Source organism: Crinia signifera, unplaced genomic scaffold, assembly GCF_055691185.1.
Source record: "Crinia signifera unplaced genomic scaffold, ASM5569118v1 HAP2_SCAFFOLD_230, whole genome shotgun sequence".
NCBI classification, from domain to species: Eukaryota; Metazoa; Chordata; class Amphibia; order Anura; family Myobatrachidae; genus Crinia; species Crinia signifera.
Genome location: NW_028142123.1, coordinates 113,507 through 183,301, shown reverse-complemented (window position 1 = coordinate 183,301; position 69,795 = coordinate 113,507). Strand labels below are relative to the sequence as shown.

At 49.5% G+C, this 69,795-nt stretch overlaps 1 long non-coding RNA gene across 1 annotated transcript; it reads right to left on the bottom strand.

The window, feature by feature from the left end:
• Positions 1–33,100: 33,100 nt before the first annotated feature.
• LOC146054259 (uncharacterized) lies at positions 33,101–53,255 on the bottom strand. The gene is made up of 3 exons (XR_014468184.1): positions 53,048–53,255; positions 40,995–41,168; positions 33,101–33,308 (listed from the first exon to the last, which is right to left on the bottom strand). It is a non-coding gene; the product is annotated as an uncharacterized LOC146054259 (long non-coding RNA).
• Between the last annotated feature and the right edge of the window lie 16,540 nt (positions 53,256–69,795).

The window sequence follows — 69,795 nt, the reverse complement described above, 5'->3', positions numbered from 1 at the left end:
TGTATCAAGCTTCAAAAGTGATAAAATTGAGAGTGATAAACAGCTAGCCAATCAGTTCCTCCCTGTTATTTTTCAAACCCAGCCTGTAATATGACAGGTAGGAGCTTATTGGCTGTCTGTTTATCACTGTCCATTTTATCACTTTTGAAGCTTGATACATCTGGCCCTTACACTCATAAAACACTGCTGCCTCTCCCTCTTATTCCTCTCCCACTGCTGGCTGTGAGTGGGGCACTGCTGCCTCTGGCAACTGAACTAATGGGCCCTACACACGGACCGATAATCAGCCACTTTCTGAGCGATTTTACATAATTTTACTAAACAGCTCAGAAAGTGGCTAAATATCGCTGTGTGTGTAACCCACACAGCGATATGGACGCGCAGCCCCGTGGGACCCTGATGAATAACAGCCTTGCCTGTAAATGTAAAGTGATCACTCAGAACGCCTTGTACATCTCTGCTGTGTGGTGGCTTCTGAGTGATCACTGAAGGGGTCAACCCGGCCGGTCACACAGCCACCTAGTTCCTATAATGTCTCAGGTACCTGGCTGCCCAACTCTCACTGTCTGCCTGCAGCAGAAAGCTCTGACCAGCGGGAACTTCCTGTCTGGACTCTGCAGCATGTCCCAGGAGGCTGGTGGGTGGCATGCAGCGGTCTCTGGCAGCGCAGGGTTAGGCGGGGCAGTGCTGGTGGACAGGGGGTCCCTGCAGCGTATGTGAGATTATCAGCAGTGTTCCTGCAGTGGATGGGAACTACTAGTTCCCATCTGCCGCAGAGACCCTGCCGCTGACTTCACATACGCTGCAGGTACCCCCTGCCCGCCAGCGCTACCCGACCCTGTGCTGCCAGACCCCGCTGCATGCCACCCACCAGCAGGCAGGGGGTCCCTGCAGCTTATGTGAGATCAGCGACGGGGACCCTGCGGCGGATGGGAACTACTAGTTCCCATCTGCCGCAGGGACTCCGTGGTGACTTCTCATACGCAACAGGGATCCCCTGCCCGCTAGCGCTAACCTCTAGAAGCACCCCTCTACCTCTAAGATGCCCTGTGCACCTCTTCCAAGATGCCCAGCTCCCTCCTCACCCTGAGATGCCCAGATGCAGCACCCGGACCCCTCCCCCACTCACGGCAATTCCGCCCCCACTTGCAGCACCCGGGCCCTCCCCCACTCGTGGCACTTCCGAACCCCTCCTCACCCTAAATAAACTGAGCCTTGTGGTGGCATTGTCTCAGCGGTGGTCTTGGTCCCCCTCATCCAGCGGCGTGGAGGAAATAAAAATTCAAAATGGCCACGGCCAGACAATCATGGCTTGTCATTGCCCCACCCCCTGGAGCTGGCTATATTAACCAGTTCAAGACGGGGCAGCCAGTCCGATGGCGGAGGGGGAGCAGAGAAGAGCTCCAGAAGAACAATCCCTGGGAGGTGGTGGAGGCCATGCAAAAGAGCTTAAAAAGGCAGCTACCCCAGGTGAAGACTCCGCAGAAGCCCTGGGGGGGCAGGAGCCCCCCTGGGTGAAGACAAGATGAAGTTTAATAAAATATTTAAAAACCTGTGTTTTTTTTATATTTCCTTTACAGGGGGGCTATAGGTACCAGCAAGGGCGTAACTACCATAGGTGCAGGGGGTGCAGCTGCTATGGGGCCCACTTTGCCTGTCAAAGTATCATGTGCTGTATACATTTTTCAGCATTAGATGATAAATAGGGACCCTTAAAAACTTTTGCTATGGGGCCCACATGTATCTAGTTATGCCACTGGGTAACGGCGAGCCATTAATGCCCCACATGCTGGTACCTGTGGTTCTCCCAAGTACCAGCATGTGGGGCAGGCTTGTGGGATACTGGGAAAAGTCTTAAGACCTTGTGGGTACCCTCTAATATCCAAGGTCTTAAGACGATGCCCAGTATCCCATAAGGACTTTGTGAAAAGGAATTACCGGTAGGTATTAAATTCCTATTTTTACGGTTTAAACAAGCTATCAACCCTGTACCCACCGCTCAGGGGTGCAGGGGATAGCCTGGGGCTTCAGTCCAGGCCTGGGTTGATTAGTTAGGGTGGGTAATGTTTTGGCCATGGGACCCCATCGAGAGTATCCCCTGGCTGCAGCATTATACCCCCTTCTAGTGGAGCCTGGTGCTGGTCCCCAAAATACGGGGAACCCCTATTCATTTTGTCCCCTGTATTTTGGAAACCAGGGCCGGCTCAAGAGCCTGGTGCGTGTCCTCCATATCTTGGGAATCAGGACCACTCCGAGCTCTGGGCTGGTCATGGGGGGGGGGGGGGAGCAGGAGGAGAAGAACCCCACAACATTTTTTTTTTGACTCAGGGCATGGCCACATAATAGTACAAATTCACATTACACCACACAATAGTGCCACTTAAACACACTACACCAGCTAGAATCACTTGGACATGCTGAGCCAGGGTTACGCACACCATAATGCCTGTTAGGCATTATGCCACGCACAGTCATGCCCATTATACAACATACCACACCATTATGCCCATAACACAACATGCAACACACCGTAGTGCCCCAGTACTCCTGCTTATACATACTGTATGATGCCTCCAGTAGTGTCCCCCCCACACAATTCCTAAAGTAACGCCATTACAGATAATGCCCACAAATGTTCCACCACATAGGGGCAGATTTATTAATGGGGCTATATACGTTTAAAATAACAGGTCCCGCTTCTCCTGCATAACAAAGAGAAGTGGGCACGCTTATAACCTTGATGTATGATGCAGGCGGCTGTCGATAAGGAGAGATGTTATTTCCTGTCTCCTCAGCTCTCTTTATTGGCGGCCAGGCAGCACTGCGCGAGCGCATTGTAAAAAAAACAACCTCCCCTGGTCGGCTCTCTGGGCATGCGCAAGATTTTGTTATCGCAAGATCTCCAGCGCAGCCCAGAGCCAGCAGCAGGGCTAGTGCTGTCCCCACAGTGGGGATAGGACAACGCTAGCCCTAAGCTGGAGAAGCAGCTGTTACTACATCGCCCCGGCCGCTAATTGCTGGGGGGGATTACAGAGGACAGCCGCGCCGAGCGTTACTCTTCAGGCTGTCCATAGAGCACGTTAGGTGTGCTGTTAACACATATAAAAAAACGTAATCCCCCCAGTTAACCAGCATTAAGTGCAGATATGCACTTAAAATTAGTTGATACTTCTGCCCTTTAACAACGCTCCTGCTCCCCTCTTAGCAGACATTTCAAATGTGGTCACTGCCGGACATTAGAGATAGAAAAAGGAAAGGTGTAAAGAGATGGGGTGAGGCGAAGGCAGGTCTTGCTCCAGCATCAGCCTTCCATGCACTGGCTTTTACAGTTCAGCAAAGGCATGCTCTCATGCGTCCCAGCGCTGGCAGCCCGTGCTCACCTGTAATAGCACCAGCTGCCAGCACTGGGGAGCAGTAGAGCACTGGTGGCAGGTAGCATCGGGAGCAGCAGTACTCCGACAGCAGGCCCCCCGGGTGCAGCAGCGGATGACCCAGGGAGGAGAGTTCAGACAGCAGTGGCGGGTGGTCCAGAGAGCAGGAGTGCTCTGGGGGCTTATTCGTATTTTTGGCATTTACTATGCCAAAACTAGAAATTTTCGTATTCGTATTGATGGGACATTCGTATTTGTATTTACAAATACGAATGAATACACCATCGATAGAATACGACAGAAATCACCATTCAAAAGAATGGTGATTCCTGATTTACTAAGCGGCTGTATTGAAAATACGACCGCTAATTAGTGTAAAACATCCGCGAATGGCCGGGCAAAAACGGCAGGAAAACACACTTTATTTTCCTGTCGTATTTGCAGCCTTCAGTGTTAATAAAATAAGAATAAAAAAAAAAAAACGGCGTGTGGTCCCCTCCACAGCTGTAACCAGCACCAGGCTGAAAGAGCCGGGGCTGGTAATGAAAAATCAGGAAACACGACAAATAGGGGTTCCCCGATTTTTTAAAACCAGCCCCAGGTCCAGGGCTGGTTCCCAAAATACGGGGGACAAAATGAGTAGGGGTCCCCTGTATTTTAAGAACCAGCCCCAGACCAAACCAGCCAGCAGGGTAATGTCACAGCCGGGGTACACTTATTATATAAGGTCCCGCGGCCAAAACATTCATCCCTATTGACCAGTCAGCCTGGCCAGGGGCCCTGGGGGAGTGGGTACCCCCCCAATAAAGGGGTCCCCCTCCGGGACTTACCTGACCAGGCTGAAGCCTGGTGCTGTCCCAGTGGGCATCGCGCTGATTGCAGTGTAAAAAAAGAATAAACTATTGTTTAATACTGTGGAACTATGAGTCCCAGCAAGCCTCCCCCGCAAGCTGGGACTTGGAGAACCACAGGTCCCAGCATGCGGGGCATTAAAGAGCCCGCTGGTACTTGTAATTCCACAGTATGAAAAATAGTCAAATAAATACACACTGACATATGAAAAATAAAACTTTAATACAGCCAAAGCCCACACATACTGATACTTACCTATCTTGAGCCCGTTGGTAGGTCCCGGGGCTCCATGGTCCAGGGTCTGGTGCCTTGGTTCCTGGGTCCGTGGCTGCAGAGTCCGGGATCTTGGTTCCGGGGCTGGTCCGGGGTCCGGGTCTCCAGGGCTGAACAGTCCAGGGTCCAGGATCCAAAGAAATCCATTTGGGGACCTGTGGAAGGAAATCCTACTCACCAGGTCCTCTGGCGAAGATCCCGTCTTCTTCTCTCTGCCGTAGTCCAAGTCCCGCATCACCCCGCTCGGACTGAGGAGAGAAGCAGAGAACATTCATCTTCCACGCCTCTCCTCCGAATGATTCTATTGGCCGCCTAGAGGCAAATCAGGAGCCGACTTTCTTGGCTCCAACATATCTAAAAAAGGGGCAGACTAGATTCTTATCTGCCATCACATTCTAGCTTTCTAAGGGTCACAGTTACTCACATTTGCACAGACAGCAAAAACCTCTTGAGGGTTGGGGAATTGCATATGGACTTGCGATAGAATAGCAATTAGCGATTCATACACAATTCTCTCACAATTTAGCAAAGGGTGTATTCTCTATCGGGATATGGTCATATTGTCTACAGCATTTAGGTCTACAAGCATTAGGTCGACCTGCATTTAGGTCGACATGACTGAAGGTTGACATGACTAAGGTCGACAGGGTCATTAGGTCGTCACGGTCATTAGGTCGACTTTTATAAGGTCGAAAGGGTCATTAGATCGACATGGGGAAGGTCGACAGGCAAAAGGTCGACATGGGGTCATTTGACTGTTTTATGAGTCGACATGTGCCGACAGGCGGGATTTCATGCCCTACCATCCACTAGGGCGTGGTGGGAGAATCAAATAGTGTGCCCGAAGCATGGCGAGTGCAGCGAGCCATGCAAGGGGACGCGGTGCTATGTTGACTCTGTCGACGCTTGAAAAGTGAAAAAAAGTCGACTTTTTCACTGTCGACCTAATCAACCTGTCGACCTTATACCGGTCGACATAATGACCCTCTCGATCTAACACCTGTCGACCTAACACATGTCGACCTAATGACCCTGTCGACATAACCCATGTCGACCTTCAGTCAGGTCGACCTAAATGCAAGTCGACCTAATGGTGTAGACCTAATGCTTGTAGACCTATATGCAGTATGACGAATGATCCGATTCCTCTCTTTCTGCCTGGACGGTCAGGTAAGGGCCTGCGTCCTTTGTAAATATACCATGCAAATGGGTGTGGCCCAGAGGCAGATTTACCATAAGTAACCACTGCACCTGCCTAGGGCCCAGCACGTCCCAAGGGGCCCATAAAGATATCCTGGCCATCCAAAACATTCCCAGAGGAGCATTGCATGACTACTGCCTGATGTCATGGCATCACATGGACCAGCGCACACTCCCAAAGTCCCTTTAATAGGATATAAAACATATGGTGTCATCCACTGTATGTGGGAAACCAGGTTACTGTACATGTGACCCAGGTAGTCAGCTAAGACCTAGAGCCTGATTCAGATTTGTACTCAATGCCGATGTTCATGCAGCTGAGCATTTATAGGTAAACCCTGCATGCGCCAAGGTACTTTATCTATGGCGCCTGCAATCAGCAGCAAGATTATAGTGCTATGGATTGTTTGAGGAGGGCCTCAAACCGGTATCTTGCCTTGGGCACCGTGAGGTTTAAATCCGCCTCTGGTGTGACCAGCTGTAGGTGGGTGCAGTGGCATTGAGAGGGGGGAGCCAGTACTTATTACCCGGGCCCAGGTCTGCTGGAGGTTCCTCCTCCCCTGTTGCAGGGAGCCGGGCAGTTGGGAGAAATGAAAGGCTGCCACAGCACAGCCTCTCTCTTCTGCTCAGGACATGCTGCTCAGTGCTGTGTGCGGAGCTGGGGAGAGAGGCAGATGCTGCAGCCCTGATGCAGGCGTGATCCCTCCCTGCCACCCACCTGTAGTGCCCACTGCCTGTGCAAAACCATTTTTTTTTAACAAGGTCCGGTAACCATAGCAGGGCCCATGCACCCCGTCAGTGCCCCTGGATGGGTATGACTACCCGTCACCTGGTGCAGACACATGCTTGGAGAGCTTGGGCCAGGGGATGTGTTGGCCACCTCTACTTACATCTCTTCCTTCAGTAATGTCAGGTAGTTAAACCAACATGTTTATAAATCGTGTCTGTGTAAAACCCCTCCGTGCAAAGTGACCGTACTGACATCCAACACTATAACAATGGAGATTACCATCATTTTACCAAGTCAGCGTAATGGCATATGTGTTTTGTTATTTTTTTTTAACCCTTTGAGACCAACATCTCATGTGTTCAAAATATCTGCTAAAATTGCCAGGTTTGTTATATCAATTCAAATAACAAAAGTGTAAAAACAGATTATATTTCCTATATAAGGTAACATTGCCAGTCGTTATGATGATGTTTGCTTGGCAATTTTCACACCTATTTTGACAAATTCATTGGCACTCAAAGGGTTAAAGCACCACAAAGCCATTCCCCAATGAAATGCAATCCAGTAAGGGGCTTGTTTTCTATAACCACAAAAGGCCTGAAGCAGCGGCATCTCATATGTACCACCCTGCGCATGTTGTCCAAGTCAGACATATACATCTCTATGGATCTGTGGCCAATATGGGCTGTGCACAACTGAACTTCATCTCCTCGTGTGGCTACATGGGGGACACTGGATGGCAACGGGGCATTTGCACATAGAGTATAAATCAGGTTGGCATGCAAATGCATACACAGCTGTGATTATCTAGTTTATGTAACCACCAATCATCACAGGAGAAGCTGCCATCCAAGAAAGAAGACAGACACCCGTGGAGCCATCTCAAGTCACTATTGAGGAACATCAACTCCTAGGGTTAACCTATGGCCCTTCAGTCTGGGCGACGCAGTGGTGAGGCTGGTGACATGGTTCTCTGCATGCAATATAGCAGCTAACGAGGTAATGGGCAAGTACTAAGGGGATGTACTAAAGCCGTGTACACACGGTAGCGATATGGGCTATAATCGCTGGAAATATGGTCGCTGGTGACCATATTGCCAGTGATGGGAGTGTGCCCCTGCTATAAATCGCTCCCGTTTTCAGCCCCATTCTAATCGCTGGTCGCAGGAGTTTACTGGACTGGGAAGCACATCGCCTTAGGTTTACGTTTCAGGGTAAGTCAGAGGAGGACTGCTTGCTGGCGTTTGTTTGGGATCATTTCTGCCGGGGTAGGTCCAGGGCAGCCATGGGTGCCGCTTTGGCGGGAATTGCGTTTCATGCACGTTTGCGGGGAATGCAAGATCCTACTAGATCCTTTGTGCTTAGTAAGGCCGTGCGAGGTTGGGCTAAAGAGCGCCCCCCCCAAGGCTGATACGCGCAGGCCCATAGATTTACACTTACTGGGTAGTTTAATAGGGGCGTTGTCAGAAATCGCTGACTCCCCTTTTGAGTCTAGTCTATTTGGGTTAGCCTTCTCCGTGGCCTTCTTTGGCGCTTTCAGGATCAGCGAGCTGGTTGCAGCCAGTAGGGCTTCTGCGAGCACAGGAATGCTGTTCACGCATGTAGTATTGACAGAGAGTGCTCTTAAGTGCAAAATTCCTCGGTCTAAGACCGATCAGCTAGGCTGAGGGAAGTGGGTCACCATGCAGGCTCATTCGGAGCCAAGGTTGTGCCCCGTGGCTTTGGCCACCATTTACGTGGCTGCTAGACCTCAGGGCGGGCCCCAATGGCTGTTGCATAGTGACGGGACTCCGCTTTCCAAGTTTCAGTTTGGAGCGGTATTTAAGCGTTGCTTGCACCATCTAGGTCTGAGGGAGGGCGAGTATGGTACGCACTCCTTCCGCATTGGGGCAGCCACATGCGCAGCGGCCAGCGGGCTTCCTGACTCTTCCATTCAAGCAATGGGTCCATGGAAATCCGCTGCATTTAAGACTTATATAAGGTTAGATAAGATTTAGTTGTAGTGCGCCTTCTGCGCTGACCCAAAAACGTTGTTTACCCGCTGGTTTTGGAACAGCTAGTGTTCCGGAATCAGGGGTGTGAAGGACTTTCTTGCTTTTTTTACCTCCGTGGGTCCTCAGTAATTTCAATTCGGCCCACCTCCCCCTTCCGGGACACACGAGAGGTTTTTATCAAGTTTTCGACTTCACTTGGGTCCATTGTTACTAACTTACCGTATTTGCCGGTGTATAAGACGACTAGGCGTATAAGACGACCCCCCAACATTTCCACTCAAAATGTAGAGTTTGTTATATACTCGCCATATAAGACTACCCCCTCTTTCGCACACCTCCCTGTCACTAGCAGCTGTCTGGTCCCTTGAGTGGTGGGTTTTGCTGGGGCAGGACAAACCTATCAGGGCAGGTTTGTCCTGCCCCAGCATAACCCACCACATAAAGTTTTTATACCCCCTCATCTGCAGCTTCCCTGCAGTGATGCCGCTGTCCTCATTAAAGGGTACCTCGGTATTCATTAAAGGGTACCTCTCCTCGCCCCCCCCCCCCTTCTTATGCATAGGTACCGTACCTTAATAATAAAAGTACGGTATTTGTCTGCATCAGTGTAGGAGCCGGACTGGAGGCAAAGCCTGGGGGTAGGCTCCCCTGACAGGGTTTGTAGGGAGCTGACTAGCTGGACAGTCATAGAAGGGGTGTAAGCCCCAGGGGAGGGGCTTAACGGGGTGTAGTAAGGGTATATAAGCAGAGTGCAGGCAGGAAATAGGGGTCACTGGGAGATTTTTCTGAACAGCTAAGCAGCACTGCATCTCCCATGGCTTCCCCAAACGCTGATGCTGAGGTATCTGCAGCACTGGCTGCCCTCAGGGAGGCAGCAGGCACCAGAGGGACAGAGTGGCTGCAGCAGCAGATGTCAGGTCTGCTGGGGGGACTGGGAGCAGCAACGCAGGAGGCTGCTCCAGCGGGCGCACGGCCTCGGAGGTCCAGGCCTCCGGAGCGCTTCAGCCCATCCGTGTCCCCCAGGGTTCAGCGCCGTTCTAGGAGCCCCGTCAGGGACCCTCCAGGCCAGGCTGCGGGCCGGGCACCTTCCGCCCGCAGGACCAGGTCTGGGAGGAATCCAACATGCAGGCGGAACCCTCCGCGCGGGGGGAACCCCCCCCACGTGCAAGAAGATCCGGCGTCACGTGGGTCTGGACCTGGAGCGGCGGGGCATGCGGGGCATGCCGCTGCCCAGCGCGGGGTGAGTCGTGCCAGGGGGGCAGAAGTACAGGCTGCGGACCGCAGGCCTGGTACACGGAGCGAGAGACGCACAGCTGGCTCCGCCTCCAACACGGTCACGCCGGCTGGTGCTATACCTGAAGGTCGGGAGGACAGGAGAAGAGAGATGGCAGCGTCAGCAGACGATGGAGAGATACCTGGTCCTTCTTCATCTGGGACCCGTCAGGACACTGGACCTGCGGCTGCTGGGTTCACAGCCCCCAGGCAGCCTGGTGAGTCTGTCTCTATGTCTATTAATGCTTTAGCACAAAGTCAGGGGGGGGAGGGTTAGCCCCCCAGGGGGAAATGAGTAGGGGCTTTACCGAATTATTGAGTGGTTTTGCAGATTGGCTGGTGGGTTTGCGGCAGGGGGCGGGGCCGTCCCCGGCGGCAGCATGGGCACCGCAGAATTCGGGCACACCAGCTAGCATTAGTGTGCCGGTCAGTAATAGTGTGCCTGTTAGCAGTGGGGTGCCGGTTAGCAGTGGGGTGCCGGTTAGCAGTGGGGTGCCGGGGAGCAGCGTGGTGCTGGTATCCGGCGGGGAGCAAAGCAGCAGCAGGGCAGGGGCTGAAGGGGGCAGTGTGGTGACGCAGGATGAGAGTGGGAGGCTTAGTGACACTGCGAAAGGGGAGGTGTATGTATGTTTTGAGGGGCCATTGGGGGCCCACCTGAAGCAGGAGGTGAGGGAGAAGATTTGGAAAGGGGAATATGTGGATATATTTTCATTACTACCCTTAGAGCGTTTTAACCTGGATAGGCCCCGCAAGGAGGAGAAAAAGGAGGAGGAGGAACGGCGGCGGTATCGGCTGATACCGCGGTCATTCACAAATTGGTTACAGGCATTTGCTATTTTAGCTAGTGTGATTGGGGAGAAGGCACCTGACAATTGTTCAGGCTTATTCTGTTACATGGATGCGATAGGAGAGGCATACCGTATGTACGGGGGCATGGCCTGGCTCAGGTATGATGAGCAGTTTAGGCAGAGGAAGGCGGTTCGCCCCAACATTCGTTGGGATCATAAGGATATTGCTTTATGGTTAAAGGTAACGGCCCCCATAAAAAGTGGGCAGCCCTTTCGTGGGGATGGGGGGGGGCCGAGAGAGGCCACAAGCGGGACGGCCATGCAGAAGGGACTCTGCTTTGCCTTCAACGATGGGTCATGCCGGTTTGGAGCAAAATGCAAATTCAAGCATGAATGTTCATCATGTGGAGGGAACCATGGGGCAAATAAATGCTTCAGAGGGAAGTCCCGAGACAGTAGTTCAAAAGGGGGCGACACCAGTTCGGCTGGAAAGGATGCTGGGTTATCTGCGTAGGTATCCTGACCAGCGGACAGCCGCCTTGTTGGAGGAGGGGTTTAGGGAAGGTTTTAAGATACCTTCTGACGTGCAGGTGTCAGGAAGTTTTAGGAGGAATTTGAAGTCTGCTAGGGAGCATCCTGAAGTGGTGCAGGAAAAACTGTTTAAGGAGGTGCAGCTGGGTCGTATGGCTGGACCGTTTAGGGCGGCACCGTGGCCAGATTTGATAGTCTCTCCATTGGGGGTGGTGCCAAAAAAGGAGGCGAACAAGTTTCGGCTGATACACCATTTATCCTTCCCAAAAGGGGCGTCGGTCAATGATGGCATTGACCCCGACATCTGCTCGGTGGTTTATACATCCTTTGATGCGGCCGTTAAGTGGGTGAATCGGTTTGGGAAAGGGGCCATGTTGGCAAAGACTGATATTGAATCGGCATTCCGGTTGCTGCCTGTTCATCCAACCAGTTTGCGCTTGTTGGGATGTTGTTGGGATGGGGAGTTTTTTGTTGATCGTTGTTTACCGATGGGGTGCTCCTTGTCGTGTGCTTATTTTGAGGCCTTTAGTTCCTTTTTGGAGTGGGTGGTTAAGGATGTCTCTGGGTGCAGTTCAGTTATTCATTACCTAGATGATTTTTTATGTATTGGTCCCGGGGGGACCGGTGTATGTGATTTATTGTTGAGGACTGTTGAAAGGGTGTCGGCAGACTTTGGGGTCCCGCTTGCTCCGGGAAAGACGGAGGGCCCTGCGACTGTGATCAGTTTTTTGGGTATTGTCATTGATACTGTGAATATGGAGTGTCGCTTGCCTGAAGAAAAGTTACTGGGTTTGAAGGCCGAGGTAGGGAGGGCGTTGCTGTTGAAGAAAATCAGATTGAGGGAATTACAGTCCTTGCTGGGTAAGTTGAATTTTGCGTGTCGCATTATGCCGATGGGCCGCATTTTCAGCAGGAGGCTGGCAGCAGCGACAGCAGGGGTGGTTCTTCCTCATCATTTTGTCAGATTAGGTAGTGAGTTGAAAGGGGACTTGCGGGTGTGGGCATCTTTTCTGGAAACCTTTAATGGCAGGGCGTTGTGGATGTCAGACACGTGCGTGGCTACAGAGCTAGACCTTTTCACAGACGCCGCTGGGAGTGGCGGTTTTGGGGCTTATTGCCAGGGACATTGGTGTGTGGGCCGGTGGCCGGAGTCTTGGGTGCAGAGAGGCTTGGTTAAAAATTTAGCATTGTTGGAATTGTTTCCTAATTTGGTTGCAGTTGTTGTTTGGGGTGAGCTGTTCCGCGATAGGAAGATTTGTTTTTACTGCGATAATTTGGGGGTGGTCATGGCTATTAATCAATTGTCGGCATCTTCACCTCCGGTGGTTACTATTTTGCAGCAGTGGGTATTGGAATGTCTGGCTTTGAATTTGTGGGTTGTGGCTAGGCACGTTCCCGGTGTCTCTAACGGCATTGCGGATTCTTTATCTCGTTCACAGTGGGAACGATTCCGGGAGTTGGCGCCAGAGGCGGACAGGGAGGGGACCGGGTTCCCGAGTCGGCTCTGGGCTCTGCTGGACGGGTAGTCGATCAGCTCATCAGGGAATCCTTGGCCCCAAATACATGGTCGGCATACAACCAGGAATGGCGGAGCTGGTTAGAATGGCGTGAGGTAGTAGGTTTGAAAGAGGATGATGACGAGTTGGCTGTCTTGCTATACATAGGCCATTGTAAGGAGATTGGTTGGTCAGTGGCTAAGATCACGCGCTGTATGGCGGGCTTAGCTTTTGGGTTTCGTGCAGGTGGGAGGCCTGATGTCACAAAGAATTTCCTGATTGCGCAGGCTTTAAAAGGCTGGAGAAAAGGACATGTAGTACAGGATCAGAGAAGGCCGGTGTCCTTCCAGTTGTTGCAGAATATGGGCAGGAAGTTGGGTGAGGTCTGTAGTTCCAATTTCGAGGAAAGATTGTTCGGGGTAGCCTTTTCGCTTGCCTTCTTCGGGGCTCTGCGGATTGGTGAACTCGTGAGTCCAAGCGTCTCCAGGCCGGGAGGTTTGTTAGGGGAGGATGTGGATTTATACTCGGATAGGGTGGAGCTAGTGGTGAGGAGGTCTAAGACGGATCAATTAGGGAGGGGGAAGAAGGTAGTTCTCTTCTCTGTACCGGGCTCAGATATGTGCCCGGTAGCACGGCTGAGGATATTTAAGGAAGTCAGAGTGGGCAGAGAAAGGGATCCTTTGCTGATGCATGCGAATGGGTCCTTTTTATCACGGTTCCAGTTCACAAGCGTGTTTAGAGCAGTCCTGCGGACGTTGGGCCTCAAGGGGGAGGAATACGCGGGTCACTCTTTCCGCATCGGGGCCGCAACTGAGGCTGCTAGGATGGGTTTGGGAGATGAGCTGATTAAGCGCATTGGGCGATGGGAATCGTCTCGTTTTCGTTCATATGTTCGTTTAGGGGATTGTTGAGGCTGATTGTGTTCTTTCTAATTTTAGGGCATCCCCCGTGCCTGATTTGGAGTTTAGGACATTCATATGTCTTTTGGGGAGCTTTGCGGGCTGATGTCAGACCGAACGGCCGCCAGCTAGGTTTGGATAGAGAGGAGGCAGTGGTTCGATGGCTGGGGAAGCGCGGTATGGTATGGAGTGGAATGTTACAGGAATTTCACCGTTTTGTTCGGCTCGATAGGGCTCCCGACATATTAGTGTTGCACGTGGGAGGGAATGACCTTGGGAGCAGACCATTTAGGGAGTTGATACGGGATATCAAGTTTGATCTCCTACGTTTATGGGCAATGTTTCCAGAGGTGATCACAGTTTGGTCGGATATTGTGCCGCGCCGTTACTGGAGGGATGCAAGGTCGGCTGACAAGATCAATAAGGCACGGATAAAAGTCAACAGGGCAATTGGGCGTTTTATGGCTAGAAACGGCGCGGTGGTGGTGAGGCACAGGGAACTTGAGTCTGGTGCCGGTGCTTTTTGGAGAGGAGACGGTGTGCATTTGAACGCTGTAGGGATCGATGTTTGGTCCTTGGGACTACAGGAAGGGATAGAAACAGCGTTCCGGATGTGGGGGGGTCGCCCGGGGTCAAGGGCTTAACCCCGTGCTTGGTGTCGGAGGGGGGTCCTCGAGGTTGGTGGCATTGAGGCTTAATTATGCGGCGGGGAGGGCCCCATGAGGGGGCTGGACTCCCCTGGGTGAGGCTAATTAATGAGCACTGGGTGTTGACAATTGGTGCCCTCGAGCCAATCGCTATCGGCTGGGGGTAACAACTCCTGGAAGTGCTTAGAGGTGTGGATTGATTTATTGAGGGCCTCGGGGACCACCTTCCGTGGGGAATGTTTTTGATTATTGTTAATTTTGTATTGTTTCAATAAAGATGGCTGCTGTGGCCAATTTTATCCAACAAGAGAGTTATGTCATTTGTGGGGGGATAATTGGGCACAGCGATTAGACAATACCCTGTCATGTTTTCTTCAGCCTAACGGCCTGTCTGATTGCGCATTTGATGTCGGCGGCAGGCTCGGGTGTTTTCGGCGGGGCTCGGGGGTACTCGTGTGCCTGAGCGCTCCCAAGTCCTCCCGAGCCCCGCCGAAAACACCCGAGCCTGCCGCCGACATCAAATGTGCAATCTGACAGGCCGTTAGGCTGAAGAAAACACCGATGCAGACAAATACCGTACTTCTATCTTTTATTATTAAGGTACGGTACGTATGCATAAGAAGGGGGGGGGGCCGAGGAGAGGTACCCTTTAGTGAATATATGCCGTGCCCGGCGTATAAGACGACCCCCCACTAGAGGGAAAATTTTTATGGGCTAAAAAGTCGTCTTATACGCCGGAATATACGGTACTTGCTGTACTAATCTTTGTAATGTATAATTTCTGATGCTAGGACCTTTTTCTTTCAGCTTCCCCTTCAATACCCCCAGGACAGATGTGGGTAGTGGGACATTCATTTGTATTTTGGGCCAAACGGCACCCTTTAGCTAGGAGAGCTTCTGAATTGTCCGGTGGGTTTGGGGTCAGGGGTCTTAAGTGGTCCGGTTTATTGCCCTTATTACTGAGTGAGGAGAGGGCTTGGGGTCGCCCCGCCATAATAGCTATTCACCTGGGTGGGAACGATTTGTGCCAGACGAAGGGCATGGCCATCATATTAGCAATCAAGGCGGACCTCCTCGAGGTTATGCGCCTTTGGCCGTCGGTCCACATAGTTTGGTCCACATAGTTTGGTCGGATATCGTCCCCCGTACAGTTTGGCGTGGTTCCATTAATGTCTCCGCGGTTGACAAAGCTAGGAAGAAGGTGAACTTTGCAGTGTCGAAATTTGTTTAAGTAAGGGGGGATCAGCAGTTCGCCACCCCTTGCTCGTGAGATCTAGTACCCAGCACTTTGCCAACGATGGGGTCCACCTATCTAATTTGGGTTTAGGGGTATTGTTGGGGGATATTTTTTCCTGTTTAACTTAAGTTAGCGGACACCTAGGTCAGTTTTCGTTCGGGTGGCATGCGGCGGCTCTTCGAGACTATTTTAGTTTGTCTCTTAGAGCCTGGCGGTGGCGGTAGGGCGTCATAGTCCAGCGGTCACTTGTGGCATGAGAGGGCGCTGGGAGGCACTGCCCCCTGGAAAGACGGCAGGGTGTCCTGCCTTTGCGGGGGGGGGGGGCGCGGTGGGCACTCCGTCAGCGGAGTGTCCACACCGGCCAGAGCGGGGGTGGTGAGACTTCCCAGCGTTAGGTTGTGCCTTAGTCAGATGGGCCGTCTCAGTCGTTCCCATATTTAATATCAATCAGTTGGGGCGTTTAAGTCGCCGCAAGCCAAATAAATGTATAGACGCCTTAAGGGAGTATCCCTCTGTGAGTCATGCTATGCCTCTAAGCAGGGAACCAGTGTGAGCCATTCACCTTTACCTCAGTCTCCATTACAGTCCCCAGAGGCTTTGCAGGCTATTCTGGCTAACCTCACAGCCGAGCTAGCGGCATCAAAGCAGGATAGGGAGGTTTTTCAGTCCCAATTGACTCAAATCTCCTCCACAGTGGATTCACTGCAGCAGTCTGTGACTGCCTCAGTACAGGTTAGGCCATCCTCTCCGGGAACCGGGAAGAGGAAGGCTACTTCAGTGGTTTTTGTCCCAGATGATGATAACCAACTGGACCCTGACTACATAGACGAACCTTATCAGAATGTACCTGCTGATGATCTAGATGATCAGGATGCTCAAGGCATTGAGGGGGACATTTACCAAAATGGATTCGTAGAAAAAAGGTGTATTCGTAGGGAGAAATACACCTTTTTTTTACGAATTTGTATTTTCGGGATTTACAATCCCAAAAATACAACAATTCGTATTCCTAAAGATGGAACATTCGTATTTGTATTTACAAATACGAATGTCTACACCATGGGTCCTCAAACTGCGGCCCTCCAGATGTTGTGAAACTACAAATCCCAACATGCCTTGCCACAGTTTTAACACTCCATTGTAAAACTGTGGCAAGGCATGCTGGGATTTGTAGTTTCACAACATCTGGAGGGCCGCAGTTTGAGGACCCATGGTCTACACCATCGATAGGATACGACAGAAATCACCATTCAAAAGAATGGTGGTTTCTGATTTACTAAGCAGCCGTATGGATAATACGGCTGCTTAGTGGTGTAAAACAGGCACGCAAATACGACAGGAAAATAGAACACCATTTTCCTGTTCTATTTGCTTTAAGTCTACACGGATCAGTCAGATCCGTGCAGGCTGCGGTGTAAAAAAATAGAAAAATTAAATAAATTTAAAAAAAAAACGGCGTGGGGTCCCCCCCACAGCCAAAACCAGCACCAGGCTGAAGGAGCCGGGGCCGGTAATTAAAAATCAGGGAACCCGACAAATAGGGGATCCACGATTTTTAACAACCAGCCCCAGGCTCCAGGTCCGGGGCTGGTTCCCAAAATACGGGGGACAAAATGACTAGGGGTCCCCCGTATTTCAAGAACCAGTCCCAGGCACAACCAGCACGCAGGGTAATGTCACAGCCGGGGGACACTTATAATATAAGGTCCCGCGGCCAAAACATTAACCCCCTGACCGGTCAGCCTGGCCAGGGGCCCTGGGGGAGTGGGGACCCCCCCAATGAAGGGGTCCCCCCCCTCCAGGACTTACCTGACCAGGCTGAAGCCTGGTACTGTCCCCGATGCCCCTGGGCGGTGGGCATCGGGCTGATTATGGTGTAAAAAAAAGACTAATCTATTGTTTTTTACTGTGGCACTACAAGTGCCAGCAAGCCTCCCCAGCAAGCTGGGACTTGGAGAACCACAAGTCCCAGCCTGCTGGGCATTAAAGGGCCCGCTGGCACTTGTAGTTCCACAGTTAAAAAAATAGTACACAAAACACACTGACACACTTTTAAAAAAAAACTTTAATACATACAAAGCCCACACATACTAATACTTACCTATCTTCTTTCCGTAGGTAGCCCTGGTCCTGTGTCGTCGTCTTCTGGTCCTGTGTCGTCTTCTGCCTCCATGTCGACCGTCGCTGTCGCCGTCCGGATCCGACGAAATCCATTTGGGAAGCTGTGGAAGGAAACCATACTCACCTGTCCCAGCGCGACGTAGTCCAGGTAAGTGTCTTGGCAAAAAAACAAACCGACAGCCCGAATCCAGACCGGACAGGGAGACGCACGGTACACTGTGTACATCGTGCGGCTCCGCCTCCCGAATGCCGCTATTGGCCGCCTTGCGGCCTAGCGGCTCCTGATTGGCCGCTAGGCCGCAAGGCGGCCAATAGCGGCATTCGGGAGGCGGAGCCGCACGATGTTAACCCCTTCCCGCCGCAGCCTGTTTTTGCCTTCCTGACAGAGCCCTTTTTTTCAAATCTGACAGGTATCACTTAAGTGGGGATAACTTTTTTTTGCTTTTACTTATCCCAGTGATTTTGAGATTGTTTTCTCGTGACACATTGTACTTCAAGTTAGTGGTAAATTTGGGTCGATACAGTCTGTGTTTTTTTGTGAAAAATACCAAAATGTCGTAAAAAAATGGAAAATTTAGCAATTTTCAAAATGTTAAATTTTCTGCTTGTGAGACAAATAATCATACCACTCAAAATAGTTAATAACTAACATAGACCATATGTCTACTTTATGTTTCCATCATTATTTCAACATCCTTTTAATTTTTTTGGACACTAGGAGGCTTAAAATATGAATAGCAAATTCTCAAATTTTCAAGAAAATGTCAAACACTGATTTTTTTAGGGACCAGTTCAGTTCTGATGTGACTTTGAGGGACTTGTATGTGAGACACCCCCATAAATGATGCCATTTCAAAAACTGCACCCCTCACAGTATTCAAAACAGAATTTTGGAAGTTTGTTAACCCTTTAGGTGTTTCACAGGAATTAAAACAAAGTGTAGGTGAAATTTCAAAATTTCATTTTTTTTGCAGATTTGCAATTTTAATACATTTTTCTAAGGAACACAGTAGATTTTACTAGAGAAATGTGACTAAAAATTGATTCCCCCAATTCTTTTGTTTTCATAAATATCCTATATGTGGCCCTAGTGTGCACGTTGACCAAACCACAGACTTCATAATAGAAGGAGCATCTACTTGATTTTGGAGCCTCCTTTTTATGAGATTATTTTTTAGGCACCATGTAGGTTTCTAGGCACCATAAGATGCTAAAAGTTAGGAACCCCCCCACAAGTGACCCCATTTTGCAAACTACACCCCTCAGGGAATTCATCTAGGGGTATAGTGTACATTTCAAACCCCCAGGGGTTTCACCAATTGTGGTAAAACTGGGCAGTGAAAATGAAAAATAAATTTTTTCACACAAAAATGCAGTTCTGGCTCCAAATTTTTCATTTTCACAAGGAATGAAGGAGACAAAGCACCCCAAAATCTGTGCCCCAATTTCTCCCGAGTACGGCAATGCCTCACATGTGACCAAAAAATACCATTTGGGTGCATGGCAGGACTCAGAAGGGAAGGAGTGATTTTTGGATTTTGCAGCTCAGATTCTGGTGGAATGTTGGTGGGTGCTATGTCGCATTAGCAAGACCCCCGAAGCACCAATACAGTGGAACCCCCCCACAAGTGACCCCATTTTGCAAACTACACCCCTCAGGGAATTCATCTAGGGGTATAGTGTACATTTCAAACCCCCAGGGGTTTCACCAATTTTGATACAACTGGGCTGTGCAAATGAAAAATTACATTTTTTACACAAAAATGCAGTTCTGGCTCCAAATTTGTCATTTTCACAAGGAATGAAGGAGACAAAGCACCCCAAAATCTGTGCCCCAATTTCTCCCGAGTACGACAATGCCTCACATGTGACCAAAAAATACCATTTGGGTGCATGGCAGGACTCAGAAGGGAAGGAGTGATTTTTGGATTTTGCAGCTCAGATTCTGGTGGAATGTTGGTGGGTGCTATGTCGCATTAGCAAGACCCCCAAAGCACCAATACAGTGGAAGCCCCCCACAAGTGACCCCATTTTGCAAACTACACCCCTCAGGGAATTCATCTAGGGGTATAGTGTACATTTCAAACCCCCAGGGGTTTCACCAATTTTGATACAACTGGGCTGTGCAAATGAAAAATTACATTTTTTTACACAAAAATGCAGTTCTGGCTCAAAATTTTTCATTTTCATAAGGTATGAAGGAGAAAAAGCGGTACTTATGTAGTATCTGGGCTGCCGATTTCTAAATCGGGTCGGATCGGGAGATCGCATCGCATGCGACCATGCGATTCGATGCGATGCGATGCGATGCGATGACCCGATTTTTTTCCATAGGAATCAATGTTAAAATGGACTGAGTCCATTTTAACATGGAATTCAATGGGAAAAATGGGTCCTTTTCATACCCCTACTATCCAAGTGGGCATGGAGTTGGATATAAACCTGTGGCGAGCGTAGCGAGCCACCGAGCCCGAAGCGTGGCGAGCGAAGCGAGCCCCGCGAGGGGACGAATACCGTCCCCTCGCGGGGCTCGCTTCGCTCGCCACGCTTCGGGCTCGGTGGCTCGCTACGCTCGCCACAGGTTTATATCCAACTCCATGCCCACTTGGATAGTAGGGGTATGAAAAGGACCCATTTTTCCATAGGAATCATTTTAACATTGATTCCTATGGAAAAATCGGGTCATCGCATCCGATATCGGATGCGATGCGATGCGATGCGATGCGATATCGCATCGCATCGCATCTGATTGTATGCCTTAACTTAAGGCATACAATCAAAAAATCGGCAGCCCAGATACTACATAAGTACCGAAAAAGCACCCCAAAATCTGTGCACCAATTTCTCCCGAGTATGGCAATGCCTCACATGTGACCAAAAAATACCAGTTGGGTGCATGGCAGGACTCAGAAGGGAAGGAGTGATTTTTGGATTTTGCAACTCAGATTCTGGTGGAATTTTGGTGGGTGCTATGTCGCATTAGCAAGACCCCCGAAGCACCAATACAGTGGAAGCCCCCCACAAGTGACCCCATTTTGCAAACTACACCCCTCTGGGAATTCATCTAGGGGTATAATGTACATTTCAAACCCCCAGGGGTTTCACCAATTGTGGTGCAACGTGGCAGTGAAAATGAATAATTAAATTTTTTACACAAAAATGCAGTTCTGGCTCAAAATTTTTCATTTTCACAAGGAATGAAGGAGACAAAGCACCCCAAAATCTGTGCCCCAATTTCTCCCGAGTACGGCAATGCTTCATGTGTGACCAAAAAATGGCAGGACTCAGAAGGGAAGGAGTGATATTTGGATTTTGCAGCACAGATTCTGGTGGAATGTTGGTGGGTGCTATGTCGCATTAGCAAGACCCCCAAAGCACCAATACAGTGGAACCCCCCCACAAGTGACCCCATTTTGCAAACTACACCCCTCAGGGAATTCATCTAGGGGTATAGTGTACATTTCAAACCCCCAGGGGTTTCACCAATTTTGATACAACTGGGCTGTGCAAATGAAAAATTACATTTTTTTACACAAAAATGCAGTTCTGGCTCAAAATTTTTCATTTTCATAAGGTATGAAGGAGAAAAAGCACCCCAAAATCTGTGCCCCAATTTCTTCCGAGTACGGCAATGCCTCACATGTGACCAAAAAATACCAGTTGGGTGCATGGCAGGACTCAGAAGGGAAGGAGTGATTTTTGGATTTTGCGGCTCAGATTCTGGTGGAATGAATGGTGGGTGCTATGTGGCATTAGCAAGACCCCCGAAGCACGGTGAAATGATGAACCTAATAATCCATAGATGTGTGGTATATTTTAAAACACTCCTTTATACATAGGCCGGGTTTGTCGGGGCAAGTGTCACACTGGAAAATAGTTTGCTTTCTTATTCCCTTTTTATAGCAAACTTTGCACCTTTTTTGTGTCCTGCCCTTTTTTCCAGTGGAGGGGATTTCATCAGGAAAATGCTGCCCTGGTACAATACGGGGGCCAGTACTAGAAGTACTGGGGCCCTCTGCCTGCTGGTTCCCAAATATTAGGCCCTTTATGACTTCCTCTTGAAAGTGCATAAATGTCCCCCTCTGGCTGGTAGAACGGAATAGCACGTAAGCGTTATACAGTGCCATCTGGATGATATACACGGCCAGCTTCTTGTACCAGATTTTTGTTTTCCGCAGGGCACTGTACGGCTTCAGTACCTGATCTGAAAGATCCACTCCGCCCATGTACTTATTGTAATCCAGTATACAATTAGGTTTTGAGGTGTGGGTACTGGTACCTCGTACAGGGACGGAGGTGGTACTGTCTCCGTGAATTGTTGTCAGTATAAGGACATCCCTCTTGTCCTTATATTTGACCAACAACATATTTTCGGTGCATATTCCCCTGCTTTCACCCCTTCTCAGTACTTGGGCAATGTGCGTTTTTGGGAGGCCTCTTTGGTTCTTGCGCACAGTACCGCAAGCTGCTGTACCTCTTGAACCAAGGGCCTTAAACAGGGGGATGCTAGTGTAAAAGTTATCCACATAGAGGTGATAACCTTTATCCAGGAAGGGGTGCACTAAATCCCAGACAATTTTTCCACTAACACCTACGAGGGAGGGGGGGCATTCTGGCGGTTCAATTCTTGAATCCTTCCCTTCATATACCCTAAACCTGTGGGTGTACCCTGAGGTGCTTTCACACAGCTTTTTCCTTTTTTTGCCATACCTTGCCCTCTTACTGGGAAGGTACTGGCGGAATTTAACCCTTCCTTTAAAATGTATAAGGGACTCGTCTATGCAAATGAATTTATCTGGGATGTACATCTCTGCAAATTTGGCACTGAAATGATCAATGACCGGCCTGACTTTGAATAGCCGGTCAAAGGTGGGATCATCTCTGGGTGGGCACTGTGCATTATCGTTGTAATGCAAAAATTTAAGGAGTAACTCAAAACGAGTCCGGGTCATGGCCATACGGTAAAGTGGGGTGCTGTACAGAACATCTGTACTCCAATATTGCCTAATTTCTGGCTTTTTTACTATGCCCATATGAAACACCAGACCCCAAAACGTCATCATCTCTACTGCATCTACAGGGGTCCACCTAGCAAATGATGACGTGGGGTTTTGAGCAATAAACTGCTGGGCATATAAATTAGTTTGGTCCACCATTAAATTTATAAAATCATCAGAGAAAAATAATTTGAAAAAGTCAATTTCTCTGAGACCTGTGGAATCAAATTGGATTCCTGGGATGGCCAAAAACTCAGGAACCTGGGGCTCAAAATTGTCTGGTGGTGGGGTCCATACGAGATCAATTATTGGGGGGGGGGGTTCTCAGCTGCTCTACGGGGGCGTCTTTGAGGGGGTCCCTCATCACTAGAGGAGGAAGAGGAGCTTAAGATGAATCCTTCAAATTCCCCGCTTGCATCACTGGCTGTGTCAGAGTCAGAGGCAAGCATGGCATATGCCTCCTCCGCTGAATACATTCTTCTGGATGACTGGGATGACATTTGGGATGACATTTGGGATGACATTTTTATTTTTGTGTTTCTGGTAGTGAAATGTTTCAACACGTGTATAGTGTAGGGGGGGTACAAACTTTATTTCAACACGGGGGGTATGTAGTGTGTAGTGTGTATGTAGTGCAGAAAAAAAATACTTTATACAGGAAATTGATCCCAATAAAAAAAAATGAAGGGGTTAAAAAAAAAAAAAAGGTCCTGCGCCAAAAATTGAGCACAGATGTTGGTCAATAACGTCCGTCACTGAACAGCGCTCAAAGGCAACAGGAATTTGATCAAAAAAAAAAAAAAATAGATCAACCCTGTGCCGAAAAAGCTGATCAGTGATGTACGTCACTGATCAGCGCACAGTGGCCACAGGACACCCACAAAATCACAGTGTGTGTAAAAAAAAATTAAAAAAAGACCCCACAGCACCCTCAAAAAAAAAAAAGGTGATCACAGATGCGACACTGATTACCAGTGAGGGGCAGCAGGTGCACAACCTTTGGTGCAACTGACAGTGCAACTGGCAGCAACTGACAGGTATATATATAAAAAAAAAACCTGCACCCCCAAAAAGTTGCTGATCAGCACAGATATACTGATCAGCACAAAAGGGGGGGCAGCAGACACAAAATATAGCACTCTCTATCACTCTCTGTCACTATCTCTCTCTATCTCTCTATCTCTCACTATCTATCACTCTATGACACTGCAGCAGCAGCACTGACAGGTATATATATAAAAAAAAAAACTCTGCACCCCCAAAAAGTTGCTGATCAGCACAGATATACTGATCAGCACAAAAGGGGGGGCAGCAGACACAAAATATAGCACTCTCTATCACTCTCTGTCACTATCTCTCTCTATCTCTCTATCTCTCACTATCTATCACTCTATGACACTGCAGCAGCAGCACTGACAGGTATATATATAAAAAAAAAACTCTGCACCCCCAAAAAGTTGCTGATCAGTTAATTTATACTGATCAGCACAAAAGGGGGGGCAGCAGTCAGTTGCACACGCAGCACAGCTGTATATATATAACCCAGCACCCCCAAAAAGTTGCTGATCAGCACAGATATACTGATCAGCACAACAGGGGGGGGCAGCAGACACAAAATATAGCACTCTCTGTCACTATCTCTCTCTATCTCTCTCTATCTCTCTCTATCTCTCTATCTATAACTCTATCACACTGCAGCAGCACAACACAGGAAGTCACAAGAAGTCACAAGATCCAGGAAGCATCCAGCACGCTACAAGCAGTGATCACGTAAGTATTTGCAAGGATCAGGTCAGTATGTCACGGCAGATAGGCACGGTGACCGCACTGCACGCAATTCCAGACCGGAATGGCGTCTGCAGTGCAGTCACCGTTAGTTTAAATCACCCTCTATGGCTGTGATTGGTCCGTCGGTCCGACGGACCAATCACGGCCTTTGGGGGCGGGTGGGGTGAGGTGGGGTGACACCAGTGTCACCCTTACACCCCGTGGTGATTGGTGCTGTACTTTACAGCACCAATCACCACCAATCCCTGTGTCACCGGCGAACGTTATTCGCCGGTACACAGAAAACGCTGTAATTGGCTGTTCACATTTGAACAGCCAATCACAGCGATCGCCGACGGGGGGGAGGCATCGCCGCCCCCCCTGGACATGCTGGGACATGTCTGCTGTCAGGGACAGCAGACATCTCCAAACTGTCACCGCGTCTATAGACGCGGTGACAGTTTAAAGCCATGACGTACATTTATGCCATGCGTCGGGAAGTACATCCCGGCCATGACGTAAATGTACGTCAAATGTCGGGAAGGGGTTAACATCGTGCGACTCTCAGTCCGGCCTGGATTCGGGGTGTTCGGTTTGTTTTTTTTGCCAAGACACTTACCTGGACTACGTCGCGCTGGGACAGGTGAGTATGGTTTCCTTCCACAGCTTCCCAAATGGATTTCGTCGGATCCGGACGGCGACAGCGACGGTCGACATGGAGGCAGAAGACGACACAGGACCAGAAGACGACGACACAGGACCAGGGCTACCTACGGAAAGAAGTTAGGTAAGTATTAGTATGTGTGGGCTTTGTATGTATTAAAGTTTTATTTTAAAAGTGTGTCAGTGTGTTTTGTGTACTATTTTTTTAACTGTGGAACTACAAGTGCCAGCGGGCCCTTTAATGCCCAGCAGGCTGGGACTTGTGGTTCTCCAAGTCCCAGCTTGCTGGGGAGGCTTGCTGGCACTTGTAGTGCCACAGTAAAAAACAATAGATTAGTCTTTTTTTTACACCATAATCAGCCCGATGCCCACCGCCCAGGGGCATCGGGGACAGTACCAGGCTTCAGCCTAGTCAGGTAAGTCCTGGAGGGGGGGGGACCCCTTCATTGGGGGAGTCCCCACTCCCCCAGGGCCCCTGGCCAGGCTGACCGGTCAGGGGGTTAATGTTTTGGCCACGGGACCTTATATTATAAGTGTCCCCCGGCTGTGACATTACCCTGCTGGCTGGTTGTGCCTGGGACTGGTTCTTGAAATACGGGGGACCCCTAGTCATTTTGTCCCCCGTATTTTGGGAACCAGCCCCGGACCTGGAGCCTGGGGCTGGTTGTTAAAAATCGGGGATCCCCTATTTGTCGGGTTCCCTGATTTTTAATTACCGGCCCCGGCTCCTTCAGCCTGGTGCTGGTTTCGGCTGTGGGGGGGACCCCACGCCATTTTTTTTTTAAATTTATTTAATTTTTCTATTTTTTTACACCGCAGCCTGCACGGATCTGACTGATCCGTGCAGACTGCTACAAATAATTCGTATTAGCAGCCGTATATACGAATTCCTACGACATCGGTGGGTTACAAAGCAGTCGTATCTGACTGCTTTGTAAATGACCCTCCGGAACACGACTTTGCATACGACTGAAACAGTCGTATGCAGTCGTAGGGAAAATACTAATACGAAAAACTCGGTTTTTCATATTAGTAAATTTCCCCCTGAGGGTCTCATAAGAGAGATCAGATCTACTCTTAATATTGCTGACTCGCCTATCCCGCCTCAGGTATCCATTTTTGGCAGGGTTCAGAAACAACCAATAACTTTTCCAGACTCTGAGGAATTATATAACCCCTTAGTAAAAGTCTGGAAGACACCTGATAAGAAGTTTCAGATGTCTAAAAGATTTCATTCCTTATACCCATTTTCGGCCGAGTCTAGAGCTAGATGGGAGACTCCTCCCACTCCGGACGCCTCATTGTCACGTTTATCAAAGAAAACCACCCTCCCCATTCCGGGAGCGGTATCGCTTAAAGAAGCACCAGATAAACGTCTTGATAGTGCTCTCAAAAATATTTACACTACCGCAGGTGTCATCTTACGTCCAGCTCTCGTCTCCTCATGGGTAGCCAGGGCAATGGAGACATGGGCCGCTGATTTGATCAGGGGCCTGGAACAGGATACTCCCAAGGAGGAATTGCTACCCTTGGCAGAATGTATCAGGGACGCTTCTACCTATGTTGGGGAAGCAGCCTCTGATGTTTCCACATTAGCAGCAAAGGTTTCAGCTTCTGCCGTCCTGGCTAGATGCACTGTGTGGCTACGCTCTTGGCAAGCCGAGCCAGAAATTAAAAAAGCGGTGGAAGCCCTCCCCTTCTCAGGAGATATGCTTTTCGGGCCAGAATTGGACAAGCTCATTTCCCAGGCCACGGGGGGGAAGTCGACCTTTTTGCCCTCTTTGGCTCCTGCACCGAAGAGGCAATTTGTAAGTCCTTCCTTTCGCTCCTTTTGGGGTAATGCGGGCTTCAGGGGGAGAGCCAGATGAGGGTTTCTCAACCTTCAGAGGCCGCCGAGGCAGAGGGGCCAGAGCCCCCCAGACCACTGCCAATCTCTCTCTCAACCCAAAGACCACAGACAAGCCAGTGGCATGACGGCCTACCGGCTCACTTGGGGGAACCCAAGGTGGGCGCCAGATTGTTACTGTTCGCGGTGGAATGGAGGTCTCATTGCACCGACGCGTGGGTTCTCCAGATTGTCTCCCAGGGGTACAAACTGGAATTTGCCACACAACCTCCAAACAGGTTCTTCCCAATAGGTCGCCCTCCATCAGTAGAGGCAGGTTTGAGCCTATTCGGGGCCATACAAACCCTGCTCGAGTCGGGAGTAATTATCCCGGTGCCAGCCCATCAGCAGTGCACGGAATACTATTCAAGCATTTTCGTGGTCCCAAAGCCAGACGGATCTGCCCGACCTATTCTAAATCTGAAGCCCCTGAACGAATTTGTTCTCTACCACAGATTCAAGATGGAATCGATTCGGTCAGTTATTGCATCCCTGGAGAAAGGAGAATTTCTCCTGTCTCTAGATATAAAGGACGCGTACCTGCACGTCCCAATCTGGGGACCTCATCAGCGATTCTTGAGATTCGTACTGCAGGATCGTCATTTCCAGTTCAGGGGACTACCCTTCGGACTTTCTTCCGCTCCTCGGGTTTTTACAAAAATAATGGCATGCATGACCAAGGCTCTTCGTCTGCAGGGGATAACTATTATCCCCTACTTAGACGACCTCCTCCTCAAAGCTCCAACTCGGGAAAAGCTGATGGCAGATGCCATGACAACTTGCAGGTTTTTAGTAAAAAATGGGTGGGTTGTGAACTTCAAAAAATCACAACTCAACCCATCACAACACCTACAATTTCTGGGCCTCATATTGGACACAGTAGAGGAAAGGATTTTCCTACCACCGGACAAGATCATAGCTCTACAAGCAAAGGTCAGACAGGTTCTGCATCAGAAAAGACTCTCAGCACATCTGTGCACTCAACTCTTGGGTCTGATGGTAGCTGCGTTCGAGGCGGTCCCTTACGGTCGCTTCCATTCTCGGACTTTCCAAGAGAATCTACTATCACAATGTTCGGGCTCACACCTTCAAATTCACAAGCGTATCATCTTGTTTCAGAAGGCTCGCTCATCCCTGCTTTGGTGGCTTCACACCCCAAACCTGCTTCAAGGACGCAGTTTCAACCCTTGCACATGGACAGTCGTCACAACAGACGCCAGTCTCAAGGGCTGGGGAGCAGTCGCCCTAGGCCACAGGTTCCAAGGACGCTGGTCGCTGCAGGAGACAAAGCTTCCAATCAATATCTTAAAACTAAGAGCAATCAGACTAACTTTACTACAGGCTCACAACCTGCTCCAAGGTCTACAGATCAGGATACAATCAGACAACGTGACCGCGGTCGCATATATAAATCGACAAGGGGGCACCAGGAGCAGGGCAGCCATGCGAGAGGTCTGTCCCATATTAGAATGGGCAGAAGCCCACTCCAAGGCCTTTTCAGCAATATTTATTCCGGGAGTAGAGAATTGTCAGGCGGACTATCTAAGCCGCCAAACGTTCCTTCCAGGGGAGTGGTCTCTTCACCCGGAGGTCTTCCATCAACTGACGCTTCGGTGGGGGACCCCCGACATAGACCTGATGGCCTCCAGATTGAATCATCAGGTTCCTCTCTACTGTGCCAGGTCCCTGGATCCAGGAGCGGTGGCAGTTGACGCCCTATCAATACCATGGCACTACCAACTGGTATACATATTTCCACCTTTCCCGTTGCTTCCAAGAGTTCTGAAGAAACTGAAAAGAGAAACAACAACAGCCATCTTAATTGCCCTGAACTGGCCGAGGAGGGCATGGTATTTGGATCTAAAACTAATGTCAATAGACAACCCGTGGCTCCTACCTCAAAGAGAAGACTTGCTTCTCCAAGGACCATTCACCTTCCAAAACTTACGGCTTCTGCATTTAACGGCATGGTTGTTGAGGCCGAATTGCTGAAACGCAGAGGTATCCCATCCAGGGTTATTCCAACAATGCTCCATGCTAGGAAGAGTGTGACTTCGGCCCATTACCACAGGATTTGGAAGTCCTACATTTCCTGGTGCGAAAGGCTCGGCTATCCTAAGGCGGTGTTTAGCCTACCTAGGTTACTAGAATTTCTCCAGGAAGGACTGGACAAAGGTCTTCGTTTAGCCTCTCTGAAGGTGCAACTGGCGGCGCTATCTGTCTTCTTTCACCGCAGGGTAGCGGTCATTCCAGAGATACAAAGTTTTTAAAGGGGGTGTTGAGGCTTCAACCTCCCTTCAGATCACCCACTGAACCCTGGGACTTATCAGTGGTTTTGCGATACTTGCAATCAGACCTTTTTGAACCGTTAGACTCGGTACATCTAAAATATGTCAATGGGCAAGTACTAAGGGGATGTGATAAAGCCGTGTACACACGGTAGCGATATGGGCTATAATCGCTGGAAATATGGTCGCTGGTGACCATATTGCTAGTGATGGGAGAGTGCCCCTGCTATAAATCGCTCCCATTTTCAGCCCCATTCTAATCGCTGGTCGCAGGAGTTTGCTGCTGCGACCAGTTGATTACCTCTGCGGCTCCCCCGGCAGAGGTTCCTTTTCATTAGCGACCATCTCTGGTCGCTGATGAAAAGGAGACACTGAGCAATATACCTCCCCGTGTGTATGCACCTTTAGTTTGGAAAGTGATAAAATGGAGAGTGATAAAGCACCAACCAATCAGCGCCTGTCATTTTTCAAAACAGCATGTAACATATGGCCTAATTCAGACCAGACCACTGGGCTGCGAGTCTTCGGGGCCCACATCCATGGTGACAACATTAAAGGGTATTCGTTCCTGATTATGAAGCTGTATAAATGCGGCAATATCTACCTTTTAGGTTGGTCATTTCTGTCACTGGTGTTAGTGTTAGATCATATTGCTGTATACATACTGTGCGTGTACCTGAGGAATTATACAGATGGCAATAGATAAATGTGTTTTTCTAGTAGTACATCAGTGTATGCGTGCGGGGGGTGTCAGTTAAATACTGACCAGGCGAGCGGTGACAACAAGCAGACAGCCCTGCTCGCTGTCACCACTCGTCCACGGCATTGAATACACCCAATGAATTCATCTCCGATAATTGCTATGATTTTATCACTTAGACCAGTGGTTCCCAAACTGTGTACCTAGGCACCCAGGGGTGCCTCAGGACACTTGCAGGGGTGCCTTGGGTTGGTGGGCTAGGATCAATTCATATTATTAATGGACAAGGTAACAGGCAAAACCAGTGCTGGTGGCTGCCAACAGGGGCGGATTGGCCATTTAAGTCACCGGGAACTTTCCCGGGAGGCCGGCCGCATGTGAGGCCGATAGCTGAACATGGCTCCACCCACTCGCGGGTGTAGCGCCACCCACACAATTCGCGGAGGACCTGACAGTGGACACCACAGGAGGAATACAGCAGAGGCGCAGCGGAAGGTCAGGTGCGCTCTAGTAATAATGCTGTGTGCCTTAGCCTGCGCCTGTCATACTGTATGACAGGCAGCAGCACCAGCAGCAGGATCCCCTCACCTGCTCCTTCCCTCTCCTCTCCTCTGTGCTGCCCTGTCCTGTCAGATATTTCAGGCAGCGTAAGTCCCCGGCCCCAGCTTCCTGTAGGGATGGCCATCGACCATCGATGATTCAAATCATCGATGGTTCATGGCCGATGTCGAATACTTTTGCCATCGATGGGGGAGAACCAGATGGTTTCCCTCCATCGATGGAACAGCAAAACGATGTTTTTTTTTTTTTAAAGTGTCGGGACACGGAGCATAGCTCCGCCCCAGGCACCCGCGAAGCCCTGCCCCGTGTTTTGATTGGCCCACAGGCCAATCAATCAAACACAATGGATGACCATCGATATGTAAAATTATCGATGGTCATCCATTGCATAGTTTAGCACTATCGATGGCCTGTTGCAGAATTGCCATCGATGGCAACCATCGATGGCAATGGCAACGATGGCCATCCCTAGCTTCCTGATCTAACAGGAAGTCACATGTTGCACACTGTGTGCACTGGAGGAGCCCTGCCCAGCCTCGAGGCTCAGCCCAGTCACTAGTGAGGAGAAGAGCAGCAGCAGCAGCAGCAGAAGCAGCCACCCCTTCGTGTTTTGGATCTGTATTTATTTGCCAAAAACCATAAAAATCACTAAAATCACAGATTTTTTGCCTCCTATGCTATTATTAACCTCAATATCATTAATTTCCACCCATTTCCAGTCTATCCTGAACACCTCACAATAAATCCTGAACACCTCACAATAATGTTTTTATGCCAAAAGTTTGCACCGAGGTAGCTGGATGACTATGCAAAGCGACACAAGTGGGCGGCACAAAAACTGGACTGACATGACACACTTAGCATCACCCCTGGACTGATACGGCACAGGTAGCATCACCCCTGGACTGATACGGCACAGGTAGCATCACCCCTGGACTGATATGGCACACTTAGCATCACCCCTGGACTGATACGGCACAGATAGCATCACCCCTGGACTGATACAGCACATTTAGCATCACCCCTGGACTGATATGGCACACTTAGCATCACCCCTGGACTGATATGACACACTTAGCATCACCCCTGGACTGATATGGCACACTTAGCATCACCCCTGGACTGATACGGCACAGGTAGCATCACCCCTGGACTGTTATGGCACAGGTAGCATCACCCCTGGACTGATACGGCAAAGGTAGCATCACCCCTGGACTGATACGGCACAGAAGGCATCACCCCTGGACTGACATGATACACTTAGCATCACCCCTGGACTGATATGGCACACTTAGCATCACACCTGGACTGATATGACACACTTAGCATCACCCCTGGACTGATATGGCACACTTAGCATCACCCCTGGACTGATATGGCACACTTAGCATCACCCCTGGACTGATATAACGCAGGTAGCATACCTCCCAACTGTCCCGCTTATCGCGGGAACATCCAGATATTTTGGGACATTCCCACGTCCCTCCCGCCGCCGGCAGTGTCCCGCGGCGGTGGGGGGGGGGCAGTTGGGAGTCCCCCGTAGTCTGTGAATAGACGCTGTGCGCATGTGCACAGCATCTATTCTTGCAGGCAGGGGGGCTGGCCAGCAGCTCATAGAGCTGCCGGGCATGCCCCACAGCAGCGAAAAATGGGGGCGTGGCATCGCGGCAGTGCTCGCCACGCTTCGGGCTCGCCACACTTTATAAAATCAACTCCACGCCGACGTGGATAGTGGGGGTATGAAAAGGTCGGAGGATGCGTACCTCCACCCCTCGCGGGCTCGCTGCGCTCGCCATGCTTTGGGTTCACGTTTATACTGGGGGGGTGCATTTAACATTGTAAGCACCCATTTGGTCGCATAGGGGGCTGAAATCGCATCGCATCACAGTGCATCGGGTGTATGGCATGCGATGCGATGAAAAATCGCGCGATCACATATCGGGGGCGCCGTGATAATACACAAGTACCTTTTATTCTTTTAATAAAAATGACAGCTCCCCAGGTTTATCAGCACCCCAGAAATTATAGTACACACTTCGCTCACCCCAGAAATTATATAACACACTTGGCTGACCCCAAGAAATATACAGCACACTTGACTGACCCCTGGAATGATACAACACGTCTGGTATGATATGGCACACTTAGCAGCCCTAAAAATGTGTGGTACTGTAGCTCCCCTGGAATAATGAGATACTGGGCAGCACAGCACAGATGGATTGATATGGCACACTTGACAACCCTTGCAGGTTAAAAAAACCCCTTTTTTATTTTAATAAAAAATGGGGGGAGACCCTTAGTTTTCCCCCCACAGAAGTCCTATACAGCAGCCCCCCTTAGTAATGCTCCATAATAGTACCTCCGTCACTGCACTGCGATGCTAGCCGCATATGTTAATACATATGTGCTAGAATCACTGCGGCCGGGCAGCGATGTATCTCCCCCCTAGTGAGTCCATTACAGTAGTTCCCCTTAGTAGTTGTACCCTGCCAGTACAGGGTACAACTACTCAGTAGTTTCCCCTTTTGTTTTCACAAGCCCCCATAAAGTTAGGCAGCCTGTTAGTTCCCCCTTTAGTTTGTCCCCCACCTGCAGCCCCCATAGCATGCCCATGTGTAGTTTGTCCCCCTCCCCTCTCTGCAGACAGTATGGAAACATCCGTGCCAAGCGAAGATGACGCTGGAAGCCGGGACTTATAGAGATCCGGTCTCGTGAGAATCCGATGCGGGAGGATGATGACGTTTTGGCCTTGTTTTCGTTTTTTTATTATCGGTGGGATGGACGCGAACAGCTTGTGAATGCTTCGGAACAGGTAAGTTCGGGGGGTGTTCGGATCTCTAGGATCTGTACGTGCTCATCTCTAATTACAGGTGCATAGTAGTTGCAGACAAATAACACCAATGGATATATACGGGACCAGCTGTATACTCCAAGTATGTCACTTTGAGTATATTTGCACGAGGACCCCACTTTATTTCTAGGACCACTGCTCCCTGCTGTATGAAATCCTCGGTCCCTTCGGGTGCAAACAAAAGTCTGTAAGAAAAGTCAGAGTGGGCACATCATATACAAACAGAACAATCGGGTGCGAGAATAAAGAATTTCGCTCCACTATTCAATATATATATATATATATATATATATATATACATGAATGATAAAGAATAATCTATAAAGAACATTGATAATAAGCAGGGGCTGGCTGGCAACTTTTAGCCTGGGGGCAAGTCCAGAGCACTGGCCCATAAGTAACAGCGCATCGTTAAATTAGAACCACGAATGCTGAGTAAGCAATGAGAGAGCATAAACCCCTGATGGGTTCCTCAGGTTACACTTGGAAGGTCAGCTGATATGTAAATCAGGATATGCATAAGGCCTATCAGAGCAGTGGGAGGGTATAGACAGGGTAAGAAAAGTCACATGCTAGCATGTGAAGCTTCCTCTGTCCGAAAAGCTGCTGAGAAGGCAAGACCTGTTGCTGCAGCTGACTGGGTAGTACACGTGCTTACTAAATCTAACTTCTGTTTCTCTTTCTCATCAATCCTCCTCTTTATAGGCTGTCTCTCTCCCTCACTCTCCCTTCACCCCCTTTTACTCTCATTCTTTCCATTCAGTTTAGCCCCTTTAGCTAAAATGCCCCGTCCGCGCAGGGTATCGCGCCCGCCCACCTGGCAGATGCTGCATACCTGGCTGGGGGGGCTGCGGGGTCTAGCGGCGGCATCCCTGGTGGTTCCAGTGGGGACCGGAGGCGTGCGCGACGCGGCCCTGCGGCTCCCGAGCCGACCGCATCTCCAGACGCGGCGCCGGCTGATGACGCGGTCCGGCGCCGGGCCTCGGGTGGAGCGCATGCAGGCCGCGGCGCCCTACAGACGTCCGGGGGGGGTCGGGCGGGGGTAGAGGCCGTGGCGCTTTGACTCGGGGTGGCGGGCTAGGCCCCCGCCGCCCCGCGGCACACAATGAAGTAGCCGGAAGTGAATCCGGCGGAGGCACAGGCCGCGGTGGGCGCGCGGCGCCTTCCAGACTTACGGGGGGGTCGGGCGTGGGTACAGCCCGTGGCTCACTGACTAGGGGTAGAGGGCTAGGCCACCGCCGCCCCGCAGATCACACACACATGGCCGGAAATGACGCCGGCGGTGCCGCATCGCGGGCTTCCAGCCGGGCTCGCACTGGAAGGTCGCGGGGTCAGGGCAGGCAGGGTGCTATTCAGGGCCCGGTAACAAGGGGTGTTGTCCTTCAACTGGACATGCCACCCTCCAGCATTCCTGTGCTGGCTCGCCGCTTACAGCAGAGGGGTCTCCCCTCTGGAGTCCCCTCCCCCAATACTCCCAGGCAGGCCAGAGGACGGGGGCGCTCCAGGGGCGCAGGACAAGTACATAGCCCGATCACTGGGGGGCAATTAGGCCCGGCTGGGCCTGCAGACACACACTTGAGGGCCCCCAGGGGTATGTCCCCTTTACACATAGCCAGGCGACAGATCCTCAGACGGTCCAGGCTGTTTCCCCTGCGGTCTGCGTCCGCACCAGCCACTTCTGCAGCCGTACCAGCAGCCACTACCCCCTTACCCGCAGCGGATGGGGGGGTGCAGCAGTTTATGACCCTGCTGTCCAGCCTGATGAGTCAGGTTCCCCCGCAGGGTGGTCAGGCGCCCGCTATTAGTCAGCCCACTAATGCCCCTTCCGGGATGCCTACCCCATCTCAGCCAGTGGTGGCGGGTCCTTCCACATCTTCCGGTGGTTCTACTCCCCTCACAGCTATGGCAGTCGTCGCATCTCCAGTGGGGACGGTGGATACTTCTGCTCAGATGAGCCTTGTGCCAGCGGGAGGCACTTCAGGTGGGTCAGCTGCTAAGCGAAAACAGCGTAGGGTGCATACTTCCTCCTCTTCGGGCGGGTCCGACTCGGGAACGTCCGGGGGGGGAGGGCGGCCGAAGATCTCGCAGGCGGCGTCGGCATCGACACTCCAGTTCCAGTGGTAGCTCAGGGTCCCCGCTCTTTCCTAGGGGTCAAGTTGTCCAATGCGAGAACACTGCTGTCCTTAGGGGTTTGCGGCGCAGCGTGCAGGAAAGAATCAACGAGGGGAAGTACGTTAGTTTCTTCTCCATGACAGCACAGGCCGAAAAGGAATATCGCGCAGCCAAGCGGCGCGGTGGTATCGGGGAGGAGGCCTACTGCACCTATCACCGGTGGCAGGCGGGCATGTTTATGTTCGCGGCTTGTTACCTTGAAACAAGACCGCAGGAACACATGAACATGGTGCGTTACATGCACATGATTCATGAAATGTTCCTTTCTGAGGCCGACTCATCATGGCACTCCTATGATGAGAACTTCCGGCGCAAGCAGTCAGGTTTGAACATCATGGCTTTCGGGTGTAAGGACGTGGAGATTTGGATGGGACCGAAGCCCTCCGCCGCTCCGGTTGCCACGCAGGTCTCCACCCCTGCCCCACGCAAAACCCAGCCCCCCTTTCGCGGAGGGCGTTGCTTCGCCTTCAACGGAGCGGGTTGTGCCCTTGGGGCTACCTGCAAGTTCAAGCATGCTTGCTCCAAATGCTGGGGCAATCATCCCTTCAAAGATTGCAGGAAAGGAAAGCAAGGGGGGGCCCCCCAGGCTGCAGCAGCCGGGGGTACACCTCACTAAGACCCCTTCTCCTGTACGGGTCGACCGCTTAGCCAGCTGGCTGAGTCGGTACCCGTGTAGGGGGGAGGCCGAATTCCTAGAGTCCGTCTTCCGTCTGGGCTTCCGCCTCCCCGTACAGGGGAACATCGTAGCCCATGCCCCTCGGAATTTAAAATCCGAGATACAAATGCCCGGGGTTGTTTTAGAAAAAGTGGCCAAGGAGGTGAGTTTGGGTAGAATGGTGGGTCCTTTCCCGTCGCCCCCTATCGAGAACTTGGTGCTCTCCCCAGTAGGGGTGGTCCCTAAGAAGGCCAGCGTCAAATTCCGGCTTATCCAACACTTGTCGCACCCCCCCCCGGGTACCTCGGTTAACTATGCCATCCCTGAGGACTTGTGCCGCGTGCGGTATCAGTCCTTCAAACAGGCGCTTGATATAGTGCGCAGCCATGGCCGCGGGGCTCTGCTGGCTAAGGTTGACATCGAATCGGCCTTCCGCCTGCTCCCACTGCACCCGGAATCGTTTCGGTTCATGGGCTTTCGCCTCCCCACGGGTTTCTACGTGGACAGGTGTTTGCCGATGGGCTGCTCGATTTCTTGCGCATATTTTGAACGCTTTAGCAGTTTCTTGCATTGGTGCGTGGTGTCAGGTTCAGGCGAGTCAGGTGTGGCCCACTACTTAGATGATTTCCTGTGCGTGGGCCCAGCCGGATCCCAGCGGTGCGGTTTTATTCTGTCATACCTGCAGGATCTTTTTCAACATTTTGGGGTCCCCATAGTGGTGGACAAGAAGGAGGGGCCGGTATCGTGCCTGTCCTTCTTGGGCATCGAAATCGATACAGTTGCAGCCTGCTGCCGCCTTCCCCTCGACAAGCTGGCTAGGCTTCGAGGGGCAGTCAGCCTGGCATTGGCCACGGGAAAACTCCAGTTGCGCCAGCTCCAGTCACTCCTTGGGTTTCTACACTTTGCCTGCAGGGTCATACCCATGGGTAGGGTGTTTTGTAGGAAGCTGGAGAGGTCCATGGCGGGGGTCAGGCACCCCCTCCACTATGTTCGGCTGCCCGCCGAGATTAAAAGGGACTTACGCATTTGGCTTTCCTTCCTGGAGCACTTTAACAGGGTCCTCATTTGGCCAGCGAGCCCCCGCACCAATGCACAGTTACAATTGTATACCGATGCAGCGGGCGGGGTGGGTTTCGGAGCCTTCTTGCACGGCTCATGGTGCGCCGCCCCATGGCCCGTGGAATGGGTGGCGGAGGGACCTGTTGCTGCTAGAGTTGCTGCTAGAGTTGTTTCCCATTATAGTCGCCCTGGAGCTGTGGGCAGACAGGCTCCGCGACTCTAGTATAGTATTTTGGTGCGACAACTTGGGAGTGGTACACGTGGTTAACCAGCAGGGTTCAGTCTCCATGCCGGTGGTTCGCCTGCTTGCGCGTCTAGTGCTAAAATGCCTACTGTTTAACATTCAGTTTGTGGCACAACATGTTCCCGGAGTGGAGAACTCTGTGGCAGACGCATTGTCCAGGGCCGACTTGGATAAGTTCCGGGCCCTGGCGCCTGAGGCAGCTCCTGTTGGTGAACACTGTCCCTCTTATATTTGGCAGATGATCAGGCCGGAATGGAGGGGCTAGCCATGCGGGCTATCGCACCATGGACGCTCCATTGCTATCAGGCAGGATGGCAGGAGTGGGAGCAGTTCCGACTGTCCGCCTCACAGGCAGGTAAGACACCTGAAGCGGCCATGGCGGCCTTTGTTTGGAGTTCATACTCCGCTGGTCGCTCTGTCGCCTCCGTGTGCAGGACTTTGGCAGGGGTGTCTTTTTTCTCCTCGCTGCAGGGTAGGGCGGACCCGTCCCGGTCATTCTTGGTGTCCAGGGCGTTGCGGGGTTGGCGAAGGGCTACGCCTGCTCTCCCAGACTGCAGGAGCCCTATTGATATGTCGTTGCTTCCAGCATTGCTGGACGCCCTGGGGGACATTTGCTGGCCTTATTATGAGGTCCTTTTGTTCCGCACAGCGTACGTGATGGCCTATCATGGAGCCTTCAGGATTGGGGAGTTGGTGGCCCTGTCGAAACGGACGCCCTCACCTCTGGCTGTGGACGATCTGGTGGTCCAATCTGACTCGGTGCTATGTCACCTGCGACGTTCTAAGATGGACCAGGCTGGGAGGGGGCGGTGGCTGTCCTTGCTCCCGTGCACGGTGGAAAGGGCATGCCCTGTGACGTTGGTCTCGGCCTTCGCTCAGGTGTGCCCGGACCTACCCGGCGCATGGCTGATGCATGAGGATGGGTCTCCGCTCACCAAGAACCAATTTTGTCACGTCTTGGGGCGGGCGCTGGAGGCCAATCTCTAGGATTGTGTGGAGAAATGCTGTTTCCTGCCCCCGCCTGGAGCGTTCACGGAAGAAGGTGAACGCTGCAGTTGAGAAGTATCTGCTGACCAACGGCGGGGGTGTTATTCGCCATGACGCCATCGACTTTCAGCGGAGTGCGCTGTATAGAAGCGATGGTGTTTATTTTTAGCCCGGAGGGCGTGGCTCTGTTTTTGGGCAATGTTTTTAGCTGGTTAGATACACAGTGCTGAGCGTTTTGCTAGTTGGTGGCGGTGCTGCGGCTTAGGGCCTAGCTGTGGCGGTAAAGAACGGTCATCCTTGTAAGATCTTGATGTTTGTGTGTAGATAGTGGGGTGTCGCTCTCCCCTGACATCTATGGTCATCGGCCATGCTTCTGCCCGGGGGATGGTCACCACTAGCATGAGTGGATGACCGGGGAGAGTGATCACCAGCGATGGTGTGTATGGTAGACATCTTTAACCCCACTTTCCTATAGTGACCATTCTTTGGTGCCGCCACCATTATATATATAGTTTAGTTAATTGTCAAATAAATTTGACATTCATTTTGAAACGCCAGCACTTGTGCCTGTGTCTTTTTTATTAGATAAGTTAGTTGTTAAGGTTTAAGTTGAAGTTATGGTGAAGTTGAAAGTGTGGACCTGGGGGATACCCGATGGGGAGTTTATAGGTTTTGCGGTTTAAAAATATGTATTAATAAAACAACAAAAACAATAATAGGACACCACAGGCTGCTCCCCTGTATAATATCAGGACACCACAGGCTACTCCCCATCTTATAATAATAACAGGACAACAGAGGCTGCTCCCCCTGTATAATATCAGGACACCACAGGCTACTCCCCGTCTTATAATAATAACAGGACAACAGAGGCTGCTCCCCCTGTATAATATCAGGACACCACAGGCTACTCCCCGTCTTATAATAATAATAGGACAACAGAGGCTGCTCCCCCTGTATAATATCAGGACACCACAGGCTACTCCCCGTCTTATAATAATAACAGGACAACAGAGGCTGCTCCCCCTGTATAATATCAGGACACCACAGGCTACTCCCCGTCTTATAATAATAACAGGACAACACAGGCTGCTCCCCTGTATAATAATAGTACCCCCACAGGCTGCTCCGCCTGTATAATAATGGGACCCCCACAGGCTGCTACTCCTGTATAATAAAAGTACACCACAGGCTGCTCCCCCTGTATAATAGGACACAACAGGCTGCTCCCCCTGTCTTATAATCATAACAGGACCCCACAGACTTCTACCCCTGTATAATAACAGGACCCCACAGGCTGCTCCCCCTGTATAATAATAACGGGACCCCCACAGGCTGCTCCCCCTGTATAATAATAACGGGACCCCCACAGGCTGCTCCCCCTGTATAATAACGGGACCCCCACAGGCTGCTCCCCCTGTATAATAAAATTACATCACAGGCTGCTCCCCCTTTATAATAACAGGACACAACAGGCTGATCCCCCTGTGTAACATGACCCCACAGGCAGCTCCCCCTGTATTATTATAATAATAACAACAATAACGGGACCCCCACAGGCTGCTCCCCCTGTATATAAAGGGACCCCCACAGGCTGCTCCCCCTGTATAAAAATAACGGGACCCCCACAGGCTGCTCCCCCTGTATAATAATAACAGGGCCCCCACAGGCTGCTCCCCCTGTGTAATAATAACAGGACCCCCACAGTCTGCTCCCCCTGTATAATAACAGGACACAACAGGCTGCTCCCCCTGTATAACATGACCCCATAGGCTGCTCCCCCTGTATTATATTAATAATAATAATAACAGGACCCCCACAGGCTGCTCCCCTTGTATAATAATAATGGGACCCCCTACAGGCTGCTCCCCCTGTATATTAATAATGGGACCCCCACAGGCTGCTCCCACTTATAAAATTAACTGGACCCCCACAGGCTGCTCCCCCTTAAAATAATAACTGGACCCCCACAGGCTGCTCCCCCCTGTATAATAACTGAACCTTACAGGCTGCTCAGCCTGTACAGTCCCACTCCCTCTTACCTTGATGCCAGACACTAGTGAGGCAGGCTGCAGCATAGGGAAGAAAGAAACGCACAGGCAGGAAGTAGGTGGAACATACAGGCATATATTCAATGCCGTGGGCGAGCGGTGACTGCGAGCAGAACCGCTCACCCTGTCAGTATTCAACTAACCCCCCTCATACGCAAATTCCCCCTCACTCCGTTTTTTGAGCGAGGGGGAATTTGCGTATGTGCCTCCAAAAGCTGCGAGAATCGAGGCTAATTACAGTGAGTTTGCTGCACTAGCTGCGGCTCTTGCAGTTTAGGGGAATCCTCGCCGTTCTGTGACGGCGAGGATTCCCCCGGAACGTTGCATTGTGCGAGCGGCCGGCGCGGGGGTTAAACTGCGAGGATCTCTGGTTTTCTGCGATCCTCGCAGTTTAACCCCCTCGCCGGCCGCTCGCACCGGCATTGAATACATGCCAAAGAGTCTCTGTAGTGGCCTCCTGCACTAGACATGTCCTCAGTGCAGGAGGCCGGCGGCCATGTTTATGGAGACCACTCGGAAACTGGTCAGTCTGGCTTCAGCAGCAGCCTCAGAACAATGGCGGCCAATCAGGAGCCGCTAGGCCGCAAGGCGGCAAATAGCGGCATTCGGGAGGCGGAGCCGCACGATGTACACAAACACTGTGCGGCTCCTACTGTCCGGGCTGGTTTCGCGTGTCGGTTTGTTTTTTTGCCAAGACCCTTACCTGGACTACGTCGCCCCGGGACAGGTGAGTATGGTTTCCTTCCACAGCTTCCACATGGATTTCGTCGGATCCGGACGCCATCGCCGACAGCGACGTCGACTTGAAGAAGGACGTTGACATGGATCCAGAAGACCGCCGACACAGGACCAGAAGACGACACAGGACCAGGGCTACCTACGGAAAGAAGATAGGTAAGTATTAGTATGTGTGGGCTTTGTATGTATTAAAGTTTTATTTTAAGTGTGTGTCAGTGTGTTTTATTGTACTATTTTTAATACTGTGGCACTACCCAGCGGGCCCTTTAATGCCCCGCAGGCTGGGACTTGTGGTTCTCCAAGTCCCAGCTTGCGGGGGAGGCTTGCTGGGACTCATAGTGCCCCAGTATTAGACAATAGTTTAATCTTTTTTTTACACCATTTATCAGCTCGATGCCCACCGCCCAGGGGCATCGAGGACAGCACCAGGCTTCAGCCTGGTCAGGTAAGTCCTGGAGGGGGGGGACCACTTCATTGGGGGGGGTCCCCACTCCCCCAGGGCCCCTGGCCAGGCTGACTGGTCGGTAGGGTTAATGTTTTGGCCGCGGGACCTTATATAATAAGTGTCCCCCGGCTGTGACATTACCCTGCTGGCTGGTTTGGCCTGGGGCTGGTTCTTAAAATACGGGGGACCCCTAGTCATTTTGTCCCCCGTATTTTGGGAACCAGCCCCGGACCTGGAGCCTGGGGCTGGTTGTTAAAAATCGGGGAACCCCTATTTGTCGGGTTCCCTGATTTTTAATTACCGGCCCCGGCTCCTTCAGCCTGGTGCTGGTTATGGCTGTGGGGGGGACCCCACTCCGTTTTTTTTTTTAATTTTTTTTTTTTTTACTGAAGCCTGCACAGATCTGACTGATCCGTGCAGGCTTAAAGCAAATACGACAGGGAAATCAAGGTGTATTTTCCTGTCGTATTTGCATGGGTGTTTTACACCACTTAGCAGCCGTATTATCAGTACGGCTGCTTAGTACATCAGGAACCACCATTCTTTTGAATGGTGATTTCTGTCGTATCCTATTGATGGTGTAGACATTCGTATTTGTAAATACAAATACGAATGTTCCATCTTTAGGAATACGAATTGTTGTATTTTCGGGATTGTAAATCCCGAAAATACAAATTCGTAAAAAATAAGGAATTTGGTACTCACCGATAATTCCCTTTCTCCAAGGCAGCAGGGGACACTGCAGAGTCATGATGTATGGCATAGTGTTGGTGCTGTGGAGTTGGCACTTTAAGATGCTTTTGAAGTGGCTGGCTCCTCCCCCCTCTATCCCCACCAAGCCCCAGTCTTAGTAAAACTGTGACCGAGAGAGGAAGAGAGAGGAAGAGAAACAAAGGCAAGAAGAACTAGAAGGAGGAGGATATACAACATAAAACATGTAATATTTAATCAAATGAACGATATGAGTTAGTAAGTAAGGTATAGATAACAGAATCACCCAACATAACAACAACATGAATGATACACTCATGGTAAACTGAGTCTTCCTGAGGAAGGACCAACTTGTAGGAACATGGTAGTAACCTATATAACCTGGCAGGAAAACAGCGCTGCGAGGGCGTGCAGTGTCCCCAGCTGCCTTGGAGAAAGGGAATTATCGGTGAGTACCAAATTCCTTATTTCTCCCTCGGCCAGCAGGGGACACTGCAGAGTCATGACGTATGGGAAGAATACCAAAGCACTACTCCCGGGTGGGAGAGCGCTGAGATTCCCCCAGAACAGCCCTGCCAAAGGACGTTTCAGCCTTGGCAAAGGCGTCGAATTTATAAAACCGGGCAAAGGTGTTCGCACTTGCCCAGGTCGCAGCTCTGCACACCTGAGAGAGGGAAACCCCTCTTGCCAGGGCCCATGATGTGCTAACCGACCTTGTCGAATGAGCCGTAATGAGCCGTAATTCCTGTTTGCATGTCTGTAGGCCTCTTTAATGGTGAGGCACATCCAACGAGCCAACGTTCTTTTGGACGCAGGCCATCCCCTGCGTTCATGACAATAGAGAATAAAAAGACTATCAGTCTTCCGCAATGCTGACGTTTTTTCCAAGTATATTCGCAATGCCCTTACAGCATCTAGGGAAGCAGAGTCTTCAGTGAAAGCTGGAATGATAATCGGCTGGTTAAGATGAAAAGAAGAAACCACCTTAGGGAGAAAAGAACTATTAGTCCTTAATTCCGCCCTGTCAGTGTAGAACTGTAAGAAAGGGGGCCGACATGATAAGGCCCCTAGTTCCAAAACACGACGCGCTGAAGCTAATGCAACTAGCATAACAGTCTTCCAGGTGACATATTTTAGATGTACCGAGTCTAACGGTTCAAAAAGGTCTGATTGCAAGTATCGCAAAACCACTGATAAGTCCCAGGGTTCAGTGGGTGATCTGAAGGGAGGTTGAAGCCTCAACACCCCCTTTAAAAACTTTGTATCTCTGGAATGACCGCTACCCTGCGGTGAAAGAAGACAGATAGCGCCGCCAGTTGCACCTTCAGAGAGGCTAAACGAAGACCTTTGTCCAGTCCTTCCTGGAGAAATTCTAGTAACCTAGGTAGGCTAAACACCGCCTTAGGATAGCCGAGCCTTTCGCACCAGGAAATGTAGGACTTCCAAATCCTGTGGTAATGGGCCGAAGTCACACTCTTCCTAGCATGGAGCATTGTTGGAATAACCCTGGATGGGATACCTCTGCGTTTCAGCAATTCGGCCTCAACAACCATGCCGTTAAATGCAGAAGCCGTAAGTTTTGGAAGGTGAATGGTCCTTGGAGAAGCAAGTCTTCTCTTTGAGGTAGGAGCCACGGGTTGTCTATTGACATTAGTTTTAGATCCGAGTACCATGCCCTCCTCGGCCAGTTCAGGGCAATTAAGATGGCTGTTGTTGTTTCTCTTTTCAGTTTCTTCAGAACTCTTGGAAGCAACGGGAAAGGTGGAAATATGTATACCAGTTGGTAGTGCCATGGTATTGATAGGGCGTCAACTGCCACCGCTCCTGGATCCAGGGACCTGGCACAGTAGAGAGGAACCTGATGATTCAATCTGGAGGCCATCAGGTCTATGTCGGGGGTCCCCCACCGAAGCGTCAGTTGATGGAAGACCTCCGGGTGAAGAGACCACTCCCCTGGAAGGAACGTTTGGCGGCTTAGATAGTCCGCCTGACAATTCTCTACTCCCGGAATAAATATTGCTGAAAAGGCCTTGGAGTGGGCTTCTGCCCATTCTAATATGGGACAGACCTCTCGCATGGCTGCCCTGCTCCTGGTGCCCCCTTGTCGATTTATATATGCGACCGCGGTCACGTTGTCTGATTGTATCCTGATCTGTAGACCTTGGAGCAGGTTGTGAGCCTGTAGTAAAGTTAGTCTGATTGCTCTTAGTTTTAAGATATTGATTGGAAGCTTTGTCTCCTGCAGCGACCAGCGTCCTTGGAACCTGTGGCCTAGGGCGACTGCTCCCCAGCCCTTGAGACTGGCGTCTGTTGTGACGACTGTCCATGTGCAAGGGTTGAAACTGCGTCCTTGAAGCAGGTTTGGGGTGTGAAGCCACCAAAGCAGGGATGAGCGAGCCTTCTGAAACAAGATGATACGCTTGTGAATTTGAAGGTGTGAGCCCGAACATTGTGATAGTAGATTCTCTTGGAAAGTCCGAGAATGGAAGCGACCGTAAGGGACCGCCTCGAACGCAGCTACCATCAGACCCAAGAGTTGAGTGCACAGATGTGCTGAGAGTCTTTTCTGATGCAGAACCTGTCTGACCTTTGCTTGTAGAGCTATGATCTTGTCCGGTGGTAGGAAAATCCTTTCCTCTACTGTGTCCAATATGAGGCCCAGAAATTGTAGGCGTTGTGATGGGTTGAGTTGTGATTTTTTGAAGTTCACAACCCACCCATTTTTTACTAAAAACCTGCAAGTTGTCATGGCATCTGCCATCAGCTTTTCCCGAGTTGGAGCTTTGAGGAGGAGGTCGTCTAAGTAGGGGATAATAGTTATCCCCTGCAGACGAAGAGCCTTGGTCATGCATGCCATTATTTTTGTAAAAACCCGAGGAGCGGAAGAAAGTCCGAAGGGTAGTCCCCTGAACTGGAAATGACGATCCTGCAGTACGAATCTCAAGAATCGCTGATGAGGTCCCCAGATTGGGACGTGCAGGTACGCGTCCTTTATATCTAGAGACAGGAGAAATTCTCCTTTCTCCAGGGATGCAATAACTGACCGAATCGATTCCATCTTGAATCTGTGGTAGAGAACAAATTCGTTCAGGGGCTTCAGATTTAGAATGGGTCGGGCAGATCCGTCTGGCTTTGGGACCACGAAAATGCTTGAATAGTATTCCGTGCACTGCTGATGGGCTGGCACCGGGATAATTACTCCCGACTCGAGCAGGGTTTGTATGGCCCCGAATAGGCTCAAACCTGCCTCTACTGATGGAGGGCGACCTATTGGGAAGAACCTGTTTGGAGGTTGTGTGGCAAATTCCAGTTTGTACCCCTGGGAGACAATCTGGAGAACCCACGCGTCGGTGCAATGAGACCTCCATTCCTCCGCGAACAGTAACAATCTGGCGCCCACCTTGGGTTCCCCCAAGTGAGCCGGTAGGCCGTCATGCCACTGGCTTGTCTGTGGTCTTTGGGTTGAGAGAGAGATTGGCAGTGGTCTGGGGGGCTCTGGCCCCTCTGCCTCGGCGGCCTCTGAAGGTTGAGAAACCCTCATCTGGCTCTCCCCCTGAAGCCCGCATTACCCCAAAAGGAGCGAAAGGAAGGACTTACAAATTGCCTCTTCGGTGCAGGAGCCAAAGAGGGCAAAAAGGTTGACTTCCCCCCCGTGGCCTGGGAAATGAGCTTGTCCAATTCTGGCCCGAAAAGCATATCTCCTGAGAAGGGGAGGGCTTCCACCGCTTTTTTAATTTCTGGCTCGGCTTGCCAAGAGCGTAGCCACACAGTGCGTCTAGCCAGGACGGCAGAAGCTGAAACCTTTGCTGCTAATGTGGAAACATCAGAGGCTGCTTCCCCAACATAGGTAGAAGCGTCCCTGATACATTCTGCCAAGGGTAGCAATTCCTCCTTGGGAGTATCCTGTTCCAGGCCCCTGATCAAATCAGCGGCCCATGTCTCCATTGCCCTGGCTACCCATGAGGAGGCGAGAGCTGGACGTAAGATGACACCTGCGGTAGTGTAAATATTTTTGAGAGCACTATCAAGACGTTTATCTGGTGCTTCTTTAAGCGATACCGCTCCCGGAATGGGGAGGGTGGTTTTCTTTGATAAACGTGACAATGAGGCGTCCGGAGTGGGAGGAGTCTCCCATCTAGCTCTAGACTCGGCCGAAAATGGGTATAAGGAATGGAATCTTTTAGACATCTGAAACTTCTTATCAGGTGTCTTCCAGACTTTTACTAAGGGGTTATATAATTCCTCAGAGTCTGGAAAAGTTATTGGTTGTTTCTGAACCCTGCCAAAAATGGATACCTGAGGCGGGATAGGCGAGTCAGCAATATTAAGAGTAGATCTGATCTCTCTTATGAGACCCTCAGGGGGAAATTTACTAATATGAAAAACCGAGTTTTTCGTATTAGTATTTTCCCTACGACTGCATACGACTGTTTCAGTCGTATGCAAAGTCGTGTTCCGGAGGGTCATTTACAAAGCAGTCAGATACGACTGCTTTGTAACCCACCGATGTCGTAGGAATTCGTATATACGGCTGCTAATACGAATTATTTGTAGCAGTCTGCACGGATCAGTCAGATCCGTGCAGGCTGCGGTGTAAAAAAATAGAAAAATTAAATAAATAAAAAAAAAAATGGCGTGGGGTCCCCCCCCACAGCCGAAACCAGCACCAGGCTGAAGGAGCCGGGGCCGGTAATTAAAAATCAGGGAACCCGACAAATAGGGGATCCCCGATTTTTAACAACCAGCCCCAGGCTCCAGGTCCGGGGCTGGTTCCCAAAATACGGGGGACAAAATGACTAGGGGTCCCCCGTATTTCAAGAACCAGTCCCAGGCACAACCAGCCAGCAGGGTAATGTCACAGCCGGGGGACACTTATAATATAAGGTCCCGTGGCCAAAACATTAACCCCCTGACCGGTCAGCCTGGCCAGGGGCCCTGGGGGAGTGGGGACCCCCCCAATGAAGGGGTCCCCCCCCTCCAGGACTTACCTGACTAGGCTGAAGCCTGGTACTGTCCCCGATGCCCCTGGGCGGTGGGCATCGGGCTGATTATGGTGTAAAAAAAAGACTAATCTATTGTTTTTTACTGTGGCACTACAAGTGCCAGCAAGCCTCCCCAGCAAGCTGGGACTTGGAGAACCACAAGTCCCAGCCTGCTGGGCATTAAAGGGCCCGCTGGCACTTGTAGTTCCACAGTTAAAAAAATAGTACACAAAACACACTGACACACTTTTAAAATAAAACTTTAATACATACAAAGCCCACACATACTAATACTTACCTATCTTCTTTCCGTAGGTAGCCCTGGTCCTGTGTCGTCGTCTTCTGGTCCTGTGTCGTCTTCTGCCTCCATGTCGACCGTCGCTGTCGCCGTCCGGATCCGACGAAATCCATTTGGGAAGCTGTGGAAGGAAACCATACTCACCTGTCCCAGCGCGACGTAGTCCAGGTAAGTGTCTTGGCAAAAAAAACAAACCGAACACCCCGAATCCAGGCCGGACTGAGAGTCGCACGATGTTAACCCCTTCCCGACATTTGACGTACATTTACGTCATGGCCGGGATGTACTTCCCGACGCATGGCATAAATGTACGTCATGGCTTTAAACTGTCACCGCGTCTATAGACGCGGTGACAGTTTGGAGATGTCTGCTGTCCCTGACAGCAGACATGTCCCAGCATGTCCAGGGGGGGCGGCGATGCCTCTCCCCCGTCGGCGATCGCTGTGATTGGCTGTTCATATGTGAACAGCCAATTACAGCGTTTTCTGTGTACCGGCGAATAACGTTCGCCGGTGACACAGTGATCGGTGGTGATTGGTGCTGTAAAGTACAGCACCAATCACCACGGGGTGTAAGGGTGACACTGGTGTCACCCCACCTCACCCCACCCGCCCCCAAAGGCCGTGATTGGTCCGTCGGACCGACGGACCAATCACAGCCATGGAGGGTGATTTAAACTAACGGTGACTGCACTGCAGACGCCATTCCGGTCTGGAATTGCGTGCAGTGCGGTCACCGTGCCTATCTGCCGTGATATACTGACCTGATCTATGCAAATACTTACCTGATCACTGCTTGTAGCGTGCTGGATGCTTCCTGGATCTTGTGACTTCTTGTGACTTCCTGTGTTGTGCTGCTGCAGTGTGATAGAGTTATAGATAGAGAGATAGAGAGAGATAGAGAGAGATAGAGAGAGATAGTGACAGAGAGTGCTATATTTTGTGTCTGCTGCCCCCCCCCCCCCTGTTGTGCTGATCAGTATATCTGTGCTGATCAGCAACTTTTGGGGGGTGCTGGGTTATATATATACAGCTGTGCTGCGTGTGCAACTGACTGCTGCCCCCCCTTTTGTGCTGATCAGTATAAATTAACTGATCAGCAACTTTTTGGGGGTGCAGAGTTTTTTTTTATATATATACCTGTCAGTGCTGCTGCTGCAGTGTCATTGAGTGATAGATAGTGAGAGATAGAGAGAGATAGTGACAGAGAGTGATCGAGAGTGCTATATTTTGTGTCTGCTGCCCCCCCTTTTGTGCTGATCAGTATATCTGTGCTGATCAGCAACTTTTTGGGGGTGCAGAGTTTTTTTTTATATATATATCTGTCAGTGCTGCTGCTGCAGTGTCATAGAGTGATAGATAGTGAGAGATAGAGAGATAGAGAGAGATAGTGACAGAGAGTGATAGAGAGTGCTATATTTTGTGTCTGCTGCCCCCCCTTTTGTGCTGATCAGTATATCTGTGCTGATCAGCAACTTTTTGGGGGTGCAGGTTTTTTTTTTATATATACCTGTCAGTTGCTGCCAGTTGCACTGTCAGTTGCACCAAAGGTTGTGCACCTGCTGCCCCTCACTGGTAATCAGTGTCGCATCAGTGATCACCTTTTTTTTTTTTTTGAGGGTGCTGTGGGGTCTTTTTTTAATTTTTTTTTTACACACACTGTGATTTTGTGGGTGTCCTGTGGCCACTGTGCGCTGATCAGTGACGTACATCACTGATCAGCTTTTTCGGCACAGGGTTGATCTATTTTTTTTTTTTGGATCAAATTCCTGTTGCCTTTGAGCGCTGTTCAGTGACGGACGTTACTGACCAACATCTGTGCTCAATTTTTGGCGCAGGACCTTTTTTTTTTTTTTAACCCCTTCATTTTTTTTTTATTGGGATCAAATTCCTGTATAAAGTATTTTTTTTTCTGCACTACATACACACTACACACTACATACCCCCCGTGTTGAAATAAAGTTTGTACCCCCCCTACACTATACACGTGTTGAAACATTTCACTACCAGAAACACAACAATAAAAATGGCATCCCAAATGTCATCCCAAATGTCATCCCAGTCATCCAGAAGAATGTATTCAGCGGAGGAGGCATATGCCATGCTTGCCTCTGACTCTGACACAGCCAGTGATGCAAGCGGGGAATTTGAAGGATTCATCTTAAGCTCCTCTTCCTCCTCTAGTGATGAGGGACCCCCTCAAAGACGCCCCCGTAGAGCAGCTGAGAACCCCCCCCCCAATAATTGATCTCGTATGGACCCCACCACCAGACAATTTTGAGCCCCAGGTTCCTGAGTTTTTGGCCATCCCAGGAATCCAATTTGATTCCACAGGTCTCAGAGAAATTGACTTTTTCAAATTATTTTTCTCTGATGATTTTATAAATTTAATGGTGGACCAAACTAATTTATATGCCCAGCAGTTTATTGCTCAAAACCCCACGTCATCATTTGCTAGGTGGACCCCTGTAGATGCAGTAGAGATGATGACGTTTTGGGGTCTGGTGTTTCATATGGGCATAGTAAAAAAGCCAGAAATTAGGCAATATTGGAGTACAGATGTTCTGTACAGCACCCCACTTTACCGTATGGCCATGACCCGGACTCGTTTTGAGTTAATCCTTAAATTTTTGCATTACAACGATAATGCACAGTGCCCACCCAGAGATGATCCCACCTTTGACCGGCTATTCAAAGTCAGGCCGGTCATTGATCATTTCAGTGCCAAATTTGCAGAGATGTACATCCCAGATAAATTCATTTGCATAGACGAGTCCCTTATACATTTTAAAGGAAGGGTTAAATTCCGCCAGTACCTTCCCAGTAAGAGGGCAAGGTATGGCATAAAAATGTATAAGCTGTGTGAAAGCACCTCAGGGTACACCCACAGGTTTAGGGTATATGAAGGGAAGGATTCAAGAATTGAACCGCCAGAATGCCCCCCCTCCCTCGTAGGTGTTAGTGGAAAAATTGTCTGGGATTTAGTGCACCCCTTCCTGGATAAAGGTTATCACCTCTATGTGGATAACTTTTACACTAGCATCCCCCTGTTTAAGGCCCTTGGTTCAAGAGGTACAGCAGCTTGCGGTACTGTGCGCAAGAACCAAAGAGGCCTCCCAAAAACGCACATTGCCCAAGTACTGAGAAGGGGTGAAAGCAGGGGAATATGCACCGAAAATATGTTGTTGGTCAAATATAAGGACAAGAGGGATGTCCTTATACTGACAACAATTCACGGAGACAGTACCACCTCCGTCCCTGTACGAGGTACCAGTACCCACACCTCAAAACCTAATTGTATCCTGGATTACAATAAGTACATGGGCGGAGTGGATCTTTCAGATCAGGTACTGAAGCCGTACAGTGCCCTGCGGAAAACAAAAATCTGGTACAAGAAGCTGGCCGTGTATATCATCCAGATGGCACTGTATAACGCTTACGTGCTATTCCGTTCTACCAGCCAGAGGGGGACATTTATGCACTTTCAAGAGGAAGTCATAAAGGGCCTAATATTTGGGAACCAGCAGGCAGAGGGCCCCAGTACTTCTAGTACTGGCCCCCGTATTGTACCAGGGCAGCATTTTCCTGATGAAATCCCCTCCACTGGAAAAAAGGGCAGGACACAAAAAAGGTGCAAAGTTTGCTATAAAAAGGGAATAAGAAAGCAAACTATTTTCCAGTGTGACACTTGCCCCGACAAACCCGGCATATGTATAAAGGAGTGTTTTAAAATATACCACACATCTATGGATTATTAGGTTCATCATTTCACCGTGCTTCGGGGGTCTTGCTAATGCCATATAGCACCCACCATTCATTCCACCAGAATCTGAGCCGCAAAATCCAAAAATCACTCCTTCCCTTCTGAGTCCTGCCATGCACCCAACTGGTATTTTTTGGTCACATGTGAGGCATTGCCGTACTCGGGAGAAATTGAGGCACAGATTTTGGGGTGCTTTTTCTCCTTCATACCTTATGAAAATGAAAAATTTTGAGCCAGAACTGCATTTTTGTGTAAAAAAATGTAATTTTTCATTTGCACAGCCCAGTTGTATCAAAATTGGTGAAACCCCTGGGGGTTTGAAATGTACACTATACCCCTAGATGAATTCCCTGAGGGGTGTAGTTTGCAAAATGGGGTCACTTGTGGGGGGGTTCCACTGTATTGGTGCTTTGGGGGTCTTGCTAATGCGACATAGCACCCACCAACATTCCACCAGAATCTGTGCTGCAAAATCCAAATATCACTCCTTCCCTTCTGAGTCCTGCCATTTTTTGGTCACACATGAAGCATTGCCGTACTCGGGAGAAATTGGGGCACAGATTTTGGGGTGCTTTGTCTCCTTCATTCTTTGTGAAAATGAAAAATTTTGAGCCAGAACGGCATTTTTTGTGTAAAAAATGTAATTTTTCATTTGCACAGCCCAGTTGTATCAAAATTGGTGAAACCCCTGGGGGTTTGAAATGTACACTATACCCCTAGATGAATTCCCTGAGGGGTGTAGTTTGCAAAATGGGGTCACTTGTGGGGGGGTTCCTAACTTTTAGCATCTTATGGTGCCTAAAAAATAATCTCATAAAAAGGAGGCTCCAAAATCAAGTAGGTGCTCCTTCTATTATGAAGCCTGTGGTTTGGTCAACGTGCACACTAGGGCCACATATAGGATATTTATGAAAACAAAAGAATTGGGGGAATCAATTTTTAGTCACATTTCTCTAGTAAAATCTACTGTGTTCCTTAGAAAAATGTATTAAAATTGCAAATCTGCAAAAAAAATGAAATTTTGAAATTTCACCTACACTTTGTTTTAATTCCTGTGAAACACCTAAAGGGTTAACAAACTTCCAAAATGCTGTTTTGAATACTGTGAGGGGTGCAGTTTTTGAAATGGCATCAATTATGGGGGTGTCTCACATACAAGTCCCTCAAAGTCACATCAGAACTGAACTGGTCCCTAAAAAAATCAGTGTTTGACATTTTCTTGAAAATTTGAGAATTTGCTATTCATATTTTAAGCCTCCTAGTGTCCAAAAAAATTAAAAGGATGTTGAAATAATGATGGAAACATAAAGTAGACATATGGTCTATGTTAGTTATTAACTATTTTGAGTGGTATGATTATTTGTCTCACAAGCAGAAAATTTAACATTTTGAAAATTGCTAAATTTTCCATTTTTTTACGACATTTTGGTATTTTTCACAAAAAAACACAGACTGTATCGACCCAAATTTACCACTAACTTGAAGTACAATGTGTCACGAGAAAACAATCTCAAAATCACTGGGATAAGTAAAAGCAAAAAAAAGTTATCCCCACTTAAGTGATACCTGTCAGATTTGAAAAAAAGGGCTCTGTCAGGAAGGCAAAAACAGGCTGCGGCGGGAAGGGGTTAACATTGTGCGGCTCCGCCTCCCGAATGCCGCTATTGGCCGCCTAGCGGCCAATCAGGAGCCGCTAGGCCGCAAGGCGGCCAATAGCGGCATTCGGGAGGCGGAGCCTCACGATGTACACAGAGTACCGTGCGTCTCCCTGTCCGGTCTGGATTCGGGCTGTCGGTTTGTTTTTTTGCCAAGACACTTACCTGGACTACGTCGCGCTGGGACAGGTGAGTATGGTTTCCTTCCACAGCTTCCCAAATGGATTTCGTCGGATCCGGACGGCGACAGCGACGGTCGACATGGAGGCAGAAGACGACACAGGACCAGAAGACGACGACACAGGACCAGGGCTACCTACGGAAAGAAGATAGGTAAGTATTAGTATGTGTGGGCTTTGTATGTATTAAAGTTTTTTTTTAAAAGTGTGTCAGTGTGTTTTGTGTACTATTTTTTTAACTGTGGAACTACAAGTGCCAGCGGGCCCTTTAATGCCCAGCAGGCTGGGACTTGTGGTTCTCCAAGTCCCAGCTTGCTGGGGAGGCTTGCTGGCACTTGTAGTGCCACAGTAAAAAACAATAGATTAGTCTTTTTTTTACACCATAATCAGCCCGATGCCCACCGCCCAGGGGCATCGGGGACAGTACCAGGCTTCAGCCTGGTCAGGTAAGTCCTGGAGGGGGGGGGACCCCTTCATTGGGGGGGTCCCCACTCCCCCAGGGCCCCTGGCCAGGCTGACCGGTCAGGGGGTTAATGTTTTGGCCGCGGGACCTTATATTATAAGTGTCCCCCGGCTGTGACATTACCCTGCGTGCTGGTTGTGCCTGGGACTGGTTCTTGAAATACGGGGGACCCCTAGTCATTTTGTCCCCCGTATTTTGGGAACCAGCCCCGGACCTGGAGCCTGGGGCTGGTTGTTAAAAATCGGGGATCCCCTATTTGTCGGGTTCCCTGATTTTTAATTACCGGCCCCGGCTCCTTCAGCCTGGTGCTGGTTTTGGCTGTGGGGGGGACCCCACACCAGTTTTTTTTTTTATTTATTTAATTTTTCTATTTTTTTTACACCGCAGCCTGCACGGATCTGACTGATCCGTGCAGGCTTAAAGCAAATAGAACAGGAAAATGGTGTTCTATTTTCCTGTCGTATTTGCGTGCCTGTTTTACACCACTAAGCAGCCGTATTATCCATACGGCTGCTTAGTAAATCAGAAACCACCATTCTTTTGAATGGTGATTTCTGTCGTATCCTATCGATGGTGTAGACATTCGTATTTGTAAATACAAATACGAATGTTCCATCTTTAGGAATACGAATTGTTGTATTTTTGGGATTGTAAATCCCGAAAATACAAATTCGTAAAAAAAAGGTGTATTTCTCCCTACGAATACACCTTTTTTCTACGAATCCATTTTGGTAAATGTCCCCCTCAATGCCTTGAGCATCCTGATCATCTAGATCATCAGCAGGTACATTCTGATAAGGTTCGTCTATGTAGTCAGGGTCCAGTTGGTTATCATCATCTGGGACAAAAACCACTGAAGTAGCCTTACTCTTCCCGGTTCCCGGAGAGGATGGCCTAACCTGTACTGAGGCAGTCACAGACTGCTGCAGTGAATCCACTGTGGAGGAGATTTGAGTCAATTGGGACTGAAAAACCTCCCTATCCTGCTTTGATGCCGCTAGCTCGGCTGTGAGGTTAGCCAGAATAGCCTGCAAAGCCTCTGGGGACTGTAATGGAGACTGAGGTAAAGGTGAATGGCTCACACTGGTTCCCTGCTTAGAGGCATAGCATGACTCACAGAGGGATACTCCCTTAAGGCGTCTATACATTTATTTGGCTTGCGGCGACTTAAACGCCCCAACTGATTGATATTAAATATGGGAACGACTGAGACGGCCCATCTGACTAAGGCACAACCTAACGCTGGGAAGTCTCACCACCCCCGCTCTGGCCTGTGTGGACACTCCGCTGACGGAGTGCCCACCGCGCCCCCCCCCCCCGCAAAGGCAGGACACCCTGCCGTCTTTCCAGGGGGCAGTGCCTCCCAGCGCCCTCTCATGCCACAAGTGACCGCTGGACCATGACGCCCTACCGCCACCGCCAGGCTCTAAGAGACAAACTAAAATAGTCTCGAAGAGCCGCCGCATGCCACCCGAACGAAAACTGACCTAGGTGTCCGCTAACTTAAGTTAAACAGGAAAAAATATCCCCCAACAATACCCCTAAACCCAAATTAGATAGGTGGACCCCATCGTTGGCAAAGTGCTGGGTACTAGATCTCACGAGCAAGGGGTGGCGAACTGCTGATCCCCCCTTACTTAAAACAAATTTCGACACTGCAAAGTTCACCTTCTTCCTAGCTTTGTCAACCGCGGAGACATTAATGGAACCACGCCAAACTGTACGGGGGACGATATCCGACCAAACTATGTGGACCAAACTATGTGGACCGACGGCCAAAGGCGCATAACCTCGAGGAGGTCTGCCTTGATTGCTAATATGATGGCCATGCCCTTCGTCTGGCACAAATCGTTCCCACCCAGGTGAATAGCTATTATGGCGGGGCGACCCCAAGCCCTCTCCTCACTCAGTAATAAGGGCAATAGACCGGACCACTTAAGACCCCTGACCCCAAACCCACCGGACAATTCAGAAGCTCTCCTAGCTAAAGGGTGCCGTTCGGCCCAAAATACAAATGAATGTCCCACTACCCACATCTGTCCTGGGGGTATTGAAGGGGAAGCTGAAAGAAAAAGGTCCTAGCATCAGAAATTATACATTACAAAGATTAGTACAGCAAGTACCGTATATTCCGGCGTATAAGACGACTTTTTAGCCCATAAAAATTTTCCCTCTAGTGGGGGGTTGTCTTATACGCCGGGTACGGCATATATTCACTAAAGGGTACCTCTCCTCGGCCCCCCCCTTCTTATGCATACGTACCGTACCTTAATAATAAAAGATAGAAGTACGGTATTTGTCTGCATCGGTGTTTTCTTCAGCCTAACGGCCTGTCAGATTGCACATTTGATGTCGGCGGCAGGCTCGGGTGTTTTCGGCGGGGCTCGGGAGGACTCGGGAGCGCTCAGGCACACGAGTACCCCCGAGCCCTGCCGAAAACACCCGAGCCTGCCGCCGACATCAAATGCGCAATCAGACAGGCCGTTAGGCTGAAGAAAACACTGATGCAGACAAATACCGTACTTCTATCTTTTATTATTAAGGTACGGTACCTATGCATAAGAAGGGGGGGGGGGCGAGGAGAGGTACCCTTTAATGAATACCGAGGTACCCTTTAATGAGGACAGCGGCATCACTGCAGGGAAGCTGCAGATGAGGGGGTATTAAAACTTTATGTGGTGGGTTATGCTGGGGCAGGACAAACCTGCCCTGATAGGTTTGTCCTGCCCCAGCAAAACCCACCACTCAAGGGACCAGACAGCTGCTAGTGACAAGGAGGTGTGCGAAAGAGGGGGTAGTCTTATATGGCGAGTATATAACAAACTCTACATTTTGAGTGGAAATGTTGGGGGGTCGTCTTATACACCGGCAAATACGGTAAGTTAGTAACAATGGACCCAAGTGAAGTCGAAAACTTGATAAAAACCTCTCGTGTGTCCCGGAAGGGGGAGGTGGGCCGAATTGAAATTACTGAGGACCCACAGAGGTAAAAAAAGCAAGAAAGTCCTTCACACCCCTGATTCCGGAACACTAGCTGTTCCAAAACCAGCGGGTAAACAACGTTTTTGGGTCAGCGCAGAAGGCGCACTACAACTAAATCTTATCTAACCTTATATAAGTCTTAAATGCAGCGGATTTCCATGGACCCATTGCTTGAATGGAAGAGTCAGGAAGCCCGCTGGCCGCTGCGCATGTGGCTGCCCCAATGCGGAAGGAGTGCGTACCATACTCGCCCTCCCTCAGACCTAGATGGTGCAAGCAACGCTTAAATACCGCTCCAAACTGAAACTTGGAAAGCGGAGTCCCGTCACTATGCAACAGCCATTGGGGCCCGCCCTGAGGTCTAGCAGCCACGTAAATGGTGGCCAAAGCCACGGGGCACAACCTTGGCTCCGAATGAGCCTGCATGGTGACCCACTTCCCTCAGCCTAGCTGATCGGTCTTAGACCGAGGAATTTTGCACTTAAGAGCACTCTCTGTCAATACTACATGCGTGAACAGCATTCCTGTGCTCGCAGAAGCCCTACTGGCTGCAACCAGCTCGCTGATCCTGAAAGCGCCAAAGAAGGCCACGGAGAAGGCTAACCCAAATAGACTAGACTCAAAAGGGGAGTCAGCGATTTCTGACAACGCCCCTATTAAACTACCCAGTAAGTGTAAATCTATGGGCCTGCGCGTATCAGCCTTGGGGGGGGGCGCTCTTTAGCCCAACCTCGCACGGCCTTACTAAGCACAAAGGATCTAGTAGGATCTTGCATTCCCCGCAAACATGCATGCAACGCAATTCCCGCCAAAGCGGCACCCATGGCTGCCCTGGACCTACCCCGGCAGAAATGATCCCAAACAAACGCCAGCAAGCAGTCCTCCTCTGACTTACCCTGAAACGTAAACCTAAGGCGATGTGCTTCCCAGTCCAGTAAACTCCTGCGACCAGCGATTAGAATGGGGCTGAAAACGGGAGCGATTTATAGCAGGGGCACACTCCCATCACTGGCAATATGGTCACCAGCGACCATATTTCCAGCGATTATAGCCCATATCGCTACCGTGTGTACACGGCTTTAGTACATCCCCTTAGTACTTGCCCATTACCTCGTTAGCTGCTATATTGCATGCAGAGAACCATGTCACCAGCCTCACCACTGCGTCGCCCAGACTGAAGGGCCATAGGTTAACCCTAGGAGTTGATGTTCCTCAATAGTGACTTGAGATGGCTCCACGGGTGTCTGTCTTCTTTCTTGGATGGCAGCTTCTCCTGTGATGATTGGTGGTTACATAAACTAGATAATCACAGCTGTGTATGCATTTGCATGCCAACCTGATTTATACTCTATGTGCAAATGCCCCGTGGCCATCCAGTGTCCCCCATGTAGCCACACGAGGAGATGAAGTTCAGTTGTGCACAGCCCATATTGGCCACAGATCCATAGAGATGTATATGTCTGACTTGGACAACATGCGCAGGGTGGTACATATGAGATGCCGCTGCTTCAGGCCTTTTGTGGTTATAGAAAACAAGCCCCTTACTGGATTGCATTTCATTGGGGAATGGCTTTGTGGTGCTTTAACCCTTTGAGTGCCAATGAATTTGTCAAAATAGGTGTGAAAATTGCCAAGCAAACATCATCATAACGACTGGCAATGTTACCTTATATAGGAAATATAATCTGTTTTTACACTTTTGTTATTTGAATTGATATAACAAACCTGGCAATTTTAGCAGATATTTTGAACACATGAGATGTTGGTCTCAAAGGGTTAAAAAAAAATAACAAAACACATATGCCATTACGCTGACTTGGTAAAATGATGGTAATCTCCATTGTTATAGTGTTGGATGTCAGTACGGTCACTTTGCACGGAGGGGTTTTACACAGACACGATTTATAAACATGTTGGTTTAACTACCTGACATTACTGAAGGAAGAGATGTAAGTAGAGGTGGCCAACACATCCCCTGGCCCAAGCTCTCCAAGCATGTGTCTGCACCAGGTGACGGGTAGTCATACCCATCCAGGGGCACTGACGGGGTGCATGGGCCCCGCTATGGTTACCGGACCTTGTTAAAAAAAATGGTTTTGCACAGGCAGTGGGCACTACAGGTGGGTGGCAGGGAGGGATCACGCCTGCATCAGGGCTGCAGCATCTGCCTCTCTCCCCAGCTCCGCACACAGCACTGAGCAGCATGTCCTGAGCAGAAGAGAGAGGCTGTGCTGTGGCAGCCTTTCATTTCTCCCAACTGCCCGGCTCCCTGCAACAGGGGAGGAGGAACCTCCAGCAGACCTGGGCCCGGGTAATAAGTACTGGCTCCCCCCTCTCAATGCCACTGCACCCACCTACAGCTGGTCACACCAGAGGCGGATTTAAACCTCACGGTGCCCAAGGCAAGATACCGGTTTGAGGCCCTCCTCAAACAATCCATAGCACTATAATCTTGCTGCTGATTGCAGGCGCCATAGATAAAGTACCTTGGCGCATGCAGGGTTTACCTATAAATGCTCAGCTGCATGAACATCGGCATTGAGTACAAATCTGAATCAGGCTCTAGGTCTTATGGAAGTAGCTGACTACCTGGGTCACATGTACAGTAACCTGGTTTCCCACATACAGTGGATGACACCATATGTTTTATATCCTATTAAAGGGACTTTGGGAGTGTGCGCTGGTCCATGTGATGCCATGACATCAGGCAGTAGTCATGCAATGCTCCTCTGGGAATGTTTTGGATGGCCAGGATATCTTTATGGGCCCCTTGGGACGTGCTGGGCCCTAGGCAGGTGCAGTGGTTACTTATGGTAAATCTGCCTCTGGGCCACACCCATTTGCATGGTATATTTACAAAGGACGCAGGCCCTTACCTGACCGTCCAGGCAGAAAGAGAGGAATCGGATCATTCGTCATACTGCATATAGGTCTACAAGCATTAGGTCTACACCATTAGGTCGACTTGCATTTAGGTCGACCTGACTGAGGGTCGACATGGGTTATGTCGACAGGGTCATTAGGTCGACATGTGTTAGGTCGACAGGTGTTAGATCGAGAGGGTCATTATGTCGACCGGTATAAGGTCGACAGGTTGATTAGGTCGACAGTGAAAAAGTCGACTTTTTTTCACTTTTCAAGCGTCGACAGAGTCAACATAGCACCGCGTCCCCTTGCATGGCTCGCTGCACTCGCCATGCTTCGGGCACACTATTTGATTCTCCCACCACGCCCTAGTGGATGGTAGGGCATGAAATCCCGCCTGTCGGCACATGTCGACTCATAAAACAGTCAAATGACCCCATGTCGACCTTTTGCCTGTCGACCTTCCCCATGTCGATCTAATGACCCTTTCGACCTTATAAAAGTCGACCTAATGACCGTGACGACCTAATGACCCTGTCGACCTTAGTCATGTCAACCTTCAGTCATGTCGACCTAAATGCAGGTCGACCTAGTGGTGTAGACCTAATGCTTGTAGACCTAAATGCTGTAGACAATATGACCATATCCCGATAGAGAATACACCCTTTGCTAAATTGTGAGAGAATTGTGTATGAATCGCTAATTGCTATTCTATCGCAAGTCCATATGCAATTCCCCAACCCTCAAGAGGTTTTTGCTGTCTGTGCAAATGTGAGTAACTGTGACCCTTAGAAAGCTAGAATGTGATGGCAGATAAGAATCTAGTCTGCCCCTTTTTTAGATATGTTGGAGCCAAGAAAGTCGGCTCCTGATTTGCCTCTAGGCGGCCAATAGAATCATTCGGAGGAGAGGCGTGGAAGATGAATGTTCTCTGCTTCTCTCCTCAGTCCGAGCGGGGTGATGCGGGACTTGGACTACGGCAGAGAGAAGAAGACGGGATCTTCGCCAGAGGACCTGGTGAGTAGGATTTCCTTCCACAGGTCCCCAAATGGATTTCTTTGGATCCTGGACCCTGGACTGTTCAGCCCTGGAGACCCGGACCCCGGACCAGCCCCGGAACCAAGATCCCGGACTCTGCAGCCACGGACCCAGGAACCAAGGCACCAGACCCTGGACCATGGAGCCCCGGGACCTACCAACGGGCTCAAGATAGGTAAGTATCAGTATGTGTGGGCTTTGGCTGTATTAAAGTTTTATTTTTCATATGTCAGTGTGTATTTATTTGACTATTTTTCATACTGTGGAATTACAAGTACCAGCGGGCTCTTTAATGCCCCGCATGCTGGGACCTGTGGTTCTCCAAGTCCCAGCTTGCGGGGGAGGCTTGCTGGGACTCATAGTTCCACAGTATTAAACAATAGTTTATTCTTTTTTTACACTGCAATCAGCGCGATGCCCACTGGGACAGCACCAGGCTTCAGCCTGGTCAGGTAAGTCCCGGAGGGGGACCCCTTTATTGGGGGGGTACCCACTCCCCCAGGGCCCCTGGCCAGGCTGACTGGTCAATAGGGATGAATGTTTTGGCCGCGGGACCTTATATAATAAGTGTACCCCGGCAGTTACATTACCCTGCTGGCTGGTTTGGTCTGGGGCTGGTTCTTAAAATACAGGGGACCCCTACTCATTTTGTCCCCCGTATTTTGGGAACCAGCCCTGGGTCTGGTTTTAAAAAATCGGGGAACCCCTATTTGTCGTGTTTCCTGATTTTTCATTACCAGCCCCGGCTCTTTCAGCCTGGTGCTGGTTACAGCTGTGGAGGGGACCACACGCTGTTTTTTTTTTTTAATTCTTATTTTATTAACACTGAAGGCTGCAAATACGACAGGAAAATAAAGTGTGTTTTCCTGCCGTTTTTGCCCGGCCATTCGCGGACGTTTTACACTAATTAGCGGTCGTATTTTCAATACAGCCGCTTAGTAAATCAGGAATCACCATTCTTTTGAATGGTGATTTCTGTCGTATTCTATCGATGGTGTATTCATTCGTATTTGTAAATACAAATATGAATGTCCCATCAATACGAATACGAAAATTTCTAGTTTTGGCATAGTAAATGCCAAAAATACGAATAAGCCCCCCAAAAATCGTATTTTCGTATGAAAATACGATTTTTTTTTCCCACTAATTTTTCTTAGTAAATTTCCCACGTTACCTCAAACCATATTTGATCCTTATTTTTTTGTAAGGATATCAATATGCCTATCCCAAGCATGTTTACATTGTACTACTGTATTTGCCGCTACCACCACTACGCTTTCTGTGAAGAAATTCTTCCTCAAATTTCCCCCCTTCCATTAATCTAGGACTGTGACAGTGGTCATTGCTGACATCACAGACTCTCCTCTTAAATACCTGGGCACAACTGCATTTTTCAGAAACACCTGGAATATGGCAGGTTTCCACCCCCCCCCCCCCCCCCCCCCAAACGCCGGTTTCCTGTCAGTCGCATGGCCAGATGCACTAAGTTTCAAAAGTGATAAAATGGAGAGTGATGAAAAGCCAGCCAATCAGCTCCTACCTGACATGTCACAGACAGTGTTTAAAACATGTCAGGCAGGTGCTGATTGGTTGGTTGTTTAACACTCTCCATTTTATCACTTTTGAAGCTTAGTGCATCTGGCCCAGAGTCTGGACAGTTTGTGTTTATGATCCATTTGCATTTTCTGACGCTAATCACCCTTGCACATGCATTATGCGACATAGGATTAACATCTTCTATCTGACCCCCACGCCAGCCACAAAATAATAATATAACCATAAAATACCATTAATAAAATTATATAACAGAAAGACTCAGACACAGTGATTGCCATTCATTGGTTATTTATTTATTTATTAGAACTAAATCAATTAGGAAATGTATGGTGCCCATTACCTTCCACCATCTGAGGGGTGTCCCATGTATATACCATATAATCACACAATCATAAGTAACCATAATATAAATAAAGACTCAGAGACAGATATTTGGCAGAATAAAAGGTGGAATTTATTTGAAACACATTAAAAATATTTAAATATGGTTAAACTAAGATTGGTGGCAAAGGGGTCTATTGGGGAAGCAGTGAGAAGAATGGAGGGAGGAGCCAGTAGAGATGTTACCAATAGCAACCAATCACAATTCTCCCCTCTTTTCACTGCTTCGTGGATAGCTCCCAAAGCATTAAAATTTAGTAAAATGGATGATCTGCCCAAAAAAAAAAATGTTTAATTGAATGCCAATTAGCCGAATAATGACAAGCTTCAGGGCCAATCAGAAGCAACATAAAGACACATGAGGGAATAGGGGGTTGGGGGAGAGCAAGGATAACACAAGTAGAACTCGGCAAGAGGTGAAACCAAAATCCTGCTGAGGGACTGAAGAATTTGAAATTGAAAGCCAAATTTTAATGTGCCAAATTAAGTCCGTCAGTTCAGGTAAAAAAGGTAAAATCCCTCAAGACTTCTGCTGACAACAGCAGCAAGTAGCTAATCCCCGAGTAGGGTAGACAGGGGGAGACAAGACAACAAGGACATGACCAGTTAGAATAGTACTTACGTCCTTGGATTGCACCCCTGGATGTTTGGGGGCAATGATGTTCTTGATTTCCTCTAAAGATGACGCTGGGGAAATCTGCTCAGGTCAAAGCATCGGGCGCGGCACAGGGGGCAGATGCTGTTGACGTCCAGCCACTGTGTCAGGCATGAGACGTGGAAAACATGCCTGCAGGATGTGACCGCCACTTCCTCACAAATCCGAAACTGGGAGATGCAGATGGTGCAGGACTCTACAGCGCCGCCTCCTGTAAAGGTGCATCTCCTGTAGGATGGAAGGCGGGCAAGGATGACTGCTGGTCTCCGTGCTACCAAGGATGGTGCTGCCGCTGCTGGTGCTCCTGAGGACGGTGCCGCTGCTGGTTGGGCTGCTGCAGATGGTACGCCTGAAGATGGTCTGCGGCGTCCAGATCGTAGCCAGGAGGTGTTCGGATATGGCCCAGTTCCAAATAACTGGGCCAGTTCCCTCCGGCTCATTGTTGATGGTAAATTGCACCAAAGGTGCACAGAAAAAAAGAAAAGAAAACACAGATGTTAATGTGCGCTGATCTCTCTGATCACTGATAATACCTGGAGGAAACTCGCTGTAAAAGCTGGATCTCTCTAGGGGGGTATTTTTTTCTTGTGCTCACCTCTGCTCCTGCTCAAGAAATGCCAGTGAGAGGCCAGCACACTGAGGTTTTACACCTGGCATGTGGCATGCGGGCGGCAGTTGGAAATGGCAGTTGGTCTCTCTGTCCCATGCTTCACATCATCTTCCCACTGATATTACACAGTAACACATTTGGGAAATCAGTGAAAAGTGACAGATTAGTGCTCAGGGGTCACCACACCAAGGGCAGGGTGGTTTTTGGGCATGGGGACCCAGTTTTTTTAATCTGTCATTGCCTCTGCCATCTCTCCACTGTTGTGACAGCTACCATTCCTGAGGAGCAAACATATCTATCTACTGTATATTTCTACACATATCTATCTATATATATATATATATATATTTATTAGGGATTGCCATCGATGGCAATTCTGCAACTGGCCATCGATAGTGCTAAATTATGCAATGGATGACCATCGATATTTTTACATATTGATGGTCATCCATTATGTTTGATTGATTGGCCTGTGGGCGAATCAAAATATAGGGGGCGGAGCTTAGCAGGTGTTGGAGCTATGCATCGTGTCCAGGCGCTTTGACAAAAAACAGCAAAACATTGTTTTGCTGTTCCATTGATGGAGGGAAACCATCTGGCTCTCCCCCATCGATGGCAAAAGTATTCGACATCGGCCATGAACCATCGATGATTTTGAATCATCGATGGGCGATGGCCATCCCTAATATATATATATATATATATATATATATATATATATATATATATATATACAACAATGAGGCCGGCACTCAGGTCTGGAGGTGGATGCCAGTAGCTTGCTCCGGTGCCCTCTTTCAAAAGGGGTGTCCTTGAGTGGTATACAGCAACAAATAAGTGGCACTCGGAGGCTTGTTCAAAAGGTGAAATAACAGAAATATTTATTCCTAGTGCAGGGAAAACGTTTCGGAGCACGGTGGCCCCGTCGTCAGTTCAGGTAATGCATTACCTGAACTGACGACGGGGCCACCGTGCTTCGAAACGTTTTCCCTGCACTAGGAATAAATATTCCTGTTATTTCACCTTTTGAACAAGCCTCCGAGTGCCACTTATTTGTTGCTATATATATATATATATATATATATATATATATATATATATATATATATATATATATATATATATATATATACAAAAGAAGTAAGGAGAAAGAGCGCACCAATGAGCAATAAATTCAATATTTTTACTTAAAAAAAATAAAAGCTCACATACATAAAGGTTAGGGGTTAACAGCTTGCCAGCACAGGGTATCAGCATCCACACGCTGTCAGTTTGGCGGAGGGACCGGGACCAGTCCTGCAATACAGGTCGCTAGGCCAGCCCTCTGACGAAGTCGATGACGAAACGCGTTGGGGCGTGGCCTAGCAACGTCAATTGAACGAAGGTACGCTTGTGAATCGGCTCCAGAAACCACTAGGTGCTGGGCACCATTTTCTCATGCTGATTTGTCTGTGGTACCCTATACCGCCACCCTTGGTACGTGATCTTATCCCCACTCTGTGTGCTTTTATTGTTCACCAATAAAATTGTCAACTTTTACCCGTACTATGGAGCGCCTGTTCTTATTCTACCAATATATATATATATATATATATATATATACACACACACACAAATACATACATCTTTACAGCCACAGCTTATGCTACGGAACTTCCGTATCATAGCCCGCACCACCCTGGGTCCACACCACCCTCCCGTGTCCACGCCACCATCCATTACCTTTAGTAAAGTTGTGGCGAGCGAAGAGAGCCTGCAAGGGGACAATGATGCTATTCTGAAGGCGGCTAATGTAACTGGCGTAAGCTGTGGCCGCAAAGATGAGGAATTACCAACAATTCTGTGCTTAAGAATCTTCTGGCTCTGGAGAATGTGGTGAATGACAATGTTTGACGACAATAGTGGTGGTGGGGGGGGTTCTGATTTCTGTTCAATATATGGCGGTCAATGAGGTTTATGTCTGTGTGCTATGTACCGTGTTTCCCCGATAATAAGACACTGTCTTATTTATTTTTTTTCCTCAAAAAAGACCATAGGTCTTATTTTCGGGGGAGGGCTTATTTTACATGTTACATGTTACATGCCCCACTACGCCTTTAAAAAAATGCCCCACTGCGCCTTTAAAAAAATGCCATCCCAGTCATCCATAATGTAACGTACATACCGAACCTGTTGTGTAAGGGGATCTCTCTAAATGCATTATAACCGTACTGTAACGGTATTGTGCCGGCGCTGTGTGGTGAGCAGCAGCTGCGTGATGTGAGCGGCGCGATGTGCGCGGCGTGACGTCACGCCGCGCCTACCGCAATGCATCCCTGGGAACGGGAGCTGCGGTGTTGCAGGTGAGCGAGAGGAGGGCAGCGGGGGTCAGCGGGGGCTGAGTGGGGGCTACACTTATCAAATACCGGTACATAAAATTACATGGGGAAATTGATAGGGCTTAATTTCGGGGGAGGGCTTATTTTGGACCAGCGTCCAAAATCTGGGGTAGGGCTTATTATCGGGGTAGGTCTAATTATCGGGGAAACACGGTATGATAGACAATGATGTCTGTGTATAATATATAGGTGTAATAGGTATTCTGATGTGAAATATATTAGCAATGCAAACTTAGCTTTTATTTTATTTTGTTACTGACACATTTGTATAGGTGCCATCATTGTAATGTTAATGGTGTTTTACTTATACCATACTCTACAGTGAATGCACAAATGCACTGAGATCTCTATTAGCAACAAATCCTGCGAGACAAATGTATCAATCATTTGCTTGTTTCTTTTGTCATATACAGTAGCCGACATCCTCACCTTGCCAGATGTACTAAGCTTGATAACGTGAAGAGTGATAATGTAACGGCCAATCAGTTTTTAAATGCAATGTTACAGACTGTGTTTGAAAAATGAAAGCTAGGAGCTGGTTGGTTGGAGGTTTATACCTCTCTACTTTATCACTTTTTAAAGCTTAGTACATTTTTTAATGAAGGAGGTGTTCATGAATGATTATGCAAACGCAGGGGGGGGGGGGGACGACCAGAGCCGGATTAACAATGGGCCTGATGGAGCTACAGCTCCAGGCCCACTCTCCAAATAGGCCCATTTTGTAGCTGAGGACCAGGGCTTTCCAACGAGCCAAGCCCTGCGTCGCTAGCCCCCCGGGAACCGGAGATACCGCCAGGCAAACCTGGAACGTTTTCCCCATAGGATAACATGGGACCCGCTAATTCCGATCTCCACCTGGTTCCAACGGCGGCCAGTTCCCCCTCCGGCATCACAGAAGCTCGAGGTTGATCTCAGTCAAACCCAAATCGCTGGGCCTTCAATCTGATACCTGGTCCATATGGGTTCATTGGTTCTAGAGATATAATGAACCCATATGGAAAACCCTTTTTTTTTCATTTCTGAAATGTAATGGCTGTTCATGTTGTTTGAGGACGGATTTCTCTGGAACCAAACGGCCCAGTTTCACGGGGCCAAAATCATTCGAAGCCTACATGTAAATGGGTCGGTTGGTTCCGAAGATATAGATGGTTGTTTAAAGGGGGACGGGCTGGTTTTCTCTCCCCTCACATCAGAAAATGCAGGGACTGGGCTGGCGTAAAAGAGGCCAGTCCGGGAATGTCCCTGCATGATCCTGGGACCATATTCCTGGGTAAATCCCTGCATTTTCTGGTATGAAAGGGGTATTATTTCAAATAGCCAGGACATGCAGTGCTCTGAATAAAGCCGGGCAGCCCCCTGCTCTCTGCCCGGCTGCCAATGGCTGTCATTTCTGCCCGGTGGCTGTCCCCCAGTTACCGCAAGCTTGTATTCTTATGGTGTGAGGCTTAACATGTAATGGGCATTATGGTGTAAATTTTTAATGTGTGCCTTTGGCGCACAATGCCCCTATTTATGAAGCATATTGTGTATTACTGCACAATCTGTTTGGTATAGTGCAGGCATGTCCAAACTATGGCCCTCCAGCTGTTGTGAAACTACAAGTCCCATCATGCATTGCCACAGTTTTGCTATTAGGGAATGCTAAACCTATGTCAAGGAATGCTGGGACAATGTAGTTTCACAATAGCTGGATGGCCACTGTTTGGACATGCTTGGTATAGTGTGTGTTTTGGCTCAATCCATGTGGCAAAATGTGAATTTTGCCTTAATCTGTGTGTCATAGTGTGAATTTTGGCTCAATCGGTGTGAATTTTGGCTCATTCCATGTGGCATAATGTGTAAGAAGCAAGTACAGTATAAGGGGGTTACTATTGTGTTGCATGATTTGTATAAGGGGTATATGGGGCCTTATTCTGGTTGGTGCGGCCGGGCCGTACGCGTACGTCCCGGGGTTTTTTATGATCTGCGCATTCGTACATTCGCTAATGCACAGGCGCGAACACTCCACAACGCTTACGGACGGGTCTCTACGTGCGAAAAAACCTATACGCGAGTGTACGGGCATTGGGGGGCGGCATAGGGGCGTGATGAGGGGAGCGGCCGAAATAATGAGGGAAAATGGGCGTAAATATGGGCGTACACGGGGGTGTGCACCAAAAATGAGCGGTGCTACTACCGCACGATCGACTAAGTCACCGTTCATTTCGGACACAAAACAGGCGGCCGCCAACCGCCATCTCAAACCACCCCTACAGATACCGCATGCCAGCGTGCGCCTGGGTTAGCTAATTTACGCTGATTACTACCAAACACATACACCTGAATGTAATAACCAATGCTGCCGTCTATTAAGTCCAAACCATGATTTCACTACCTGCAAGCCACACACATCACTCAAACACATTGGAAGCTTATCTTTCTATACTTCTCGACATTTAAAGGTTTGTTTAATTTAAGGTAAGAATCTTTGTAAAGGTGCCCATACACGTACCAATTACCCGGTACTTTTTGTGCTAAAATAGCATCGTTGTGCATGTGTTGTGCATGGGATGCGATGCTATTTTAGCACAAAAAGTACCGGGTAATTGGTACGTGTATGGGCACCTTAAGACCTGCTTATATATGCTAAGGTAGGTATTTGTTAAACAGTTAGACACATTCACTACGTGCTTTCATAGACTTTACACAGTAGCACACTCAATCTACACAAGTCGACATGTGTCAATGTGTTCACTCTAATACAAACATAAACCACATCTAACACCTACAACGGATGTTTCAGCAATGTTTTAAGCCCATGGCCACTATTTTGCACATTAATTAATTCAATCAATTAATTAATTTTCATACTTCTAGTTGAAAGGCAAGATTTGCAGGTCCATATATGTGAAGGGTATGTCAGCGTACACGGACGTACGCTCACTCTCACGAGCGGTGACATAAGCTGAATTTTCTATTGAAAACAATAGGGACCCGTCCGTGCAAGCTGGCGTACGCTCAGATAGCCGCAAGAAGTCGGTGGGAAGACGGCCGAGAGACGTCCGTAAACGGTGGTGTACGCTCAATTGTACGCCAGTTGTCGGAGTGTAAGGGCTGGCCCGTCCGTGTACGTTGGCGTACGCTCAATTGTACGCCACTCCCCTTTGCCGATGTTTCTGGCCGTACGAATGCGGCTGAGTTGTGGGTGGACTTAACCCCAACGGCCGCGTACGGATAGCGTACGTTAATAGCGAACGTACGCACATTTGGCCGCTACGATCAGAATAAGGCCCATGGTGTGGTAAACTTAGGTGACCACATAAAAGGTGCTGAAATGTTGTCTATCCAGATTCGGCTTTCAGTATTTTTTTATGACTGGAGTGCTGCCTCAACCCGCAAGTATCCTAGGACATTGGCATCCTGCGGGTGCACCTTTGGAGGGCACCCGCCAATATATCTCCCTGCATTTTTCTTATGCCCGCCCCCTGCCTTTTCCAGGCATATATAATTAGTTGTAAGTAGTTACACAAATACAGACACACCCATGAGCAGACCACCCGAACAGAACACTGGTCCCGCCACCCACATTATTAGGTGCTGGCCACAACCCCTATTCAGGGCCGGTGCCACCACTAGGCAGCTCTAGGCATTTGCCACTGGAGGGCGGCCAATTGGAGCAGCCCCTACCCCTCGGATCAGGTGAGTGGCTCCCTCTCTCTACCCAGCTCCCCCCCGTGGAGCTATGTAACTCCCGCCGCCGCACGCACTCCAGTGTTCTCTCTCCCCCACCAACCTGCCCCCCTGCAGGGAAGTGAGTGACGCTGCG